We start from the raw sequence: 72,089 nt of genomic DNA, 5'->3' as shown, positions 1-72,089 counted from the left end.
AGTAGTTTATGTGAGGGTTTTTTGGCATTGCAGGGGAGATGCTCCCATGGATGGCGGCTCTTGTTCTTTGAGTTGGTCTCCTGAGTTTTGATCCTCCTTGAGTTCGTTCGTCTGGATGGAGTTAGCAGAGTTTCGTCGTAGATTCAATGGTTAAACGGAGGCGACTGCAACTTCAAAGTGTTGATCCTTAGGGCATGTGCACGAAGACTTCATAGCTACCATCGAAAAGGTTAAACCGGTTTTTGTAGGAGAGAGCCACATCGGTGCGTCAATCGCTCGTTTTGGCGATGGTAGTGGCCGGTTGGTGGTCCATAGAGCTCGATTTAATTTTTTACTATGTTTGCAGATTTTTATTTCTGGTGAAATTTTATAATAAGATATCTAGATCTTTTTGGGAGAAAAAACTCCTATCATAAGGAGGCCATGACAGCGATATATATCCTCTATTTCTTGGACATACGGGATTATGTGGTTTCGTACGTAAAGCCAACCACATATAAGTTCGTAAAAGAACCTTGCACAGTTGCACGACACTGACACCGGTACCGTATTGTTATCCTGATCGTGGGAGATCGGTACTTCTCTCTGCTGTTGTGCGCCAGGCAGTATATTAGTTTGATTTTTGTTGTGGAGTACAATAAGGCTCTTGGATTAGGAGCTTTGGAATGGTGGATGTGCATGGATGTGCACCCGTTTCTGATGGATCGTCCTGATCAAACTCAAGCTGACCTCGACCTCCTGGTCCAGTGTGGTTCCTGCTATCTTAAGGACTACTTTCTGTTTCGGCGCGTGGTACATAATCAAGATCACTTCATGGCTAAACTACTTCTATATCTGCTGCTATGCATCCGCGAGAGAAATAAGTAGCCCGCACTCGTAAGCCACATGAGGAGGAATAGCACAGCAATAGATAAATTTAAAGTTCAGAATTACTTGTAACACCCACAATGCGGCTATATCTCTCATGTGTCGGGGCACGACTTAAAAGCATAGCTGCATGGTAGGTTTGACGCAAGAGGGGTAATCTTCACACATTCCATATACTGAATAAAAAAGGGATAAAGAGTTGGATTACCATCGCCACTTCACACAAATAACAAGTTAGACATACATCATCCAAAGTACAATTAAGGTCCGACTACGGAACCAAAATAAAGGAAGACAACCCCAAATGCTACATCCGCGATCGTTCCAACTGAGCTCCACTACTGATCAACCGGAAAAGACGCAAAACAATGACCAAGATTTTCATCAAGCTCCCACTTGAGCTCAGTTACGTCACCCGCACTGGTATCATCGGCGCCTGCAACTGTTTGGAAATAACCGCGAGTCACGAGGACTCAGCAATCTCACACCCTCTCACACCCGCGAGATCAAGACTATTTAAGCTTAAGGGTTGGATAGGGTAGTGAGGTGGAGCTGCAGCAAGCACTAAGCATATAAGATGGCTAACATACGCAAATAAGAGCGAGAAGAGAAGCAACGCACGGTCGTGAAGCTAGAAATGATCAAGAAGTGATCCTGAAACTATTTACATTCAAGCATAATACAAGAACCGTGTTCACTTCCCGGACTCCGCCGAGAAGAGGCCGTCACGGCTACACACGCAGTTGATTTATTTTAATTAAATTAAGCGTCAAGTTCTCTACAACTGGATATTAACAAATTTCCATCTGCCACATAACCGCGGGCACGGCTTTCGAAAGTTCAAAACTCTATAGGGGTGTCCCAACTTAGCCCATCACAAGCTCTCATGGTCAACGAAGGATATTCCTTCTACCGAGAAGACCCGATCAGTCTCGGAATCCCGGTTACAAGACATTTCGACAATGGTAAAACAAGACCAACAGAGCCGCCCGAATGTGCCGAAAAATCCCGATAGGAGCGGCACATATCTCGTTCTCAGGGCACACCGGATGGGCAAGACGTCGGGTTGGCATAGACCCTGGTTGCTCAGGGGGCGCCGGACATCGCCCAGTTCGGACCAATACTTAGTGAAGCAATGGCGGGGGGGGGGGGGGGGGGGGGGTTAAAATAAAGATGACCCACGGGAGCGCGACTCGCAAGAGAAAAGTAGGTGGTGGTGAGGCAAATGTAAAACTAAGGTTGGACCTTGCTGGAGGAGTTTTATTCAAAGCGAACTGTCAAGGGGTTCCCATAACACCCAACCGCATAAGGAACGCAAAATCAAGGAACATAACACCGGTATGACGAAAACTAGGGCGGCAAGAGTGGAAAAAAACACCAGGCATAAGGTCGAGCCTTCCATCCTTTACCAAGTATATAAATGCATTAATTAAAAAAATATTATGATATCCCAACATATCCATGTTCCAACATGGAACAAACTTCATCTTCACCTGCAACTAGCAACACTATAAGAGGGGCTGAGCAAAAGCGGTATCATAGCCAAACAACGGTTTGCTAGGAAAGATGGGTTAGAGGCTTGACATGGCAATATGTGAGACATGATAAAGCAAGTGGTAGATAGCGCAGCATATCAATAGAGCGAGAAACTAGCAAGCAAAGATAGATGTGATTTCGAAGGTATGGTCATCTTGCCTGAGATCCCGCAAGGAAGAAGAACGAGTCCATGAAAAAGACAAACAGACGTAGTCGAACAGATCCTCACAACTCCGAAACCGAATCTAACGAGAGAAACAACCCAGAAAGAAGAAAACAACATAGTAAACAACCATCACATAAACATGACATGATGCACAACCAAGATGATGCATGTCCGGTTAATGAGGCATGGCATGGCAAAGTGCACAAACAACACTACAAGTTAAGTGGAGGTCAATATGCATCGGGATGCATATTGATAAAACTCCACATTCCATTATTTAGTTCACTCCCGATTAGGTACTCAACAAAATTAAATGTTGGTTAACATGAAAAGAGGTGAAACATGAGTAAAATACACAGCTAGGCATTTTAAATGAGGCCGGAAACATCAAAAACAATTCCGGTAAATCCTCATGTGCATTAGCAATTTAATGCAACAACAATTTGAACATTTTAAAAGTTGTTATCATGATGCGGATGACATGGACAAGTTTTATGCAAGTTTTATGAAAATGTTGACAAGCATATTATGAAGCATTTTGTCACCATGGCGGAAAGAAAAGGCGCCACGGCGACGATAACGAAAACGGTGCCACGGCAACGTTCCAGTTCTGGTAACTCGATTGAGATGCCGATGAAAAAGATAGGGTGTGAGCGAGTTGAGCAAGATGGTGGGGTGCTCCCGACTACCGGGTTCCCATGGGTTAGTGGCATGGAAACGAGTCACAATTCGGACATGGTGCAAACATAGGATGCATCTCATACAACACATGCATACGGTCCACGGGCGGTCGTCTCGGTGGTTATACCTTCGAAGAATGCAAACGAGACTATTCTCGTCCGGTGAAAAGTAGAGGAAGTAGACGTTCTCGCCACGTTCGTAGTGGAGGTAGTTGTTCATGTCCGGGAAGCGGTAGAGGTACGGGTCTTCGACAACGGTCGTCGTTCACGCTCCGAGGTCATCGGTAGAGGTTCTCGCAATCTCGGCGACGGTAGTGGAACACATTTTCATAGGTGTTCGAGTCATCGGTAGCGGTACTTGATGCCCGAAACGGTTTTAGGCGTCTTCGTGCGTAGGGGTACTTGGCGTTTCCGTGCCGTCGGTCTTGCCAGTCCCGGTCTCGGCAACGTAGTTGTACAAGAGCGGCATCGGACTTGTCGAATCCGAAGTCTTCGAGGGTCGTCGTGTTACTTGGCGCTTGCGGTCTTGATAGCTCAAAGGGGTGCTTGGCGTTCTCGGTCTTGCGGGTCGTGGTACTTGCGTGGAGGTAAACCTCAGGCTGCCATTCATTGGAAACGAGCTGCACCAGGGAAGTTTAAGGCAGCGGCGGTAGCAACCGGGTTGACCAAAGGGGACGGCTCAGACAAGAGCTTCTCTGCCCGGTGAGGAGGCACAAGCGATGCAGAGCTGCAAGAGGAGCTTCGCCATGAGCAGAGGCAGACGGTCTTGGCGTGGAGATGGAACCGGGGTAGGGGTCCGACGAGGTAGGTGTGCGGAGGTGGACGCGGCAGCGTTGCAGCACAAGGACAGCAGCGAGCTTGCCGGTGTCAGGGACGAGGGCGGCTCCTCGGGGATTCCTGTTACAGAGACGAGAGAGGGAGCGATTTGAGTCGGGAGAGAGAGAGTGAAAGAGAAAGGGAACCAGGGGAAGAAAGGAGAGGTGCAAGAGGGGCGTCCTGGTCCGCTGAGCTGCTCCGACGAGGTGGAACTCCGGTGCAGCACCCGGAGGCGATGGTGGTTGAGGAAAACAAAGGCGGGGACGGAGCCCTGCTGGCGGGATCCGGCCGGGAAAGGGCAAGGGCTGCGGAGGCCGGCCGGATCGGGTGGTGGAGACGAGGAACTCCGGCAGGGGCGGCGTTGGGGAATCGGGCAGGAGGCGCTGCTGCACTCTCTCTCTCTCTCTCTGGCGGTGCTACGGGAGGCAGAGGGAGACGAGTGAGGAAGAGATGGTATCGAAGAGGACGGAGGCAGTATTGAGGGAGCAAAGAGGACAGGGTGTTGCTGTGGCATGCATGCATCTTTTTTTCGGGACTGAACATGCATGCACATGCAAGTGGAATCAATTAGTCCTCTGGTTCTCAACGGGGAAGAATGCACAAAGTGAAAATGAATTAAGGAGTACCAATTTCATGTCACATGACAGTAAATTGTTGAATTAATTATTGATAAACAAATGTACTGAAAAAACTATCAAGATGCACAAGGAACGGTGTACGTGCAAAAGTGTATATCGAAGCTATATAAGAATCTTGACCGGCTAGATATCTGGAGGGAGAAGCCACATGGGAGGTTCAGCGCCATACACGTAGTACCCTTCCGATGTGATGCCCTTGAGATTGTTGCCCATGGTTTCGTCTTCTTTGTAATACACATGGCCACCTGAGTTCGTGGGTAACACTTTGGCACTAAGGTTGATGACACCTAGATGGCTTAGGCCGCTGTGGTGAGAGTAGTAGATATGGTTTTTCCTCACACCTCGCACTGCCTTGGAACACGTCCGCCCCAAAAACAAGGCATGGTCATCTAAGCTGGTGGCCTCCACCCACTTGTACGTTGACCTTTGCATCCCTCTGTCATCTTCAACTAGTTCAAGGACCGTGAAGAAGGGGGTTTGTTGGTACTCCACGACCCCCACCTACGGTTCCTGGTCACCATGATCAACTTGCCAGGTAGCCCAACGATGTACCTGCCGTACTCATCGAAACGTCTCTCTGGATACTGGTTTGGCATGGTCGTCAAGAGAATAGTCGTGATCACTGGCACGTCGTGTTTCTTTACGTTGATCTTGATTTTGATGAGCCTCCCGGTGTGTCTCGTGAGGCCATAGAGCTCACCGTTGTAGAAGGCGATGTCGCTGAGCTTCTCTTCATGATTCAATTCTTGTGTCGTCCAGCCTGCTTCCGGGCGGCCAAGCCTATAGACGGCAACGTCATCCGAGTAGGTGATTGCGGCAAGGATACAACCGCTCGAAGTGGGCGGCTCCGAGAAGATGATCTTCCTCCCGCCAGTGCTGATACGTTGACCTGAACGGACCATCTTCCTTTGCTTCTCTGAGGGTGCCACCTCACCGGAGAAGAGGTTCACAATCCTGAGCGAAGATGCCTCGTACGAGACGACCCAGCCACCGTTGTGGCATCCGACGAAGCGCCTCCGAGTGTCCTTGATCGGGAACGGGACGTGCGGCAGGACGGTGCCGTCTTGAGGGCAGTAGCAGCGCACGTGATTCGTGTCGCCGAGGCCGCTTGGGTCGAGGATGAGCCATGGAAGGTGAGTCGAGGCGAAGGCACGCCATAACAGGCACGTGGCGGCGAAGCGGATCCGGTCGAGCGGGGCGTCAAGCCTGGCGTAGACCTCGCTGAGGAGATCTTTGGGGAGGTTCGGCCACAGCGCTGCCGCGGCGGAGCTCCTGTGCAGCCACATGTTTCTGCTTTGTTTTTTTCTGAAAGTCATGTTTCTGCTTCGTGCTAATATTACTTTCCCTCTATATACTTATATAGAAGATGATCAGCAGCGTGCCCGGCTTAGACTCGTAGCGACAACCGCCTATAACGCTTTATGGCTTGCTACGGCTGCTTTATACTCTCTCTGTTTCTTCTTAGTCCGCCTATAATGTTTGGTCAAAATCAAACTTTGTAAAGTTTGACTAACTTTATATTAAAAAGGGAATGACTAATTCACATCTAGATGTAAACTAAGGATGTCACATCTAAGTGTTTCCACCGTACGATCTGTTGATGCTTTATTATTCGCGTGCGAGGTGATGCGCTCGCATCGTCGCGTTGTCTTGTTTTGTCGGGCTGAGTGGGATACAGCGGAGCGGGCCTCCGATTTTTTGTTTGGGCCGGCTTTCAATTTTGTTTGTTTGTTGGCCGTCCCCAGTCGTCACTCTCCTCGCCTCTGTTTCCCCTCCTCATCCCTTGTTCCGCCCCACTATATTCCTTTTTGACTCGAATCCAAGGGAGAGACGACCTGATCTGGTGGGCTTGTGGCGACAGAGATGGCAGGAGAAGTCAGCGGAGTGAGTATGTTCGTCCCCTCTTTCTTTTCCTCGCATTTTTTTCCTGTTTTCCCATGGCATCTAGGGATGTTTTGTTTGTTTTTAGGGATGAACATCAAGAACCTGGAAGAACCTGGGGGTGGGGTGGGGGTGTTTATATGAGTGGCATACACGCCTATAATATGCAGCTGATGAATAGTAACTAGCAAGACAACCCGGTCATGTTCATGCCCATGGCTGTAAATTTTGTTTATTGTGTGTGAATCTGATTGTAGCAGCGAGCACTCCCAGTTTTTCTAACTTGAGTCTGTACATATATGGTTTTTCCAGTTTTTTTTTTGTGTGTGCGTGAATCTGAATGTAGCAGCTAGCACCCCATTTTCATAATCTCGAGTCTGTACATCTAGGGATTTTCTAGTTTGTAGCACATACTACATATAGATAGCAGACAGAGTTGCCAACCATTTTTTGTCTGAAATTTAATAGCATAATGCGAGAGAATAAACTTTTTCAGTGGCATACATTGCAATCCTTTCTTTTTTCAGACAGGAATGTCTGAATTTTTGTGTGTGTCTGTTTGTAGGGAGCATGTATAGTCTTTTTCTGAATTCTTCAAACTTCTCAGACTAAGCGAGGTATTTTTGATTTCTTAAAAGTTGTGGCATATGGTACAACTCCAGAAATTGAAAGTATAATAGTAGCAGGTCTGAATGCATAGCTTTCGTTTTTTAGATTTTTACAGATTTTCTGTTAAAATGTTTTTTTGTTTGAAGATATGTGATTTCAAAATCTAACCAGAGTATTTTTCTGATTTATGAGAACTAGAGAAAATTTTATGTGATGTGGTAAGTGAAACAAATGGTAACTAGGTGGATAAACTCACTGGTCCTGAACCTTTTTTGAAATGAACTCTGTTTTAATTATTTCATAGCAACCTGAACACACCTCCTAGTTTTAGTTGTTGTTTTAGTTGTCTATTAGATTCGTCTTTGAATGTGAGATGCACACATTTTTTCTAGAGAATGAAACGAAATGTTTTGATTGTGGAATGTCTGAACACACGCTCGTATACGGAGCTGCTGAATAGCAACTAGGTACAGATGCTCCCCTGTTATGTTCATGCACATGCCCATAGTTGTGCATCTATATATAGCTGATGAATAGTAACAAGTTATAGATCCTCCCTTGTTATGGTGAATAGTATCTATATGTTCATCTTTTTGATCCCTGTTTGTGGAACTGTATGTAGCAGATAGCACCCAGTTTGCAATCTAGTCTGTTTTTTGTGTGTGTAAATCTGAATGTAGCAGCTAGCACTCAGTTTTGTAATTTAGAGTCTGTACATACATGTACTTCTAGCTCATATTTCCATATAGACAGGAGATAAAGATGCCTTCCATTTTTTACCTCTGAAATTTAAGAAGGCATAATGCGAGTGGATCAATATTTTTCAGTGGCATACATTTGCCATGCTTCTTTTTTCATACATAGGTGTCCGAATTTTTTGTGTCTGTTTGTAGGGGCATGTGTAGTTCTTTTTAAGGGAATAGGGGTTTTTTTCCGGTAGTGAGGAGACGCTGATAGTGTTTTCACATGTTTTTATTTATTTTATTTTATTTTTTGTTTGAAAACCTTTTTTTGCTAGGTGGGAATGTCTGCAAATTTTTTTTGTTCGATGAGGAGCCACATTTTTCTTTTTCTTTTTTGTTTTACGAGATACCTAGTGAATGAATACTTCAAACTTTTCACACTAAGCTAGGTTTTTCATTTCTTGAAGTTGTGGCATATGGTACAACTCCGGAAATTTATAGATAGATGTGCATTTTTACAGATACATGTCTGAATTTTACAGATTTTTCTTTGTTTTGAGTATACATGGTTGAAAATCTGACAGAATATTCTGTTTTTTGATATATAAATACTAGAGAGAATTTAATACGATGTGGCAAGTGAAAATGGTATTGAGTTTGTTCAGTTAGTACTGGTAGGTAAACTCACTGGTGCTGAACTTTTTTCTTTGAAGTGAGCTCTGTTTCAGTTACGTTATCCCAACTTCAACCTTCTTTTTTTAAAATATAGTCTGTTTTCAGTATACTAAACTCACTTGTTTTTTCTCATGAAAAATTCTTTGTATGTATAAGTGCAGATAGCATGTGAAATGATAGAGCTTTTGCATTTTTGTTTGACTAAAATAATCAGCAGTTAACTGTTGTTTTTTCTTTTTTCTTCTCATCATCTTGTGAGCTTTGTGGGAACTTTTGCGATGACGGTGCTGACAACAACTTCAAGATTGACATTAGGGATGAGTTCCTGTCTAAAGCGGTAATCCGGCCGAAGTTTTCTTACATGTGCATTTTTTTTCTTTTTTTTTGTTTGATGTGTGCTTTTGTTTAATAAATTATGTCATTTTTTCATGAAATTGATCCGGTTTAAAATAAAAATCTTTTTTATATGTCTTTTTATCCTGATTGTTCAAGTCACGGTCAAAATGCGCGTGGATTTTGCATTTTGGATGGTCGGGCTCTTGTACTCAGACATGTCTTCTTTATCATATGTCCATTTTTCCTAATTATTTTTTCTTTCCTTTTTTTACATTTATAGACTGCCCCATGCAATGCAAGAGTCTACGTCAATGGCGTTACCGGTTACTACATGCGGTTTCAAGCCCATGGACGCAAGTACTCTGTTGACATTGTGAAGGGGGCACACGGGACCAGGATCAAGGGGAGTGGCTGGAAGAAATTCACTTCTGACTTTTCACTTCGGAAGGGTGCTGTCGTCATTTTTGACTTGGACATGCGTCCGCGCCAGGCATATGTTGTTGTTCAGCCAGTTGAAGGAAGCATTTCAGACGTGGATGGTGATGTAGAGATGATAGATGGAGACAACTCAGATGTGGATGAAGACGGTGGCAGCATACAGATCGAGTATACAAGGGGCATAACTCTGAATGATGCACAACAGGACATTCTCAATGCATTGGTGCTCAGCTTCAAGACCGAGTTTTTAGGAGTATCTTTTGTACATTGTCTTACTACAACCGACACTCAAGCTGGACAAATGGTATGTTTTGTTTATTTCTTTTTCATTTTTTAAGTTTGCTTTTTTGTGTTTAGTTTATTTGTTTATATGCATCATTTTTTTCTTAAATGCATGCAGTTTTTCTTGCTTTGCTTCAAGCTTTTTTATTTTTCATGTTTTTTGTTTTTCTGTTCTTTGTTGTGGATACAGAAAGTGCCAGAGAGGGTTGCTTCAAGCTTGAACATCCCTAAAGAAGGGTTGGCTGGGGTTCGTCTAAGCAGTGGGGAGGCAAAGACTCGTGTTGAATACAGCACGTCTACTGATGGTCGTATAGCTTTCAACAAAAAGCAATGGAGGCGTTTCCTCTCAAAGACTACCCGGGAGATCAATGACTACATCTTCATGTTCTTCAAGGCTAGCAGCAAGTCTTACATGAATGTTACCGTCGTCGTTAGCAAGCTTTAAGTTTCACTTTCTTTTCGAGAAGCTATGTTCCCAGTTACGTAGTATGCTGATGCAAAACATCGCTGCCATCTTTTGTTTATGCGCTTGACAATAACCAAGTAACCCCCCCTCGTATTGCGATGTTTCTTATCTATGTGTGCTTAAGAACTATGTGGAATATGCGTTTCTCGTAATGATAAGTGTTGTTATATTTTTCATCAATATCTTTTTTAGGAGTAAATGTCTTTTTACGTTCTTTTGTGATGTTTTTTTGTTATGTTTTGTAATGATAAACACCATTACCCATCTGCACTATACACACAATTTGTTTGCTCAGTTCCTTTTTAGTAACAAAAATATAGTGTTTTTCATAAACGCCTTATTTTTTGTGTGTTTTGTATGAGATTGTTCTTGAAGCTTGTTCTTGAACATCCCGAGTTTGCAACTCAGCCATCAAGTAGTGGAGTGCGTGTTTTGTTGAAGGTCCCCTGTTGTATGCTGTTAAAAGAAAAGTGAATCCTCTCTCTCTTTCATTAGATGATTGTAAGCATTTATACAAGGAGAAGGGATGCGATGAAGAGGCATCCATTCGGGAGAGATGGCAGTTACGAGGGGAGATTTACCCCATAATTAACATACATTAATTAAACTCTAACACTTCCCCTAATCTACACTTGTTCATCCAGAATCATCATCTTGATTAGAGGCTCCTCCAAAAACCCTGTGGGAAAAATATGAGGAGTATAGTGTTTGATATGTTGTCAAAACTTCTTCAAACCCAATGGGAAAAATAAGGAGAAAATGATACAACATATAATGGTTATTGTCTCTTTTAACTCAATACGAGAAAACCCATAGAGTTCAGAGGACAATAAATATGTCGTATATACTTTCCTAAAAAAACCCGGTGGGGAAAACAGAAAGTATGACATATGATCTCATGTTGATATTACCTCATTAAAAACCTTTATGAGAACCTGTAAAGTAAACTTATGAAGGGAAAAAGAGTATAATATGATGCATTGAACAGGAACAATTCAGGAAGATACTCCCCCTGATTCTTGCAAAAATTCGAAGTCGTCACATACCAAAACATAAAAATTGGTAGAGACTCGCTGAACAAATCAGTCGTATGATTTGATTTGCAAGATATGCAATATAGTGGTATTGCTTATTATGTAACCTGTTTGCATCTGGGCAATACAAGAAACATTATCGTTGAGATAATGGTTGGTGAATGTAGCCATGAGGTCTGATTTGAAGACTCTTTATGAGAAGGCTACCACACCTAGTAGGAATACTAAATTTGTCTATGATCTGATAGTGGGGATCTAATCCATGTAACCAATGATATTGGTGTTCAGATTTCTCCGAAACTGAAAAACCAGGACAAGATGTTTCATACCTTGGAGATATCGAAAGATATTCTTGAGTACCAACCAATTTGTGTTTGGTGGATCCAATGGCATTATGGAACGTTGAGTCCCAATATCCCATTTCCATCATCTCTTGGTCTAATAGATCTTTCTCTACGTCTAGAGAATGAACTACCATGAGAGTTGTGGATAGATAAGATTTGTCCACAATGAATTTCTCCAATATATTTTGGATATAGACAACATAGTATACCATAATGCATGAATGAAGGTGCTCAAGTTATAGTAACGAGCAGTATTTTGGTTTACCCAAATCCTTCATTTTAAAGTCCGTCACTTAGATGATTACATGCGTCGTCATTGCAGACACACAACACATGAATAATCATCATTGTATGAGTAATCCTTGTGTATAAGGATCTCACTACGTCGGTTGTACCATATGTACCGACAACAATAAGTCGTATGGTGGCTTACCGATTTTACACAATGTATGTTAGATTTTGTATTTCGATTCAGAATTGAGATTCCATCGGAAATCAATCATATATGTCTGAATCTAGTGATCCATATGGATATGTGATCACTACATCTATCAACTGCAGAGATAGATGATTTTGAACTGCCAATGATATAAGTTATCGGAATGAGATTCCACCTCTGGAGAATAGTTGGGTATCTGCGTGAACCCTTGTGCTACAATACTTGCTCTTTGTTTCACCACCTCGTTGTTCTCAATTCTGTTTCCAGAAGAAAACTGATGTAGGTATTGCTTATGAATACCTTCCCATTATTGAGCAAGATCATTTCTACCTAGATTATACCCTTTGCTTGAGTTCAGTCCGAGTGTTGTTCACACTTTGCCATGGCCATGGTCTTTGGATCTGAATCATTTGAAAGGTTTTTGCAATCTAGTTTAGAAATGCATGTCGACAATTGTAGACTTCCGGTTATATGGTTCTCCAGAATCTATATAACAATATATAGTTGATGGAAATATCGTTACCCATGGTGACTGCTCGTGATTTCCCAATGCAATTGAGTCGGGTATTCCGATGTCCCGGTCATTGTGTGCACTATGATCTGGGTTGGTGGAGGTTTCCCGTCCATTGGGTGTATACTACCCATTAGGTGTCTGCCAACGTGAAGTTGACTTGCATTTACTGATTCACAGGCCTTGATATCCTTACTTGCGAGAAACTGAATCCTAATATACTTCTGCCATACATCTCCCCCTGTTGCTTTGAACGGGGAGTGGAGTGGATTTTGTTGATACCTCCACTCTTTCAGGCATACTTTGCAGGATTATAGGATTGTGTGACACCTTTATAGTCAGTAAATGAATCTGGCAGGTTATTTGCAATATGTTGCAAATCTTCTAAACACATGGTTCAGCTCTTTGATTACGTGGATATGAGGCAGAAATGTGTTGAACATTCCACTAATTTCCTGGCATTCTTTATGGTACTTGAATTCTCCCCCTAATGCCTGGAAATATTCCTCATTGAATCAACATACTGACCTTGAATAACTCCCCATGTGAGGGGCTTGAGGTATTGACGGTAATACAGTTATTCCTCACATAGATCCCAACTATATGTTGAGGGGCCAATGATGTATGTTGGGGTGATGATATCGGTGTGTAACCGAATTACCGCAGATAGGAAATACTTGGTAGATTTCCACGTATCAAAAATAGAGGGGAATAAAATTATGCAGTTTGTTCATAAGCGTGTAAAACTCCATGACTCCAACGTAAAGTTGGTAAGTTGCAATTTCAAAGTAAAGATCATGCAATGAGCTCAATTCTTTGGATGGGATTATACTAAACCATTTTGAGTCTAGACATTAGGAAAAATTGCTAAACTTCAATCCGAGGGCCATAGAAAAAGGCACTCAAGGAGAATTCTGCAAATGCTATCCATTCGATTTGCTTGAAATCTATGTCAAGATAATGAGTCAATGGTTTCGTGTGAATAAAGCACACTTGAGACCATCATGTAGATGTGTCTTTGGAAAAAACATGGATACCTAAATAGTCTAGTCAATGGTTGGGAAAAACCACTTATCTTGACTTGATGCATTCAAGGAATCTGAGTGGTTCAGCGTAAACTTTAAGGCGCGCAATCCTTAAAATTAGCCTCCCTGTGTCATATGTAGTGCACACAAAATCCAAATATTGTTAGAATTTAGCATCATAATAATCATAAACCAATGGAATTGCTGATAGTTTCGGTTTCAACCCAATGTCTCGATGACCAAGGCGAGTATGCCAAGTTTTTCATGTACAAGACACTCTGGAAAACTATCTCGTACGCAACCTGTGCTACGGGTTGAGTTGTATGTGTAGTACAATCCAGATGATACATAGAAAATGTGCTTGCCATATTCGTTGCATATGGTAGAGAGAATGTATTTCTCTTTCTTGTCAGCATAAGTTTCGCTATGGAAACCATGTTGACGAATATCTCTATAGCTTAGTAGGGTACGAGTTAAACTTGGGAAGCAATGAAGCATCTTGACGTTACTCGAGTACCCACAGGGATAGTAAATATGACTCGAGTTGAGCCAACAAATACCTCATCGCATCTAGCGATTTTAAAATATCTCCTTTCTCTCAATGAAAGTGGAAACATTGGACTTCCCCGAGTATAGAGTTTGTGGTGCATATGCCCACAAGGCACATATCATTTTTCATTGAATTGACTCCCGTAGAAATCTATATATAGACATGAAGATTCTCAAAAAAATCACTGTCGGATATATATATAGAATACATACAAATGAATCTGTATCAAAGTGATGATACAATATATTGTGGTATACAATATATGATGACAACAATACTTATGTTGTTGTTACAACATCATAAATAGACATTAATTATATTGACCACTCAGGAGATTGGAAGACTATTCATAATCTCTAAACATGTCGGTTGAAGCATATTCAACCATCACATTCTCCATGCCTATAGGGCCCCGTCATAGCTAGTGATGTCGGATTGAAGATTGAAGTAAAATTCAAACCTTTGCTCTTGAGGTTCATTGTATCCCAGGAATTGCTGATACAGAATAACCAGATGCTGTGATCTGGTCTAATGCCTTATGATTATAAGACACCATTTTTCTATTAGCGGTGTCATCCTGACCAGAGGTGAATCCAGGATTGCACATATTATCCCACGAGACACAAGAGCGGTCATGATGTCCATGGCCCATATAGGGCAGTGGTGGCCATTGAGGGCGAATGCCTCAAACTCTATAGCAATATGTTACCTCTATGGGTAAACCAGAGATAATTAATTTACAACCAGTAAATTAAAGACCATCATGGCTGATGTTGTAATGAACTTAGCAAAATCAATGGGTATTTCAAGAAGTTATCTTGAAACCATTAGTGTGAATCTCAAATAGCTAAATATGACATTTTGAAGATAATCTCAAAAATGGAGTAGATCTCACAACACTAGAGAGTATAATCTGATGGAATCAGTAGATACGCGCTCGTAAATGCCTTATGCCATGACTTAGTAAAATGTGTATGAGAGCACTTTGTAAAGCAATTATAATGTCAAAATGACAAAATATAGGCTTTAACAGTAGTCATTGACAATATGCGAAGGTAGTAGATCTAAATGACTACCTTGTGATCCCAATACATCAGTTTGAAGAAATTACTTTGAATTTTGCATTCTTATTTGCAAGAAATTAAAAATCTCAATTGCAAATAGACGTATTGATCTCAACATGTAGCGAATATGGAGATACATACATTCCGGAATACATCATACTCAACAGAAATACACCACTATTATAATGGATAGTAATGATGTTGCAAACTTGATGTTCAAGTGAAAAACTTGAATTGTACAGATCTCAAATTAAATGAGATGATCCTGTATCAAGTTGCATGATAATTCAGCTGGGTGAATTAATATTTTGCGAGAGAAAATTAATCTCAATCGCTATGAGATTGTTTTGCGAGAAAAATTATATTTCTCAATTGCAAATCAATATTGTTGTGCGAGAAAATTTAATCTCAATCGCGAAAAACATGTTCTAGAGAATGTGGTAAACACATTGAACATGTCAAATATAAATATACACATATTTCTGGAATTGTAAAACTCAACAGAAAATGGGTTGAAATGCATATCTATACATACATGGTCTAATAAAGATGACAAGTGCTAATGAATAGCACGAGTAGTTGAACCATGTTGAGTTATCCTGAGACATACAGGAATTACTCCAAGATTTATACACGCAAGCCTATTATGAAAATAGGTAAAGCCACATGGGCTAAAGTGTATAATCGCGAAGGGATAAGGCTCCATGGCCGCTCTTCCAATTTCCATGTGCGGTTACGAATCGAAGGATTCGTCTTGGCTCACGCCGCCGTGCTACGCACCACCGTTCGCTGCCGATGAGAGGGCACTGCCGCACGTATTCGTGCTGCCGTAGCGCTAGAAGATGCTGGTGCGCCGCGGGCGGCGGACGGGCACGCGGTGCGGCATGGCACACGGCCAGGCGGAGGCCGTGGCCTGGGGCGCTGCACGGCGCGGAGGCCGGGCACAGGGCGCTGGTCAGGCGGCACGGAGGCTGTGGCCTGGGGCGCGGCGCGGCGCGGAGGTCCAGTGGACGGGCGCGCGGCCAGGGGCAGTCCCGACCCGGGTGGGCGCGGCCAGGGGCGGCCGGCGCAGAGGCCGGGTGGACGGGCGCGCGACCAAGGGCAGCCCCGACCCAGGCGGCGGCCGGGTGGATGGGCCCCAGGCGCGACGCAGCGCCCGGCCAGGCGCGGCGGATGGGCGCCGGGCGGGCAAGGGCGAAGCCTCGGCGTAGGCGACGCGTGGCCATAGCCTGGCGCGGGGTGTGGCGCAGTGTGTGAGGGCGAGGCCTCGACGCGGGCGGGCGTAGCCTGGCTATTCCGGGCGCGAGCGCCGTGCGGGGAAAGGTGACCCACAACGACGGTCGGAGGGAGGCGACGCCGGCCGGTGGCCGCTATCATGACCTCTGCAGGAGAGGCCATGGCCGGGGAGCGGTCGCGCCGTCCCTTTTTCTCTCGACCAAATCGCTCTCGGGATCGTGCTGATAACGTGTTAAAAGAAAAGTGAATCCTCTCTCTCTTTCATTAGATGATTGTAAGCATTTATACAAGGAGAAGGGATGCGATGAAGAGGCATCCATTCGGGAGAGATGGCAGTTACAAAGGGAGATTTACCTCATAATTAACATACATTAATTAAACTCTAACATATGCAACCCATCAACTCACAACAAGGAGGGACTAGCGGAGTGTGTGTGTTTGTTGACAACTGAGGTGCAACTAGGGTGTGTGTGGGTGTGTGTGTGTGTGTGTGTTTGTTGCTCTTCCCAGTTGCATGTCGACCATCGACTCGCAACTAGGGAAGTGTGTGTGTTTGTTGAGGACCCCTAGTTGCAAGTTGACCATCGACTCGCAACCAGGGGGTGTGTGTATGTGTGTGTGTGTATGTGGTTTGTCGAGGGTCCCTAGTTGCAAGCCCACCATCGACTCGCAACTAGGGGGGAGTGTGTGTGTCTATTGAGGGGTCTCCATTTTTGCTTTGTCGATAACCAGGATGCAACTAGGATGTGTGTGTGTGTGTGTGTTGAGGGCCCCCAATTGCATGTCGATAACCGACTTGCCAACAGAGGTGTGTGTGTGTGTGTGTGTGTGTGTGTGTGTGTGTGTATGAACGGGTCCCAATTGCATGTCAAGCATCGACTCGCAACTAGGGTGCATGTGTGTTTTGTTGAGGACCCCTAGTTGCAAGTTGACCCTAGTTGCAACCCGCTCATCGACTCGCAACTAAGGATGTGTGTGTGTCTATTCGTGCCCCCAGTTGCAAGTTGACCATCAACTCGCAACTAGGGAATGTGTGCGCCTATGTGGGGGGGTCCCCAATTGCATGTTGATAACCGACTTGCAAGTAGGGTTGTGTGTGTCTTTTTTGTCAAGGGGTCCCCAGTTGAATGTCAAGCATCGACTTGCAACTAGGGGGTGTGTGTTTGTTGACGAGCCCAGTTGCAAGTTGCCCATCGACTCGCAACTAGGGGTGATGTGTGTGTGTGTGTGTGTGTTTATTCGTGGCTCCCAGTTGCAAGTTGACCATCAACTCGCAACTAGGGGATGTGTGTGCATGTGTCGAGGGTCCCCAATTGCATGTCGATAACCGACTTGCAAGTAGGGTGTGTGTGTGTGTCCTTTTGTCAAGGGGTCCCCAGTTGAATGTCAAGCATCGACTTGCAACTAGGGTGTGTGTGTGTGTGTTTGTTGACGAGCCCCAGTTGCAAGTTGCCCATCGACCCGCAACTAGGGAGATGTGTGTGTGTGTTTATTCGTGGCTCCCAGTTGCAAGTTGACCATCAACTGCAACTAGGGGATGTGTGTGCCTGTGTCGAGGGTCCCCAATTGCATGTTTGATAACCGACTTGCAAGTAGGGTGGGTGGGTGTGCCCTTTTGTCAAGGGGTCCCCAGTTGAATGTCAAGCATCGACTTGCAACTAGGGTGTGTGTGTGTGTGTTTGCTGACAAGCCCCAGTTGCAAATTGCCCATCGACCCGCAACTAGGGTGTGTGTGTGTTTGTTGACGAGCCCAGTTGCAAGTTGACCATCAACTCGTAACTAGGGGGTGTGTGTGGGTGTGGGTGTCAAGGGTCCCCAATTGCATGTCGATAATCGACTTGCAACTAGAGATAGTGTGTGTGTGCGTGTGCGTGCGTGTGTGTTTTATTTGTAGCCCCCTGTTTTGCCAGATGACCACCAACTCGCAACTAGGGGCGTGTGGGTGTGTGTACCAAGGGTCCCAATTCCATGTCGATAAATGACTTGTAACTAGGGTGTGTGTGTGTGTGTGTTTTGTCAAGGGGTCCCTAGTTGAATGTCAAGGAACGCTTACAACTAGGGGGTGTGTGTTTGTTAACGAGCCCCAGTTGCAAGTTACCCATCGACTCGCAACTAGGGGGGTGTGTTTATTCATGGCCGCAGTTGCAAGTTGACCATCAACTCGCAACTAGGGAATGTGTGTGCCTATGTCGGGGGTCCCCAATTGCATGTTGATAACCGACTTGCAAGTAGGGTTGTGTGTGTCTTTTTGTCAAGGGGTCCCCAGTTGAATGTCAAGCATCGACTTGCAACTAGGTGGTGTGTGTTTGTTGACGAGCCCCAGTTGCAAGTTGCCCATCGACTCGCAACTAGGGGTGATGTGTGTGTGTGTGTGTGTGTGTGTTTATTCGTGGCTCCCAGTTGCAAATTGACCATCAACTCGCAACTAGGGGATGTGTGTGCATGTGTCGAGGGTCCCCAATTGCATGTTGATAACCGACTTGCAAGTAGGGTGTGTGTGTGTGTCCTTTTGTCAATGGGTCCCCAGTTGAATGTCAAGCATCGACTTGCAACTAGGGTGTGTGTGTGTGTGTGTGTGTGTGTGTGTGTTGACGAGCCCAAGTTGCAAGTTGCCCATCGACCCGCAACTAGGGAGATGTGTGTGTGTGTTTATTCGTGGCTCCCAGTTGCAAGTTGACCATCAAGTCGCAAATAGGGGATGTGTGTGCCTGTGTCGAGGGTCCCCAATTGCATGTTTGATAACCGACTTGCAAGTAGGGTGTGTGTGTGTGCCCTTTTGTCAAGGGGTCCCCAGTTTAATGTCAAGCATCGACTTGCAACTAGGGTGTGTGTGTGTGTGTTTGTTGACGAGCCCCAGTTGCAAGTTGCCCATCGACCCGCAACTAGGGAGATGTGTGTGTGTGTTTATTCGTGGCTCCCAGTTGCAAGTTGACCATCAACTGCAACTAGGGGATGTGTGTGCCTGTGTCGAGGGTCCCCAATTGCATGTTTGATAACCGACTTGCAAGTAGGGTGTGTGTGTGTGCCCTTTTGTCAAGGGGTCCCCAGTTGAATGTCAAGCATCGACTTGCAACTAGGGTGTGTGTGTGTGTGTTTGCTGACAAGCCCCAGTTGCAAATTGCCCATCGACCCGCAACTAGGGTGTGTGTGTGTTTGTTGACGAGCCCAGTTGCAAGTTGACCATCAACTCGTAACTAGGGGGTGTGTGTGGGTGTGGGTGTCAAGGGTCCCCAATTGCATGTCGATAATCGACTTGCAACTAGAGATAGTGTGTGTGTGCGTGTGCGTGCGTGTGTGTTTTATTTGTAGCCCCCTGTTTTGCCAGATGACCACCAACTCGCAACTAGGGGCGTGTGGGTGTGTGTACCAAGGGTCCCAATTCCATGTCGATAAATGACTTGTAACTAGGGTGTGTGTGTGTGTGTGTTTTGTCAAGGGGTCCCTAGTTGAATGTCAAGGAACGCTTACAACTAGGGGGTGTGTGTTTGTTAACGAGCCCCAGTTGCAAGTTACCCATCGACTCGCAACTAGGGGGGTGTGTTTATTCATGGCCGCAGTTGCAAGTTGACCATCAACTCGCAACTAGGGAATGTGTGTGCCTATGTCGGGGGTCCCCAATTGCATGTTGATAACCGACTTGCAAGTAGGGTTGTGTGTGTCTTTTTGTCAAGGGGTCCCCAGTTGAATGTCAAGCATCGACTTGCAACTAGGTGGTGTGTGTTTGTTGACGAGCCCCAGTTGCAAGTTGCCCATCGACTCGCAACTAGGGGTGATGTGTGTGTGTGTGTGTGTGTGTGTGTGTGTTTATTCGTGGCTCCCAGTTGCAAATTGACCATCAACTCGCAACTAGGGGATGTGTGTGCATGTGTCGAGGGTCCCCAATTGCATGTTGATAACCGACTTGCAAGTAGGGTGTGTGTGTGTGTCCTTTTGTCAATGGGTCCCCAGTTGAATGTCAAGCATCGACTTGCAACTAGGGTGTGTGTGTGTGTGTGTGTGTGTGTTGACGAGCCCAAGTTGCAAGTTGCCCATCGACCCGCAACTAGGGAGATGTGTGTGTGTGTGTTTATTCGTGGCTCCCAGTTGCAAGTTGACCATCAAGTCGCAAATAGGGGATGTGTGTGCCTGTGTCGAGGGTCCCCAATTGCATGTTTGATAACCGACTTGCAAGTAGGGTGTGTGTGTGTGCCCTTTTGTCAAGGGGTCCCCAGTTTAATGTCAAGCATCGACTTGCAACTAGGGGGTGTGTGTGTGTATGTGTGTTTGCTGACGAGCCCTAGTTGCAAGTTTCCCATCGACCCGCAACTAGGGTGTATGTGTGTGTTTGTTGACGAGCCCCAGTTGCAAGTTGACCATCAACTCGCAACTAGGGGGTATGTGTGGGTGTGTGTGTCAAGGGTCCTCAATTGCATGTCGATAATTGACTTGCAACTAGAGATAGTGTGCGTGTGCGTGTGCGTGTGTGTGTGTGTGTGTGTTTTATTTGTAGCCCCCTGTTTTGCCAGATGACCACCAACTCGCAACTAGGGGGGTGTGGGTGTTTGTATCGAGGGTCCCAATTCCATGTCGATAAACGACTTGTAACTAGGGTGTGTGTGTGTGTGTGTGTGTGTGTTTGTTGACGAGCCTAAGTTGCAAGTTACCCATCGACCCACAACTAGGGAGATGTGTGTGTGTGTGTGTGTGTGTGTGTGTGTGTGTGTGTTTATTCGTGGCTCCTAATTGCAAGTTGACCATCAACTCGCAACTAGGGGATGTGTGTGCCTGTGTTGAGGGTCCCCAGTTGCATGTCAAGCATCGACTCGCAACTAGGGGGGTGTGTTTTGTTGATGAGCCCCAGTTGCAAGTTTCCCATCGACTCGCAACTAGAGGGGTATGTGTGTGTGTGTGTGTTTATTCGTGGCTCCCAATTGCAAGTTGACCATCAACTCGCAACTAGGGGATGTGTGTGCCTGTGTCGAGGGTCCCCAATTGCATGCTGATAACCGACTTGCAAGTAGGGTGTGTGTGTGTGTGTGTGCCCTTTTGTCAAGGGGTCCCCAATTGAATGTCAACCATCGACTTGCAACTAGGGTGTGTGTGTGTGTGTGTTTGTTGACGAGCCCCAGTTGCAAGTTGCCCATCGGCCCGCTACTAGGGTGTGTGTGTTTGTTGACGAGCCCCAGTTGCAAGTTGACCATCAACTCGCAACTAGGGGGTGTGCGTGGGTGTGTGTGTCAAGGGTCCCCAATTGCATGTTGATAATTGACTTGCAACTAGAGATAGTGTGTGTGTGTGTGTGTTTTATTTGTAGCCCCCTGTTTTGCCAGTTGACCACCAACTCGCAACTAGGGGGGTGTGGGTGTGTGTATCGAGGGTCCCAATTCCATGTCGATAAACGACTTGTAACTAGGGTGTGTGTGTGTGTGTGTGTCTTTTTTTGTCAAGGGGTCACTAGTTGAATGTCAAGCATCGACTTATAACTAGGGGGTGTGTGTTTGTTAACGAGCCCCAGTTGCAAGTTGCCCATCGACTCGCAACTAGGGGTGTGTGCGTGTTTATTCATGGCCGCAGTTGCAAGTTGACCATCAACTCGCAAATAGGGAATGTGTGTGCCTATGTCGGGGGGGTCCCCAATTGCATGTTGATAACCGACTTGCAAGTAGGGTTGTGTGTGTGTCTTTTTATCAAGGGATACCCAGTTGAATGTCAAGCATCGACTTGCAACTAGGGGGTGTGTGTTTGTCGACGAGCCCCAGTTGCAAGTTTGCCATCGACTCGCAACTAAGGGTGTGTGTGTTCATTCGTGCCCCCAGTTGCAAGTTGACCATCAACTCGCAACTAGGGGGTGTGCGTGGGTGTGTGTGTCAAGGGTCCCCAATTGCATGTTGATAATTGACTTGCAACTAGAGATAGTGTGTGTGTGTGTGTGTTTTATTTGTAGCCCCCTGTTTTGCCAGTTGACCACCAACTCGCAACTAGGGGGGTGTGGGTGTGTGTATCGAGGGTCCCAATTCCATGTTGATCAACGACTTGTAACTAGGGTGTGTGTGTGTGTGTGTCTTTTTTGTCAAGGGGTCACTAGTTGAATGTCAAGCATCGACTTACAACTAGGGGGGTGTGTTTGTTAACGAGCCCCAGTTGCAAGTTGCCCATCGACTCGCAACTAGGGGTGTGTGCGTGTTTATTCATGGCCGCAGTTGCAAGTTGACCATCAACTCGCAAATAGGGAATGTGTGTGCCTATGTCGGGGGGGGGGGTCCCCAATTGCATGTTGATAACCGACTTGCAAGTAGGGTTGTGTGTGTCTTTTTATCAAGGGATACCCAGTTGAATGTCAAGCATCGACTTGCAACTAGGGGGTGTGTGTTTGTCGACGAGCCCCAGTTGCAAGTTTGCCATCGACTCGCAACTAGGGGTGTGTGTGTTCATTCGTGCCCCCAGTTGCAAGTTGACCATCAACTCGCAACTAGGGGATGTGTGTGCTTGTGTCGAGGGTTCCCAATTGCATGTTTATAACCGAGTTGCAAGTAGGGTGTGTGTGTGTGTGTGTGTCTTTTTGTAAAACGGGTCCCCAGTTGAATGTCAAGCATCGACTTGCAACTAGGACGGTGTGTGTTTGTTGACGAGCCCCAGTTGCAAGTTGACCATCGACTCGCAACTAGGGAGATGTGTGTGTGTGTCTATTCGTGGCCCAAGTTGCAAGTTGACCATCAACTCGCAACTAGGGGTGTGTGCATGTGTGTGTCAAGTGTCCCCAATTGCATGTCGATAATCGACTTTTGCAACTAGAGATAGTAGTGTGTATGTGTGTGTGTTTTATTCGTAGCCCCCTGTTGCAAGTTGACTACCAACTCGCAAATAGGTGTGTGTGTGTGTGTGTGTGTGTCAAGGGTCCCAATTCCATGTCGATAAACGACTTGTAATTAGGGGGGTGTGTCTTTTTGTCAGAGGGGTCCCCAGTTGAATGCCAAGCATCGACTCACAACTAGGGGGGTGTGTGTTTTGTTGATGAGCCCCAGTTGCAAGTTTCTCATCGACTCGCAACTAGAAGGGTATGTGTGTGTGTGTGTGTGTGTTTATTCGTGGCTCCCAATTGCAAGTTGACCATCAGCTCGCAACTAGGGGATGTGTGTGCCTGTGTCGAGGGTCCCCAATTGCATGCTGATAACCGACTTGCAAGTAGGGTGTGTGTGTGTGTGTGTGTGTCTTTTTGTCAAGGGGTCCCCAGTTGAATATGAAGCATCGACTTTTGCAACTAGGGTGTGTGTGTTCGTTGACGAGCCGCAGTTGCAAGTTGCCCATCGACCCGCAACTAGGGTGTGTGTGTTTGTTGACTAGCCCCAGTTGCAAGTTGACCATCAACTCACAATTAGGGGGTGTGTGGGTGTGTGTGTCAAGGGTCCCCAATTGCATGTCGATAATCGACTTGCAACTAGAGATAGTGTGTGTGCGTGTGCGTGTGTTTTATTTGTAGTCCCCTGTTTTTTGCCAGTTGACCACCAACTCGCAACTAGGAGTGTGTGTGTGTATCGAAGGCCCTAATTCCATGTCGATAAACGACTTGTAACTAGGGGGGGGGTGGCTTTTTTCAAGGGGTCCCTAGTTCAATATCAAGCATCGACTTACAACTAGGATGTGTGTGTTTGTTGACGAGCCCCAGTTGCAAGTTGCCCATCGACTCGCAACTAGGTGTGTGCGTGTGTGTGTGTGTATTTGTTTGTTTGTCGTGCCCCTCTTGTTTTTGCAAGTCTACCATCGAGCCCTAACCGAGGAGGAGAGGGAGGAGTTTGTGTTTTTTGTACAAGCCCAAGTTGTTAGCCGGGCATCGACTTGCAGCTTGGTTGCAGGGGGAGGGGAAAATTTGTTTATGTAAGAACCCTTTTTTTGAAGTCAACCATTGAATCCACGATTGAGAGGTGTCGATGTCTGTGTGTGTTTGTTGAGGACCAATTCAACCAGTTGCAATTCGATGCTCAGCTCGCATTTTCTTTGCAACTATTCCATTTTTTGAAAGATTTTTTCCCTTTTTGATGTAATGAATTTTTACAAGGTACTTTTTCATGAAATCTGTAACAAAAAAAGGATTTCTACTTTTGTTTTTTATATAATTGCATTTTTATATAAAAGAATTCTAACCCCTAGATTTTCTTGTGATCAATATTGTATAATAATTTTTTTATTAAAATCATTATTATACAATATTATGCGTGAACGGGACGTGCGATTAATATTGTATAATAATTATTTTTTATTAAAATAATAACAATTTTTTTACATGGTACGATCTCGTGTATGTTTTTACACAAAGAACCTTTTTGTAGGAGCATAATTGCATTTTTACACACAGAACTCAACTGTACTTTTTCAGAGGGTTTTCCTGCAAGATGTCCAAAGCTTGCAACGGATAACACCAACTTGTGCGGTTGTGCTTGTGTCTCTTTTGGCTGGCACTGTTTGAATCGGTGGAAGAGAGTTGGGCAGCGACGGGGACGACTACATCGAAGACAATGGCCTGCGATGTCGTACAAGGCCTACAAACAAACAACTAAGCCCACAAACAAACAAACAACCAGGCCCAGGAAAGCGGAGGGGGGTGGGGGAGGGGCTGCGGGAGGGTCACGGGTGCGGCCCAGCCTTTGGAAGCGAGAAACAAGATAACCAGGCCCAAAGCGGGGGAAGCGCGCGGGACAAACAATTGTCGAGAGACAAACTGATCGATCAGGAGGGATACAAACAGGCTGACATCATCTTAGATGTGACATAATTATGTCACATCTAGATGCGTCCTAAACAGACCCTATTAGCAAATATAAACATTTTTTTGAACACAAAAAATATAAACATTAACAATATTGAAATCAATATTACCAATGCCGCATTGAATGTATTTTCATACTATATAGTTTTAGTATTGTAGATGTTTATATTTTTTATATAAATTTGGCCAAACTTTGTGTAGTTTGATTTCGATCATATCTTATATACGGAGTAAAAAGAAACGGAGGGAATAATTTACAAGTACCCCCTTGTATACCAGATCAGAAAGAAAGGACAGAAACAACAGGACACACACGGGCTAATCTGGTAATTGAATTAAAATTTTGAAACTAAAAACAAATCAAAGACACGACTCAAGCACGTGTGCATATGTAGGCAATTTCCTGCAGTTACGGGTCATTAGAGCAACTCTAGCAGACCCCGCATCCGGCGCAAACCCGCATAATTCCGGTGATTATACGGGCTCGGCGCATTTTTCTGGCCAGACCAGAGCCCGCATCAGTGTCCGCCCCGTAAATATTTTTGCAGCAACCCGCAAACGCAACCCCTGAGCCACTATAACTGCGGTTTTGCGTGCCAGATGCGGGTCGAAACCCTATCCCCGCAGTCGCGTTTCCCTCCAATTCCTCACCGTGCCGCTCGACTTGTCGCCGCCGGCGAGCCTTGAACTGCCAGGGGATGAGGCAGAGTGCCGCCACCACGCCAGATCTGACGTCGCGCAGAAGGGAGGAGGGGGGGGGGGCGTCGGTGGCTCAACCACGGTGCCCGGCCGCCGCCGACATTCAACCGGCGCGAGCTCGAGGAGTTCGAACTCGAGCACGCCCGTCGCCGCCGCGCCTCCTCCGGCAACTGGTCCGCGAGGATCCTGTGTGGCCACATGTTTCAGCTTCGTGCTAATAATTTTATGTGCCCTAACTTATCTCTCTGAATAAGTATACTTTCTAGTAGAATGTCTGTGCGTTGCAACGGGCTTTTTAAATTTTATGGTGGAAATGCAGTAATTTTAAAGAACTATATTGGTATCCATAGAGCTAGAAAAAATAAATGCAAATAATTATAGGCCTGGAGATCTACATAAGATAGCCCCGTGTAAATCTTTCCCTAATAATAAAGCACAATTGACTATGTGGGTTCACTGTCACAATATGCTTTTTTCTCATGTCATAATACGCTTTTACGATTTATAGAGACAAAATTGCAATATAAACGAGGTGGTATTATTAGGAAAAGATAGAACCCGCAGTCCCAGCCCAACCCTTGCTTTTTTTAGGGGTAAAAACCTTGAAAAATGACAACGGAGGCCGAGCTCCAGTGAGCTCGTTTTCAATTTTTATTTTCTTGGAGCGCAAAAATTCCAAATTTATTTTTTGAACACACATGCACATGTATACTATGTATATGCAAAATTTAACAGTATTATACGTTTACATGTGGCGTACAGGAAAAAGACAAATGCACATTCTTTAATGGGCCTTTTATTTTTGTTATTGGGCCAGAAATTTGTTATTTTTGTACAGCCTACGAATCACAACATTTTTCGACGAAATTTAACACATTCTTGCGGAATACATATAGGTTTTCACGGTATTTTTTCAGATTTTTTTGGAACTTTTAAATACGCTTTTTGATTTTTTTTAAATACCGAGCTCACTGGAGCTCGGCCTCCAAAAATCCGCACTCTAAAAACCTGCTCTATTCATCAAACTCCACATGAAATGGGATACACACTTGGTCATGGGGAACACCATACCAGACATGGCGACCCGGGCCTCTAGAGAGTGCAAATTTTGCTAAGCGATGTGCTTCATAATTAACAGCACGGCTGTCAAAAGAAAAGATACACGAAAAAGTAAAAGCTTGGGTGTTGATCTCGTTGATGACGGCGCCATAAGCCCCGCGTGCCCTTCTGTTGATGTCTAGCACGACCTGTCGACAGTCCGATGCCACGATGAAGTGATGAATGCCCAGATCATCTGCCAGGGCCAAAGCTTCCCGACATGCTATTGCCTCCAACGTTGGGGGATCATAAGCTCCCTCGACTACAATGGCCAAGCTTCCAATGTAATTGCGCCCTTCATCTCTACATATATCCACCGCTGAACCACCTCTCCTTACGCGGACACCTGCATCAACGTGGATTTTGTGATGTCCAGGAGGTGGTTTTCTTGGTTTTGCATGAACTGGCCGTGGAACCGCGCCAATCATGTTTTGGTTCTGAGTTGTATTTTGTATGATCGCCAGATCTTGCAAGTACCTTTCGATGAAGCCATGGCTTGCTTGAGGGCTCTGGAATATTGCTTCATGGATAGCTTTCCGCAGTCTCGGCCCAACCCATGTTGAACCGTCGGGCATCTTCCTGTGCGGTTTGGCCTGGGTCGGCGCGCTTCCCTGGGCGCGCTCGTGTGGGATTCGAACGCTGGACCATCCCACTCAAATATAAGGGCGCAACCAGCTAGGGAAGCACACACTTTTGGTTCATAACATGGTTTGCTTTCCAATAGTCCCACCTCTATTATTTTTACCAAATTCTACTAATTTATATATCTTCACAAGTTGCCTATCAACAAGCCTCGAGAAGCAAGAAATAAGGGATCAAATAAATCAACTCCAGAAATTGAGTGGTCAATGCACGACTGCTGATTGGCTGGCTAATTATTGTAAATGGTATCTTAAGGAATTAAGTCAGCGTTGCATGCAGGATCAGCGGGAATGAAGGACAAATGGAGGATCAGCGGGAATGAAGGACAAATGGAACCCCGGCCGTGCATGCATGCGAGCTCCGGTGAGAGATCAATTCCGCCCATTAAATTATGTTGCTCCCTTGAGATTTTTTCTTCTAAAATCCCGAACGTATTTTCTAAATTTTACGTGAATGAACCCCAGACGGATTTGTGGGCGATATGTTTGAATCTCCAAGAAGCTTCAACGAGGGGCGCACGTGCATGCGTTCGGGTTGTTGCTGCAAGCGAGTTCATCCATTTTTTTAACACAACTAAAATATTTTTTAAGAGAAAAAGCAAGTGTGTTAATTGGACAGTGGGCTGGTTCGTTGTTGTTGCAAGCGAGTTCATCAGTTTTTTTAACACAACTAAACTATTTTTAAGAGAAATAGCAAGTATGTTAATTGGACAGTAGGCTGGTTCAAATTCTTGAGATAGCCCCAAGAAACTTAAAGGGGTGGATGAAGTAGATTTAAATCTAATGGTTTTGTTCAACTTTGATTTATTCATGGATGGTCTCAATAGATTGTGATACAAAAATCATAACAAAAATATTGCATTTCTAATAGACCTCAGCATGCGCCTCCCCGTTGCTACCAGGTTGCACCGTTTGGATGTTTTATTAATGTCGCGTTGATGAGCATTTTGGTAACATCCAATTGTCTTTCCCATTGCAACGCACGGGCATATGTGCTAGTCTCTCCCTAATCTTTCCCTAATAATAAAGCACGGATTGACTCCGTGGATTCACCGTCACAATGCGCTTTCTTCTCATGTCATAATACGCTTTTACGATTTTTATATAGATAAAATCATAATATAAACGAGGTGGTACTAATTTGAGGTCATAAAAAATAGCCGGCGGCCTGCACGCTCCAGTGGGCCGATCTAGGCCTGCTACACAACCGACTAGCAAAAACTCCAGTGGGCCGATCTGGGCCTGCTACACAACCGACTAGCAAAAAGTAAAAATAAAGTTCAGGAGTGGTGTTCGAACCCATGCCGTCCCGTTAGATACTGAAGACAACGACCAACTGAGATACAATTTATTCATGCCAAGTAATGGGTTGGTTGCCTAATAGTCCCACCTCGGTTCTTTACATGAAATTCTACTGATTTATATACGTTTACAGAGTTTCCTATAGCAAGCCTCGAGAACCAAGAACCAAAGGAAAAATCGATAATAACTCGATAAAGGAGGAGGGAGATGCCGGTGCTTTAAATGAATTTGTGGGCTGACGGAGGAAAGAACATCCCTGATGGATGGGGAAGGAAGGAGCGATACGACGACACTGCTGGACATGCAACGCTGCTTTCAAAGAGAGATTTGTGGGCTTGCTTGCGTGGGGAATAAATAAGTACAAGATTTCATATTAACTTACTTAGAGGAGGGAGGGACGAGATGCCCGCGCCGTGAATTTGAGCTACTTTGTGTTTTCGACCACATGTCATTATGTGCATGATCATTTTATTTTCAATATGTACACAGAATAATTACTCACACAGCTAATCATGATTGTAAAACTTGAGGCCTATCAGGAGTAAATATATCTATGACTGCATTACTTGGAGCTAATATATACGACAGAAACTATCAAATTTATTTATACCGTTGCAATGCATAGGCAGAAAGATTAGGATATCTATATGACTTAGATAGGATGGAGAAGGCATAGGAAATCATCCATGAAAATTAAGTGACTTCCCAGCCGTTGTCATTGAGCTTCATCGCGTGGGACCTTTGTTATTTGATACAAATTTATCCAACAATAATTTTTTGTATCATATATTGCATGTCATGAGAAGAGAGCAATTATATACAATGCAAGATGGCGCAGGCATCAAGTGAAGATGAGATAAGAATGGCGTTCACCATTATTAAAAAACCATAGAATTACAATTCGGAGAAAGGACGAGCTCATGAAAGCAGAGTTATAAATATGATGACCAAAGTCATTGCCTTAGGATTGACCATGTTTATCATGAATAAATGGACAATGTAGCTATCATCAGCGACAATGGCGAGGATGAGAGGCGGTAATATGGATGGGTTGCCGTTAGGGACGTGCAAGGATTTTTTTTTCCTGTTGCAACGGACGGGCACATTTCCTAGAACACAAAGAGTACTAGAGCAGGGGTAGGAAGATGAGTTCGTGGGTCCATCTGTGTATGTTAACTATTTTGTTTGGTCGAATAGTTAAAAAAAACTCTTCCCAATCAAACAACCAACTATGTGTAAAAATTACCAAACAAAAATATGTTAAAAAATGTTAATTTACAAAGAAAATTTCCAATTTTCATGAAAATGTTAACTATTCTTTAAATGGTGTTACATTTTTAATGAATACATTAAATTTTATTAAAAATAAGGAAATTTCCATGTTAGACATTATTACCAATGTTTATTAAAATTGGATATGAAAATGGTTTAAAATGACACATGAAGCAGGTTGTACCCCTTTTATCGCCAGGTGCAACGCGCGGGCATTTGTACTAGTCTATCCCTAATAATAATAAAGTACGGATTGACTCCGCGGGTTCACCGTCACAATACGCTTTCCCCAGTCATAATACATTTTTACGATTCGTATAGACAAAATCGTAATATAAACGAGGTGGTACAATTAGCTCTAGCTAGATTGGTTGGTTGATTCGTGTCAACAGGCGCTCTCTTCCGAAAGTCCACCGATTACGTGGCCTCGACCTCGTTGCTATCAGCAGCGGCAGCAAGCATGCAGCGGCAAGGGGAGTCCAGCAAGGACATCGTGATCGTGGGAGCCGGGCTCACCGGGCTCGCCGCCGCGCTCGGGCTGCATGGGAAAGGGGTGAGGAGCGTGGTGCTGGAGTCGTCCCCGGCGCTCCGGGCCTCGGGGTTCGCCTTCGCCACCTGGCCCAACGCCTTCCGCGTGCTCGACGCCCTCGGCGTCGGCGACCAGATCAGGAAGCTCCACCTGCACATCCAAGGGCTGCACGTCATGTCAGCGTCCACGGGTGAGATAGCGAAGGAAGTGGACTTCAGGGACGAGTTCCGCTGCGTCAGGCGGGACATGCTGCTGTAGGTCCTGGCGGCGGAGTTGCCGACGGGCACCATCCGCTACTCCTCCAGGATCGTGTCCATCGACGACGGCGACAGCGGCAGCGCCAAGATCCTCCACCTCGCTGACGGCTCGACTCTCCGGGCAAAGGTGCTGGTCGGCTGCGACGGGATCAACTCCGTGGTGGCAAGATGGCTGGGGCTCACCAAGCCGTCGGGCGCTCGGCCACGCCGGCCCTCGCGCGTTACCCCCGACGGCCATGGTTTCCCGCCCAAGTTCTTGCTGGCCGGCGTGGCCTGGGCACTTGGGCGGCAAAACGGCTCGTGGTGGCACGGCGGCACGATGGTGCGTGCGACGCGGCCTTGGCCCATCGCAGTGGTGCCAAGAACGCGATGCTCGCGGCCAGGTAGGCCAAGGCGCGTGGGCTGTTCGGGAACGCGGTTGCCGTTGATGCATGGTGGTGACGGCCAGGAGCGGTGCAGCGACTCCTGCAGGCAGACGTGTGATGCTCGCGACAGCGCACGGGAGGCGGAGGCATGCGTGTGAGAGCCGGCGACGCGCATCAGATGGCAATGGCATTGAGGCTCGGCACCGGCACACCAGCGGCAGCCAGCAACGCAGCGAGCGGCTGCATCGAGCCGTGATGCGAAAACCAGCATTCCAGCAGTTGCCTAACAGCCCGAGCATGCACTGTTGCGGAGCCAAAGCACGGCGGCGAGTGCAACCTGTTCGGGAACGGCTACACGCTGGCTAACACTCGAGGCAGCTCCCAAACAGTAATATTTCTACATATATTACACACGTATTCTATTTATTTCTCTTCACAATTTTTTAATTTCATCGTACATATAGCAATGTATGGATATGCACAGTGCCAATGCATCTGATAACAACGCAAGTCCCTCCCATTGCATGTTGTATTTTTTATATGGATTACATAGTTCTGCAAGTGCACATATATATGCCAACAAAGCTAGCTTATACTGGATTTTATTACTATTGTGCTCAAGCTATAGTATGAAGCTTTAATTAGCACTTAATTACTCTTCTTGCTATGCTTGCAAAGGTAGAGGGATCATGCCTCATATGCAGAGTTACGCCACATATGCAGAGTTACGTATACTTAAGAATCAGGTGCAATTTCATCGTATTTTTATTTACTTTCTACGGCTTCTTCTCCGAGTGCATATTTAGTGTATATATGTAGAACAATGACATCTATGCTGATATGTGTATGCAACTCTCCTTATTTTGTTAGTTTCTACAAGGGTCTATCACAATTTTGTTTTATTTGTCTGGGGTGATTTATTTCCCACTGCTTGTAATTTGTGGTAGAGAAATTGAGAGGGAGGCCCCACTGTGAGAGTTTGCAGTTTGTGTGTTGATGTTGCTTGCGGTGGTGAATGGAAAGCCGGCCGTGTAGCCGTCTGTTGCGTAGTTATGTGCCTATGTTGCTCGCAGTGGTGAATCGGAAGGTCGGCCGTGTAGCCGCCTGTTGCGTACCATGGTGGCAGTGGTCAGCCTTGTGAGGAGGAAAGAGAAGATTGTCATGTAGATCAGTGGGTAGCAAGAGTTTCGCTCTGATCATGTGCCCCTCAAGCACAGGCACGCGAAGATGGACGACAATAAGATTGACCATACGGTTACGGCTAAAAGTGTAAGTGGTCAGGGGGGAGGGGGGATTGAGGAGAGATGGCATGGAACTGACCAAAGTAAATGGGAGGGAACCGATGAGTGGGGGAGGGATGCATCGGTGATGGAAGATATGACTGGTTGCTGAATTGCTAGCTAGGAGAGCAAATCGGCCGGTTGTGGTTCATGAAATTTGTGTTCGCTCCGTAGAAAAGCACGTGCATAGAATATGTATACCCGTTGCAACGCACGGGCTCTTTCCTTAATCTATCCCTAATAATAAAGCACGGATTGACTCCGTGGGTTCACCGTCACAATGCGCTTCTTCCCGTAAGTTTATGCTTTCACTTTGAATTTAAAACATATACGCGAGGTGGTACTATTTCAGGAAACCACATCGTGTGCATTATAAATAAGAAAAACAGAAAGGAAAGACTCCTCTCCTTGATTACAATCGAGTTAATTACAGGACAATCATGTGCAGGTCTCTTTTTGATCGCTCGATTCGATGGGATTCTAAACTACAGTTTTGCTAGAACACATCTAGATGTGCAATAAGTATTGCACATCTAAGTCATATGTCATTGATCTTATGTTAAGATTCGTGTGGATATTTTCTTTTCTTTTTTCTTTTCCTCTTTATACTTGATTCACTCACTTAGATGTGCAATAACTAGAGCACATCTAGATGTACCCTAGACACATCCTTCTAACTACTATGTTTCGGCCAGCTGTACCAGGTTGGCTTCTTCTCCAAGCGGTGAATAGGTGGACGGGGATGCGAGCTGAGCCGTGGAACTCGACCATGGGCAGTCCCCGACAGCATCGTCCTCACAAAGCGGACTGCAGCAACCCGCCGCAGGGTCGAGGGAGCCAAGCCAAGCCTTGGAAGTTGGAACACGACAATGGACATGCCTGGACAGCGTTGTCCTCTCCTCACCGCGTGCGACCACTAGACGGTCTCCAGCAGCCCGCCGCGGGTCGATTTCCCATCGCTCCAACCCTCTTGGCATGGTCACCCCGCTTGCCGTTGCCGGCACCTCCACAGCTCCACTACGTCGCGTCGTCGGGCTCCACTGCTCGGCGCCCTCCAATGGATAGCAATAGCATTGCTCCCGCTCCACCTCCAGCTCTTCTCCTCTTTTCCTCTGTCCTGCCAGTTCCATCCACACAACACTAGGGGACGTGAGATCCCAGTGTGAGTATTGATTGCTTTATTCTTTGTGTGTAAACTTTCAAGCAAGCATCTCCCAATCCCCGTCTAATATTCTAAACTTGAGCAGATTTGGACAGACGATCTTGACATTGGGTAACAGCAACCTGGACGGAGCTCTATCCTCTATCGAGGTAAAACCGGAAGATTATTTTTGTGAATTTTCTTTCCTGCATATGCATGCATATACTGTTTATGTGCTTATTATTGACTGATGTGTGTTCATCCCTTGCTAGGTAAAGTTTGGCACCAGACGCTAATCATTGTGGCTCTCATAATGATGCGGCACCCCAAGTTGACGGTGCTCTCTGCCTTGCTGTTGCGCTTGTTTTCTGGACGGTAGTTGAAGCTACAGCTTTTGCAGCACCCGAGTGTTTGGCAAAATTTGGATTACTTAATTACCTGTTGTGTTCTATGCTGGTTAAGGCTTGGCAGGATTGTTCCGAATTTGATATCGAGGAAGCACACTAGCAACGCAACAACTGGTATGACTGATATAATTGTTTGCTTGTTGTCCATTGATTGCTCAGGCTGGTATGAGGTTATAAGTGTATGAGATTCAGATTGTTTATACGTGGACATCCTAGACATTGGAGTATCACAGTATGACCATAACAGTTCAAAAGGCACTGACAAACGTTTTGGCATCAAATTACTGAATTTTTATTGCTGCAAGTACCTGAAATATGCATTAGTTGGCCAACATTATCCAAAAATCAAATGGTTCAATATGGCCTATTATGCAGATAGAATTTCAGAGGTTTGATACTTGCATGTGAATTGGCTAGAAACTTTCAGAATTAGTGCCTCTGTACAAATACAAGTTGTGCAAATTCCTGTAATATTGTTTTGCAGGTAAAAAAAACTAATTTCTGTAATGTTGTAATTGTAGATAAATGCCTTTCCTCAGTCCATGTTTTGAGTTATTTCTCCTTGAAATCAAGAAAGCCTCTAAATTAGAATAGAAATGTTGCATAAGCAACAAACTTCTAGATACGTCACACCCTTCAAGTAACCAATCTGCACGTTTAATTTTTCTATGCTTTTCTTCTGCTTCTCATTTTCTTACTGTCTCAAATTTTAAGTAGTGATTGAGTAGAAGCAGCTTTACTAGAATTATTTATGAATTATATATATGCGGAACATCTTGCTAATACTGCTTGGCTTGCTAAAATAAACAAATGCAATATTGTTGTTCTCATGGAACAGGCAAAGAGCTCTGTTGGCATTTATATTTTTTATCTATTCGTATTATTTTTTCTGGAACTTATCATGTCTGCGGTGACCTATTTAATATAGATTACGATGTAACTCTCTTTTCTTTGTGGGTAAGATTACGATGTAACTCGTCATAAACTATCGAGGCACGTGGCCACGGCCATGGACTTTGCGGCCGGCCTGCTTATCCTTGCCAAGGCAAAAATGCATGACCCAATGTCCAACTTTGAACGCTGACATGGACGACGGCCTCAAGTGCTCAAGCATCTTCTTGGTAGGTAGACCGGCACCGCTAAGGGCTTAGCAAAACTACTTTTTTACCTATATTAACAACCAGTCGCTACATATTGTCATCGGATAAATTTGGACGGATAGGATTTTACTAAAGTTTATTAATGATGCTTTGTTTCAGGATATGTGGAGAGGCAGTTTGCACCATAGTTCAAGTCAGACTCTAGATTACATGGCTAAGGAGCTCACTTATATTGCCAATTGTTTACTGTCTTTATTTAAATTAAAATGGTTTATGTACTCTGTCGGGGCAGTCATATGCCATATTAATTTCAGATGAACAATTTCTAATTTAATGTTGTGCTTGTATGGCCACCATCAATATATTTGTTCTTTTATGGGCAAAAGAGTCTGCACGTGCATTATCACTTTTTATTTGTTGAAAACTTTCTTACCTTTGTGTTGGTCAATTATTTTTATGTATATTTTAATAATATATTTTTAAGCTAAGATGCATTAGATCATTGTAGTATAGTTGAAGGGGATGGTCTAGATGAACATTTGTGTACTATTTGTAGCGAACATGTCTCCAATTGTATTATTGTAAATTAAGGAAAGTTTTGGCGTTTGCTACATAGCGAAACACTAAAGAGGCATGTGGGGGCGACCCTCATATCCAGCTTGACGTGATTATTACTTTAAGTTATAAACATTCCCTTGAGTTTTTTAATGAAAAGTGTGTCATGTGGTGGTTGACTTCATCACTTGGAATTGATCGCATTCCAACATGCTTTGATGAGGTAAACAGCACAATTATTGTTGTCAAGAGCTTAATGAAGGATAAGTAGCAACACAGACGGGATATCATGTTGACATAGATGTCATATTAAAAATACAAGACATGGATGAAAGGAGCCTCATTGGGCTAGAGAGAGTTTTTTTTCTTTCGTTGCAACGCACGGGCATTTTTGCTAGTCTCCCTTCTCCCTTATATATAATAATATAATATATAATAATAATAATAGTAGTAGTAATAATAATAGTAATAATAATATAATATTAATATTATATTATATATATTTATATATATTATATATATATTTATATATTATAATAAAGCATGGAAATTGATTCCATGGGTTCACCGTCACAATACGCCTTTTTTCATGTCATAATACGCTTTTATAATTTGTATGAACAAAATCGTAATATAAACGAGGTGGTACTAATTTGGGAACGCCAGAACTCCGTTTTGGGTATTCAAATGCGCAGTCCTCACAATTAACATGAACTGGTACGGCTGACGGAAAAGGAAAGAAAATCAGCGCCCCCCGTCCCCCCAAACAGCACGAGTCGCACGACCACCAAGCGCCGCCTCCGCCGCCCATCGCATCGTCCCCCTCACCGCCGGCGGCCTATGCCCCTCCCCTTCGCTTCTCTCCCACAACAAGTGGACCCCCCACCCATCCACCTCTCTCTCCCTGGACACATCTCCGCCGCCATAGATGCCGGCCGATTCCGGCGTTCTCCCGCGACTTCCTCCACCGCGCAGCACCGGTCCGAGCTCGCCTCGCTCCGCTGGGTCTTTTCCCCCAGCGGTATTCGCCGCTATCGGCCACCAGCGATGACCTTAAGCCCTCACCGTGGCTAGGGTTTCGGGCGCCTCCACACTGGCGTGGCTCCCACGCCTCCAGCGACTCCTCTCCGACGCCCACCGCGCCCTCACACGCAGCTCCATCTCTAGGATGCTGCTCCTCCGCCTGGTGGCCATGGGGTGAGTTCATCCCCTCCCATATCTCTCCCCCTTTCTCTCTCTAATATCTGGTTGATCCTCCATGGTACATGTATCTGGTTTGATCCTCCATGGTAGATGTGCAGGGCAAGGATTGGATGCTTGAGGTAGGAGGGGTCGACCTTGCCTTGCTGCAGCTCGGGGCGACCACCCATGGAGCTTCCTCCTTTCTATCTTCAGGTGAGTTCACCTCCTCCTCTCTCTGCTCTTGTACGTGGCCATTGAGGCATTGCTCTTGGTTAGGATTTACCACTGTTTGGGCTCAATTGTCTACTGTTTGAGATCAATTTTGTTGATACTGTTAAGTGTGGATTGTTCCTTGAATTGAACAGCAAGGTTAACCATGAATTTGTTAGTTGAATTGATGCCTGACTGAACTGCAGTTGTTAGTTGAATTGTTCAATCTTCAATTTAGGGAGCTGCTACTGAAAGATGAAAAAAAAATGGTACTTCTTTGAGGTCCCTGTGCCTCCCGTGCTCATGAACTTGCTACTGTTTGTGCCCAATTTTTTGGTACGGTTTATGTGTTAATTGATTCATGCTATGTTGCATCCCACCCTCCCCTTCGGTGAAGGCAGCCAACGCTTGCATTGGAGGAGCTGCTGCTGCACTTCCTTCTCTGATTTTTCTGCTACATGTTGCAGGTGTTTGAGGCATCGACAAGCAACAACAGGGTTCGACATCGGTTGAGCTAGCTGCTGGGGACGCCTCTCTCTCAATTATCTCTATCTCCGTCTCTGACATGATATTTAGAAGCCATCTATTAATCCCGTCGATGCCTAATTCCAAAATCTCATTTCGCTTGCTCTCAATACCCCGTCCCTCTCTACAGTTACGGGATGCGCCGCCGCCGCCAGCACGGTCCCAACGGCCGCCATGAGTCTCCCCGGTCGACGTCGCCGTCCGTCTGTGCTCCAAGCTCGACGGTTCCAGTAAGAGAATAGACAATGCTGACAGTTAGGTGATATTTTGTAGCACTGTTAATGTCAGGTATGTCGAAAATTGCTCTCTTTTTATTTATCATTTACTTAGCCAACTTATTTTACTACCGGGGGTGTTCTGGAGTTCTGTTTGTAAAACAGATTGTGTTTTCGTTTGTTCTGGAGTGTTGGTACTGATGCATAAAACTTCTGCATCCAAAATGGCATGGTATTAGTATTTTTATTTTTAAAAGAATGCCACTTGCCTTAAGCTCTCATTAAATCAAAATATGTACTGATGTTATCGACACTTGAATATTAGTATTTTATCGACACTTGAATATGCATTATGATTTAGTGCACGTTCAACAAATGGTCAATGGATCAGTATTTTCTGGAAACTTTCTGTTCCATATGAAGTTTTGATTTCAGCTTGATATATTAATAATATTATTACCATGTTTCTTGTAAATATCTATTTGAGAACTTTGCAACTAAATTGGTGCATGTATATTATAGAAGTAAAACACTTGAAAATAGATTCAGCATGGTTCCTGCACTCCCAACTTTTCATTGTTGACTGCTCGTCAAAAAACAATTATTCATCAGGGGCAGCCATGGTTGTTCGCGACTCCGCAAGAAGATGATCAAGGGTCGGCGGCGCAGCTGCTTCGTCGTCATCTTAGACGAGCACCGTCCAACACGATTTTCCGCTGCCGTGTTTCATGGAATGTCACTGCTTTTATCATGGCATCCAACACTTGCAGATGTGACTCAAAAGGGGGTTCTGAAGTTGATGAACTTGGATGTCCTAACAGTCTACCATACCAACAACCGTCTCCAAGTACACGAACTTGAAGAATTTCTTAGATTCAGACACACCTTCAGTTATAGATACTTGCTTTGTTCTCTAGAATTCCTATACATTTTAAGCGGATGAGCTGCCCATATATCCATTAGGAAATGATGGAGATGACCCTTTTTAAAATGATGTTTCAGGAAAAAAAATCCAATAAAGATCAGGGTGCCAGCAACGTTTCTATTATGTTTCAGGAGAAATTTGGATTTTTTGGACAGTTATTGCAGCCATCTTTATGAATGAGTATAAAAACAACACTATGAGGTAATGCAAGGATGAGGGTGCCTCTTTTTTCATAATATTCGAACATATGGGCTACTCAAGGCTTTATGTTGTTTTTCAATCTAAGGCACGTGAAACTTTACTGTCATTATTTTACATACCAATATCATTGCTTCCTCCAATTTCAATTGATTTTGATTTCTTGATTCATGTGTGTATAGGACAAAGAGGAGATAAAGGAGTATTGGAAATCTTAAAACCAGCCCCCCCCCCCCCCCCCCAAACAAAAAAACCCTCTCTGGCTCGAGAAAGAAGGAAAAAATTGGCATGATCTGTTCGATCTACTACAGGTAATTTCGTCTTCTATTGTGCACACACTATATCTTCATATAAAAATAATCTAGAGGCTTGTTCTCGAAAGAAGCAATTCTTCTCTTCAATTCAAACAGTTGCAAGCAAGATTCTGAAATAACTGTGCAGTCTTCCTTTCTTTCTTTCTCATGTCTATACCTACTATTAAAGAGAATAACACTTCTTCCTCCTGATTTTTTGTACATTTGTCTTCCTTTCTTTCGTATGTCAAAAGTGCCTTCGTCCGTCAGGTGTGGGACAAGGGGATCGAACTCCTAACCTGGGCTCTGTTACGAGCAACAACTACCACCGAGCTAGCATCAGGTTGTGTTCCTAAAGAATTTCTTAGATTCATACACACCTTCAGTTATAGATACTTGCTTTGTTCTCTAGAATTCCTATACATTTTAAGCGGATGAGCTGCCCATATATCCATTAGGAAATGATGGAGGTGACCCTTTTTAAAATGATGTTTCAGGAAAAAAAATCCAATAAAGATCAGGGTGCCAGCAACGTTTCTATTATGTTTCAGGAGAAATTTGGATTTTTTGGACAGTTATTGCAGCCATCTTTATGAATGAGTATAAAAACAACACTATGAGGTAATGCAAGGATGAGGGTGCCTCTTTTTTCATAATATTCGAACATATGGGCTACTCAAGGCTTTATGTTGTTTTTCAATCTAAGGCACGTGAAACTTTACTGTCATTATTTTACATACCAATATCATTGCTTCCTCCAATTTCAATTGATTTTGATTTCTTGATTCATGTGTGTATAGGACAAAGAGGAGATAAAAGGAGTATTGGAAATCTTAAAACCAGCCCCCCCCCCCCCCCAAAAAAAACCCTCTCTGGCTCGAGAAAGAAGGAAAAAATTGGCATGATCTGTTCGATCTACTACATGTAATTTCGTCTTCTATTGTGCACACACTATATCTTCATATAAAAATAATCTAGAGGCTTGTTCTCGAAAGAAGCAATTCTTCTCTTCAATTCAAACAGTTGCAAGCAAGATTCTGAAATAACTGTGCAGTCTTCCTTTCTTTCTTTCTCATGTCTATACCTACTATTAAAGAGAATAACACTTCTTCCTCCTGATTTTTTGTACATTTGTCTTCCTTTCTTTCGTATGTCAAAAGTGCCTTCGTCCGTCAGGTGTGGGACAAGGGGATCGAACTCCTAACCTGGGCTCTGTTACGAGCAACAACTACCACCGAGCTAGCATCAGGTTGTGTTCCTAAAGAATTTCTTAGATTCATACACACCTTCAGTTATAGATACTTGCTTTGTTCTCTAGAATTCCTATACATTTTAAGCGGATGAGCTGCCCATATATCCATTAGGAAATGATGGAGGTGACCCTTTTTAAAATGATGTTTCAGGAAAAAAAATCCAATAAAGATCAGGGTGCCAGCAACGTTTCTATTATGTTTCAGGAGAAATTTGGATTTTTTGGACAGTTATTGCAGCCATCTTTATGAATGAGTATAAAAACAACACTATGAGGTAATGCAAGGATGAGGGTGCCTCTTTTTTCATAATATTCGAACATATGGGCTACTCAAGGCTTTATGTTGTTTTTCAATCTAAGGCACGTGAAACTTTACTGTCATTATTTTACATACCAATATCATTGCTTCCTCCAATTTCAATTGATTTTGATTTCTTGATTCATGTGTGTATAGGACAAAGAGGAGATAAAAGGAGTATTGGAAATCTTAAAACCAGCCCCCCCCCCCCCAAAAAAAACCCTCTCTGGCTCGAGAAAGAAGGAAAAAATTGGCATGATCTGTTCGATCTACTACATGTAATTTCGTCTTCTATTGTGCACACACTATATCTTCATATAAAAATAATCTAGAGGCTTGTTCTCGAAAGAAGCAATTCTTCTCTTCAATTCAAACAGTTGCAAGCAAGATTCTGAAATAACTGTGCAGTCTTCCTTTCTTTCTTTCTCATGTCTATACCTACTATTAAAGAGAATAACACTTCTTCCTCCTGATTTTTTGTACATTTGTCTTCCTTTCTTTCGTATGTCAAAAGTGCCTTCGTCCGTCAGGTGTGGGACAAGGGGATCGAACTCCTAACCTGGGCTCTGTTACGAGCAACAACTACCACCGAGCTAGCATCAGGTTGTGTTCCTAAAGAATTTCTTAGATTCATACACACCTTCAGTTATAGATACTTGCTTTGTTCTCTAGAATTCCTATACATTTTAAGCGGATGAGCTGCCCATATATCCATTAGGAAATGATGGAGGTGACCCTTTTTAAAATGATGTTTCAGGAAAAAAAATCCAATAAAGATCAGGGTGCCAGCAACGTTTCTATTATGTTTCAGGAGAAATTTGGATTTTTTGGACAGTTATTGCAGCCATCTTTATGAATGAGTATAAAAACAACACTATGAGGTAATGCAAGGATGAGGGTGCCTCTTTTTTCATAATATTCAAACATATGGGCTACTCAAGGCTTTATGTTGTTTTTCAATCTAAGGCACGTGAAACTTTACTGTCATTATTTTACATACCAATATCATTGCTTCCTCCAATTTCAATTGATTTTGATTTCTTGATTCATGTGTGTATAGGACAAAGAGGAGATAAAAGGAGTATTGGAAATCTTAAAACCAGCCCCCCCCCCCCCAAAAAAAACCCTCTCTGGCTCGAGAAAGAAGGAAAAAATTGGCATGATCTGTTCGATCTACTACAGGTAATTTCGTCTTCTATTGTGCACACACTATATCTTCATATAAAAATAATCTAGAGGCTTGTTCTCGAAAGAAGCAATTCTTCTCTTCAATTCAAACAGTTGCAAGCAAGATTCTGAAATAACTGTGCAGTCTTCCTTTCTTTCTTTCTCATGTCTATACCTACTATTAAAGAGAATAACACTTCTTCCTCCTGATTTTTTGTACATTTGTCTTCCTTTCTTTCGTATGTCAAAAGTGCCTTCGTCCGTCAGGTGTGGGACAAGGGGATCGAACTCCTAACCTGGGCTCTGTTACGAGCAACAACTACCACCGAGCTAGCATCAGGTTGTGTTCCTAAAGAATTTCTTAGATTCATACACACCTTCAGTTATAGATACTTGCTTTGTTCTCTAGAATTCCTATACATTTTAAGCGGATGAGCTGCCCATATATCCATTAGGAAATGATGGAGGTGACCCTTTTTAAAATGATGTTTCAGGAAAAAAATCCAATAAAGATCAGGGTGCCAGCAACGTTTCTATTATGTTTCAGGAGAAATTTGGATTTTTTGGACAGTTATTGCAGCCATCTTTATGAATGAGTATAAAAACAACACTATGAGGTAATGCAAGGATGAGGGTGCCTCTTTTTTCATAATATTCGAACATATGGGCTACTCAAGGCTTTATGTTGTTTTTCAATCTAAGGCACGTGAAACTTTACTGTCATTATTTTACATACCAATATCATTGCTTCCTCCAATTTCAATTGATTTTGATTTCTTGATTCATGTGTGTATAGGACAAAGAGGAGATAAAAGGAGTATTGGAAATCTTAAAACCAGCCCCCCCCCCCCCCCCCCCCCCCCCCAAAAAAAACCCTCTCTGGCTCGAGAAAGAAGGAAAAAATTGGCATGATCTGTTCGATCTACTACAGGTAATTTCGTCTTCTATTGTGCACACACTATATCTTCATATAAAAATAATCTAGAGGCTTGTTCTCGAAAGAAGCAATTCTTCTCTTCAATTCAAACAGTTGCAAGCAAGATTCTGAAATAACTGTGCAGTCTTCCTTTCTTTCTTTCTCATGTCTATACCTACTATTAAAGAGAATAACACTTCTTCCTCCTGATTTTTTGTACATTTGTCTTCCTTTCTTTCGTATGTCAAAAGTGCCTTCGTCCGTCAGGTGTGGGACAAGGGGATCGAACTCCTAACCTGGGCTCTGTTACGAGCAACAACTACCACCGAGCTAGCATCAGGTTGTGTTCCTAAGTTCTGATTCGTCTGTCTATTAAATAGTCCCCTCTGCTTTCTAAAACCCTAACTGATCAATTTATATACTCCCTCCGTCCGGAAATCTTGTTGGAGAAATGGATATATCTAGACATACTTTAGTTCTAGATACATTCATTTGCCAGAGGGAGTATGTCTTTGACTTGAAATCAGTAAACCACCTTGAGGTTCAATAAACAGAGTGTAGTGGGTCCTGTTTAATTACAAATATCATCAGGAATGAATTACCTCCATTGAGGGCATGTATATGAACGAGGGACAAGGCAAATGGACGCCGGAACCGCATATACATATGAACAAGGCGGGATTCAGGAAGGAAAAGAGAGGAAGCAAGGCGGGATTGAGTTCTCTCGCACCATGCGACGGAGGCAGGGGTCTGATGGATGAGCGGTGGTGCCGAGAGGGAGAGAGACTGCCAGGAGGAGAGTTTGGAGAGCCGCACCGTTGTGGGCAATACACTTTCTTCTCATAACATAATACGCTTTTACGACTTGTATAGACAAAATCGTAATATAAACGAGGTGGTACTAATTTGAGCCCCCACTTTGTTTTACCAAAAAAAAAACCTCTATTAAACCAAAACTACCAAACGAATCCTCCGCCTCCTCGTCTGCTCTCGCCATCGCCCGCAGAGCTCCACCCAATCCCTCGCTCGCTCGGTGAGATCCAAGGCGGCCGCGTCGGCTGGGAGCGGACCCACGCGGGAGGAGGAGTTCGGCGAGCATGAGCTGGAGGTGGCAGCCATTCTCGCGGACCTGTCGTCCATCGTGCGGGCCAGCAGCAGGAGCAGGCGCGGCCGGAGATCCCCTCGTGGAGCCGGCGCCGGCCGAGGAAGGCCCTAGCGGCTCCGCCGGCCAAGAAGCCCGCGGCCGATAGCCCGGACACCCCGCTCGCCTTCCTTGACGACGACGAGGCGGCGGCAGCGCAGGACAAGGTGAGCCGCCGGGCGCGAGATCTGCACCCGCCCGCCTCCCTCCGCCAATTCGGCCTGCTTCTATTACAATTTCTTGCTGCTCGTTGACGTGTTCCTCCTCTCCCTCTGCCTCCGCTCAGTCGGCGCAGGAGCAGCGCGGCGATTTTGACGAGTAGGAGATGGAGCGCGTCACAAGCACCTTGGCTGCACCCTGAGGTTATCCATCAGGCAAACTGTCATCGCACTGTCGTTCACGATGCTGCTCCCAAGCCTCCCGACGAGATTGTGCGAGTTGCAACTTACATGACGCAGATTCTTTTGCTATACTTCGGAAGCCGGCAATAGCAGCGGCAACGTCGACGCAGCCACGGGCTGGACAAAACTTGATTAGCTTATTACTACATCAATAATTTGTGCCTGTAGGACTCTTTCACAAATCATGTCAACGAGACTAGCAATTTGAAGAGGCTGCTGCACATGATATGAAGATATTGGCATATACAGTCCCAAACATAAGTTTCAAAATAGCAGGTCCGTTGTAGCAGTGAATTTTTCTAATGTACTGTAACCTCATTTGCATCTACCTAACCTTTCATCTTCAATTTTTGTATGCATCTGGGCCCAAGTAGTTAAATAGTACATTAGTGTAGACAAAGAAGAGTTGAGCTTCCAGTACGCCATTATAACCACCATTCCTAACTAGCTCTCTCTGGTTGGTTGAAGGTGTGGAGTTTAGCCCTGTTCCGCTGTATGGAAAGCCATGACCTCCACACAGATGATGCAAGAGGAAACAAGCTAGACTCACAACTTTAGTTTTCAGGCATCTTCACCAACAAATATTACCCTGGCACTGACAGGTTGTTAGTATTATATAAGTATACTTGTTCAGCCTGTGCTGGTCTGAATATCTAAACAAGGAAGCAGGCTCAGTTGCTCACCAACCTACTATTGCTGCCAACAAGTAGCCAGAAGCCCATAGAAGACATTTGCATTGATCACAGAAAAATGAAGTATTGAATTTGTAGGACATTGTCATCCTAATCTGGTTCCCACATATTCAAGATGTGGAGATTAGATCTTTGCTCCAACAAAGCCATGACCTTCAATTTTGTTGTTAATTTAACAGCTGTTTTGATTGTGCCGATCGATCGGCTTATAAGAGCCAATTTGGTTTCTTGTGAACTAGAGCATCCTATTTTTCATGATTATATTAAGAGCTTCCTATTTTTCATGATTATATTAAGAACTCACAGATCTCCTTCACAGCCACACCTAACCTGCACATCATCTAGATTCAAGAGAGCCCTACTACTGCATCCACCCTAAAACCAATGTAAAAACAAGGGAAGTTCTAACCCGATATCTCCGTCTCCTGTGAACAAATTTTAAGCTCGATTGATGGCAAGTGCATTGCATGTGTAAGTAATCTGGGTTGAACGTACTTGAGGTCTTCCATCACTTTTATTACTTGAATAGAAATTGTGCACATTGCACGAACTACCCATTAATGGGCAGCTGATATATATGATGCTTGGTTCATAATAGCTACTTGAGGTTATCCCTTCAGCTATATTTTTCGTACTCCCTACTTTTGTGAGATCTGAACTGGTAGAGAAAACAGACCGGGATATTCGGTTCCTACCTAGAGATGCAGTGAGGACTTACTGTATTGATTAGTCATTTGAAGAGTTAACTAGAAAGCATTTAGTATGTCTTCAGTTATGTTGTCGTGGGGCTGTGCACACGATTGACAGACAAAAAAACAGCACCGTGCATTGTTTTTTTACATGCATGCAGCATGTGCAACAAATTTGCTACTATGGACTAAAAACAATCACCAACTAGCTGAATCAACGGACACTCTATGGGAAGGAGAACAAGCATACTAAATAACGCGAAGCAGAGTAATTCCAAGATATTTTGAGAATTCATTGCAGTGGACTGTGTTGTGATTCGATTTTTCTTAACCTTGATAATATTGTCTTGGATTTGAAATGATGGTATACATTTATTCTTCTTCTTTTGTATAGTTGTGAAGACCAAACTTAAAAAGTTGTACCGGTTGTGATTTCAATCGAGTTTGAGGCTTCTGTCAAATATAATTACGTTCCCTGCTGATTATAATTTTGTTCACGTAGATGCATGAAGTTTCTTGTTCGTTTTATTTGGAAATAATCTCGATTTATTCTACCATCTTGATCGTAAAGCGACATTTTTCTCCTGACACTGTTCGCTGGTCACTGTGGTGAACCGAACAGCAAATCAAGGACGAAAGGAGCCTCATTGGGCTAGAGAGAGTTTTCTTTCTCCCGTTGCAACGCACGGGCATTTTTTGCTTGTAATAATAAAGCACAGATTGACTTTGTCGGGTTCACCGTCACAATACGCTTCTTTCCATGAATTTACGCTTTTAGTTTAAATTTAAAACGTATACACGAGGTGGTACTAATAAAATTTGATGCGCCGCACGCTAGCCTCGCTAAAAAACCTATCACGAAACCTGGGCCCGCCCAGCAAGGATACGATCGGCCAGCTAAAAAAGGAATAAAGCCAACGATCGAAGCGGGGATCGAACACAAGACTTCACGCAAGAAACCACCCTGAAAGGACGAACTGAGCTAGCGCCGGTTATCTTGAACAATCAGCCAAAATTTCTTATGTTAATCGACTTCGCGCGTCTAGCATAATTTCTAGGTTGATCTTTCTTGGGCCTCAGTCCATCCATCCATCCTTTGCGACGAGGCCCAAGAATACGGTAAAAATAATTACTCAATCGAACTCCTAATTCTAACCTCACAAACTGTTCACAAGATAATCCCATATCGTTTTTCTTTATAAAATCCCACCAGTTTAAATATGTTAGTGAGCTCAAAACAATAAGCAGCCTCGAATCAAGGAGTCTTTTAAAGAAGGAATTAATGGGAGAAAGACCCAACATATATTGACCTAAATAGGTGTTTACAAAGAGAGAAGTCGGAAGGGAAAGGAAGGAGGGAGGGCAAAGAAAAGGGAGAAGCACACAAGGAGATCGAGACCACGAGGTGCATGGTATAATAATAGAAGGACGGATTGCGGAATTGTTTAAGAAGGAATCAACGTTAAACGTAATTAAAGGGTGGGGATCAATATACTTGAATGGGCTGGTTAGTTTCTCGGCCAACAATTATGTGTAGTGTTACTCGGTGGGATGTGCTCTGGCAAAAAGAAACTGCGACCATTTTTTTATCAAGCATTCTGACTTGAGAAGAAATACAAAAATATGACAACTTATTTCATGGAGGAGCCGATGGCTTCATGACATCAGAAATTATCACCATCCTAAATGGTACGTGTAGGGTGTAGCTCACGGAGAGTGTACCTGATGACCAGGTCGACGGGATTAGTTTTCAAAGTATAAACACTCCCTTGCGCTGGCGTGTCTCAATTGCAGGTGTGTCATGTAGAGGCAGAGATCACCGTGGTCGGATTGGTCACGTTCGAACACATTGCCTTCAGGTGGACACTGTGGCCACTATTGATGATGATGGGAAGGAGTATAATTTCAAATAGAGGGCATAGACCTTCGTACGTGCTCATATGTCCTGGGCCAAATTGGACATCTACCATGTTTGTCCATGGCCCAACAATTCTGGCCCACGTATCAAAAAAAATATTTGCTGGTGAAGGTATCAAACTCACAACCTCCAGGTTAGTAAACAATATTGTGGCCACTGAACTAGCCCCTGTTCTGTGTAGGAATCAAAGTTGATTGCGTTGTTAAATTATCCCACGCTCCCTTACATACAATATACCCAACTTATATACGTCTCTCAGTTCCCTCAGTATCAGGAAGAGGTCTCGAGGATTATGACAGAGAAGAGCTCGTGGAAGGAAGAGAGGCTAACGAAGGAAATATATATATATATATATATATATATATATATATATGTAGAGGCTCAGAAAGGAAAGACGTGGCTAAGCTAAGGAAGGAAATAGACGGTAAATATGGGCTGCTGGAAAGAGAGGGTAACATGGGCTGCTATTATGTGGGCTATTAAACGATTTATGAGGACGTGAATAATTTAAGGACGGCGGATATGCATGTTGATTGATTCACGTTGCCTGTGATGCCCTGATCAATGGATGAAAAATAGCTGGAGGGACTAAGAGAAGAGGATGTGAATAATTCAAACTCGCTCAATGGATGAAAAATAGCTGGAGGGACTAAGAGAAAAGAGGATGTAAATACTTCAAACTCGCCATGCACATGCCAGGTTGAAAGGCTAAGGATAAAATGTTGCCACACACCAGTATCGGACATAAACGTGAAGAGGATGAAAAATGGCTTTATGTCTGTGCCAGTTTGAAAATAACTAAACGTGAAGAGGTTTTGACGCTGATCTTTGTTAACTGAAGTTGGATTTGGTGTTTGTTTGTGTCCTTCAGAGACTGGTAGAGTGGTACTAACTACTATCCGACATAAAAGCCGGAAAGGAAATGAACACCATCCATAGTCCAAATTGGATACGACATTTTTGGACTAACATATTTACACATGTTAGCACACTCGCGGGAAGCATGGTAATAACTACTACAACATAAAGCTAGAAAAGAAATGAACACCATCCATAGTCCAAATAGGATTGCACATTGCTAGACTAACATTATGTACATAGGTTAGCACACACGCGGGAAGCATATACGATTGACAGCCAGATGGGTCTTTGCTACTGTATAATGGGCCCGAATCTATTATTGCAAAAAAAAGTTAATGCTGCCAGCCTGGGCGATCGAACCCAGGACCATCATTCCTTTGCAAAGGCTGCATCCAACTGCTCTACTCTACAACTGTTTGAAAATTAAGGGTTGGCTACGTACTGAAATATTCCAACATTGTTTGTCCCCGGCTGGGTCTGTCTGGCGCGCATGCAAAATCAGCCCAACAGTCCATTAATTTACGTATTATAAATAGCCCCACCTTGCTATCTTACATTAAATTCTTCTAATTTATATATCTTCTAGGTTCCTGGGTCTCAAGGAGTGACTCGGGAATCAAAAGTATTTCAAATGATCTAACGGATTAGATCTCAGAGAGGGAAAAGGATGAAGCAGAGGAAGAGACACATATAATAGCGACTAATTAGTAAGGAGAAAGGAAGGTTGTCTTGAAAGAGGGATAACGTCGCTGTGATGGAAAACATGCACATGTTGCATTAATCATGGTCGGACTCGACGACTCAAGGGCACAGGCACCCGCGAACCAAGGACTTCGTTAATTTCAAGATGATATGCCAGCTCAGTCTTTCCGAGGTGCTCATAGGGGTAGGGTGTGCGTGTATGCGTTCATAGAGGTGAGTGTATGCGTGTGCATATGAGCGTTTGCGTCTGTACGCACCCAGCAGCCACCTACTGACACGTTTGGGGGTATGGAGACATGATTCAAGGTATGTTTTTTTACTTCTCATATAAAGTCACTTGATAATAGGTAAACAGAACTCCCTCCGTAAACTAATATAAAGCGTTTAGATCAAACTTGCATGCAGAAGCTTTTTTAGAATAAAAGGAAAGCTACAAAGTAATTTACCCTATTTAAATAAATAGTGGTGTAAGTAAAAACTTATTTGTATTATTAGCGATGGTGTTGGGGATATTACTACTGGACGTAAACCGGCCAGGAGTAGCCGGATTAACTTTATGAAGATTAGAAGCCCATGAAGACGTAAGAATGATGGCGCTTTGTGAAGGCTCAAGGCCCAAAGGGAGTTAAGGCCTGTAGATGTAAACCGACCTTATATGTAACTTGCATTGTAAGATTGGAAGGATAGAGACCGAGCCGGACACGTTTATGATCCGGCCTCGGGACTCTGTAAACCGGCGGGCGTCAACCTATGTATATAAAGGGATGACCCGGCAGCGGTTTAGGGACAATACAACACACAACAACTCGAGAGCCAGGTAAAGCGGATTCGCTCCCTGGTCATCGAATTCTCAGCAATACCAGACACAACTAGACGTAGGCTTTTACCTTCATCGAAGGGGCCGAACTAGTATAAAAACCCTCGTGTCCCTTGTCTGGTTTAACCCCTTTAAGCTAACCCGTAGCGATGGCTCCACGACTAAGTCCTTTCACGAGGACATCTGCCGTGACAAACCCACGACAATTGGCGCCCACCGTGGGGCTATCGCACGATGGTTTTGAGTTCGTGAATAGCAGCTTCGAAGGACTCAAGGGATACGCTGTGGGCCGGATGACGAAGAGTCATCGCGGTAAGCTCTACATCGACGACGCAGGATGGGGTCCCAAGGCCGGTTCAATCGAATACGGGTACCTGGTCCTCTTTGGTGGGATTCACGTATTCATCTGCAAGATCGGCGAACCGGGCCCTGAGCCAGACACCTGCACCGACATCATTGAGACGGCTCAACGTGCAAGCCCTGCCCCGGTTCAGCCATGGAGCGGAATATGAGGATGGACTGGCATCTGATGGGGAAACTGTTGTCTGTTCTGATGACGAGTCTTCAACCGGAGAGACCGAGTCACTGTATCAGCTGCAGGACGACCGGATTAGTGGAGGTTCCGATGGCAACAGTATTTCGGACCCCCTTGATTTGCCAAACTGGTTCGCTATCTTCATGGCCGGTACACAACCAGTGCAACACTCTTCTACTGCCGCCGCAATGCTCTCCGGTTCAGCAATAGCGACACCAGCGGGAGTGGACGCCAGCGGGAGTGGGCTCTGCACCACCTCCGGCTCAGGTTTTGTCTGATTTGTTCGACGCTTTGGCAACATTGATGGCAGCAGAAGTGGACGCCGCAGCCCGAGATCAGCACAATGCGGAGATTGCGAAGGTGAAGGATCAGATAACTCAGGCTAAAGCGGACCTGGCAGCAGAGAACGCCAGGATGGCTACAAAACAGGCCGATTTGGAAGCTCAGGCCTACTGGCTTAGGCTGGATCAGAGTGCCTCAGATGATGTCATGAGAAGAAGATACCAGTCGCACCTCCCGCCGGGTTATGAGCCAAGAAATCTCTTCAACACGCCAGGAGAAGGAACCAGTAACCAGCCGGTCGGAAACCTGACTGAGGCACCGGGAACAGGAGCGCCGGTTCAGCCGCGCACGATGGACCCCCTCGTCAGAACAACATTGTGCCATAGTATGTTCCGATGCCTCCGGGGCATTACTCCAACCCGTTGGATAACATTGTGGCCGCCGCTTCACGATTGGCAGCCCTCCCGATGGACGGCAAATCACCAGTGGCGATTGAGACACGACGAGCCAGAGAGCTCCTCCAGATAGCTTTAAACCAGCAGCAAGCTTATTCGCATAGTCGTGAGAGGATTCACTCCACCCCCTGCCCAAGTCGGAGCTATAGCAGGCACGTTGAGGACGAACCGGCCATGTTGAGCAGTGCACGTCACCGTAACTCACCGCGAGGGCATAACCCGGCTGTGGTGGTGCTAATGCGCAGGATGTGGTGGATCATGGTCGTGCACGCCGAGAAGCCGAGTTAGCAGCTCTGCATGCAGCTCGTCAACCTACTCCGGTTCGCCCTACCGCTTCAGTGGAGCCAGGCATGGTCTTCAGTTCTTTAGGGGTGCCGTGTCTTACCCCCGCTTTGCGTAATGTACGACTACTGATATCTACTAGACAACCTTCTTCTTGTAGACGTTGTTGGGCCTCCAAGTGCAGAGGTTTGTAGGACAGTAGAAAATTTCCCGCAAGTGGATGACCTAAGGTTTATCAATCCGTAGGAGGCGTAGGATGAAGATGGTCTCTCTCAAGCAACCCTGCAACCAAATAACAAAGAGTCTCTTATTTCCCCAATACACCCAATGCAATGGTAAGTTGTATAGGTGCACTAGTTCAGCGAAGAGATGGTGATACAAATGGTATATGGATAGTAGATAATAGTTTTTGTAATCTGAAAATATAAAAACAGCAAGGTAACTAATGATAAAAGTGAGCGTAAACTGTATTGCAATGGTAGGAAACAAGGCCTAGGGTTCATACTTTCGCTAGTGCAAGTTCCCTCAACAATAATAACATAATTGGATCACATAACTATGCCTCAACATGCAACAAAGAGTCACTCCAAAGTCACTAATAGCGGAGAACAAATGAAGAGATCATGGTAGGGTACGAAACCACCTCAAAGTTATTCTTTCCAATCAATCCATTGGACTATTCCTATAAGTGTCACAAACAGCCCTAGAATTCGTACTAGAATAACACGTTAAGACACAAATCAAACAAAACCCTAATGTCACCTAGATACTCCAATGTCACCTCAAGTATCCGTGGGTATGATTATACGATATGCAACACACAATCTCAGATTCATCTATTCAACAAAAACATAGAACCTCAATGAGTGCCCCAAAGTTTCTACCGGAGAATCACGACGAAAACGTGTGCCAACGCTTATGCATAGGTTCATGGGCGGAACCCGCAAGTTGATCACCAAAACATACATCAAGTGAATCACGTGATATCCCATTGTCACCACAGATACGCACGGCAAGACATACATCAAGTGTTCTCAAATCTTTAAAGACTCAATCCGATAAGATAACTTCAAAGGGGAAACTCAATCCATTACAAGAGAGTAGAGAGGGAGAAAACATCATAAGATCCAACTATAATAGCAAAGCTCGCGATACATCAAGATTGTACCACCTCAAGAACACGAGAGAGAGAGAGAGAGAGAGAGAGATCAAACACATAGCTACTGGTACATACCCTCAGCCCCGAGGGAGAACTACTCCCTCCTCGTCATGGAGAGCACTGGGATGATGAAGATGGCCATCGGAGATGGATTCCCCCCTCCGGCAGGGTGCCGGAACGGGTCTAGATTGGTTTTCGATGGCTACATAGGCTTATGGCGGCGGAACTCCCGATCTATTGTGCTCTCGGATGTTTTTAGGGTATATCGAGATATATAGGCGGAAGAAGTACGTCAGGGGGGCACGAGGGGCCCACGAGGGTGGAGGGCGCGCCCAAGGAGGGTGGGCACACCCCCTGCCTCGTGGCTTCCTTGTTGCTTCCCTTAAGTGGACTCCAAGTTTCCCGGGTTGCTTTCCTTCCAAAAATAAGTTCCGTAAAGTTTCAGGTCAATTGGACTCTGTTTGATTTCCCTTTTCTGCAAAACACTGAAACAAGGGAAAAACAGAAACTCGCATTGGGCTCTAGGTTTATAGGTTAGTCCCAAAAATCATATAAAATAGCATATAAATGCATATAAAACATCCAAGGTTGATAATATAATAGCATGGAACAATCAAAAATTATAGATACGTTGGAGACGTATCAACTGCCCAAGGATTTTAAAGGCCCTCGTAAGGTGCCCAATTACACCGCCAATTTGCAACTAGAGTCATGGGTTGAAAGTTATGAGATGGCAATGGAGATGCTGGATGTGGATGAAGCCGTGTGTGCTAAATACTTCACCATGATGTTGGAGGGGACAACTCGTACTTGGTTAAAGAGCTTACCGGCTAACTCTGTCGGTTCATGGGCCGAGTTAAAACACCGGTTTATCCAGAATTTTAAAGATACTTGTAAGCAGCCTATGTCAATTGTGGACCTGGCCGCTTGTGTTCAAGAGGATGGGGAATCTACAACCCATTGGGTGAAACGAGTTTCAGCTATCCTGCATTCGTCGGACCGCATCAACACGGACACAACAGTTTTGACGTTGGAGGGCAATTGCCGGTTTCTACCGTTAAAACTAAAGTTAGGAGGGCTCAAACGTCACTGCAACGACATGTCAACGCTCATGGCCGCTTTGGTGAAATATGCTGATTCAGATAGTACCAAAGACCCTGAGTCTGAGGACGACAAATCGGGGAAGGGGAAAAAGAACGACAATACCAAAGGGCAGCAGCACAATCCGGCAGGTCATGGGAATAATGGTAAGCGCAAGGCAGACAACAGTTTGGATTTTGTGGCCAACACCAATGCTCAGGACAACGGTCAACGTCGTAAGGGTAAACAACCCCAGAGGGGCGGAGTGTCAGGTCCCAATCTGGAGCGCCTGTTAAACCAACCTTGTCCAAAGCATGGATCGAAGGAGAGGCCAGCTTCACATCTTTGGAAGGATTGTTACATCATGCGAGAGTTCAAGAACTCCAATATGTTTCAATACGACAATGGCCCGCCCGGCGGTTCAGGAGGTGGTTTTCATGGACCGGGTTATGGAGGCAGCAACTCCGGTTCAGGATTTCAAGGCAATCAAACCGGACATAGCAATCAAGGGAACCAGGGCAATCAGGGTGGTTATAACCATCAGGAGAATCAGCAGCAGAAGCAGTCAGGTTATCAGAGCAATCCGAAGCAGTTGAATAGTGGGCAGTATCATGTCTTCACCACTAGCTTGTGCAAGCGTGATCAGAAGCTTCACAAGTGTCACAGCCCTAGAATTTGTTTGTAATTAGTTGCATCAGCACCCATGCATCATGTCTAAAATTTATTTGAAAGTTGAAATGGGGACTGGTAAACCCTAGCAGCAAATGGAATTCAAATAGGTTCAACCAAAATATTTTCAATGACCTCAAAATATCCTTTTAAAATGTTCATGATTTATAGGAAAAGGTGAAAGCCTCTACCAGAGATGATGCATATTTTTCCAGAACATTTTGGTCATTGAATTAAATCATTATGATACTTGAGTTGGAGTTACCATTAAATATTGGTTGCTCCAAATATTCTGAAATTTGTTGTGTGGTTTGAAAATAATTCAAATATTCCTCACAAAAATTTACAGAATTAACCAAAGTGTTTTGGTTAGTATTTTATTTGCAAAACAGTAGCAGAAATTAGAAAAACTGAAACAAATAATAAAAGAGAGGGAGAGAAGGCCACTAGGCCACCTACCTGGCATAGACTACCTGGCCCAGCCGAACCGGCCCAGCCCACCAGGGGTTGGACCATCTTCTACCTCTCGCTAGTAGGACGAGAGGCGTGTGCCCGCGGCACGCATGCACGCGCTCGGCCACCTCCTCTGTGCCTGCTTGCCCTGGCTCTCCCTGGACGTCGCCATGCACCCCCGGGCCCTCTCACTCTCTCCCGTGCTCTTCCCCTCCTCTGCTCTCTTCCCCGAGCGGAGCTCACCGTCGCCGCTCGTCACCACCGCGGCCACCGTGCCCCCGCCGACTCACTAGCATGCCCATCAGCTCCGCCTCATCACCACATGTCGACAAGCCAACGGCCACGACCTCGGGAGACCCTCATCGCCGGCATCTTCGTCGTCGTCAAGCTTCGGCACCGACGACCGCCGCCGTCGACTCACTTGCTCCAGCCCCTCCCCGAGCTCGCCGTTCGCCTCGTCGCAACCGCAGTGAGCTCCTGCCCCTGCTCCCCTTCTCCGCTCCCTCTCTCGCACGCCATAGCTGCTGCACCGCGTTCACCCGGGCGTGCGCTCGTCACCGGTAATGCTCCGGTGACCATTTGGTCCCGGGCGTGCGCCCAACATGCCCACCGCCACGCGTAGAGACCCCCTAGCACCTCGCTGCGTTCATTTGCGCACCGCAGCACCAATCCCACGCTCACCCGAACGCCGGCGCCGCCCCGAGCTCGTTTCCAGCGAGCTCCGACCGCCCCGTGGCCACCCACCTGCTCCTCTGGATGCGGGAGAGCAAGGGCTAGCGCCCGGTGCCCTCGGCACGTCCAACCGACGCCCACAGCGCGATTCCGGTGATCCACCGCCGCACTGTGAGGTCGTCGGAGTCCAACACCGGTGGCTGGTGACGTGGCACGTCATTAGCCGCTGATGACCCCGTTAATTAACCCCCTCACTCACTGACATGTGGGCCCCGGCCTGCTAACTAACCTCGCATAGCACTTAAACTAACCAGAATTAGATAATTAACTAACTGTGTGACTGACCAATGGGCCCCACACGTCAGGTTTGACCTGGCCCGAGCCATTGACCTGCTGCCGTCACTGTGAGGCCTTGCTGACGCAATATTTCCTTTCTGGAATTAAAATAAATTAGAAATGATTTATAAATTTCAAAAAATACCCCTAAACTTCTTAAAATCATAGAAATTCAACCGTAACTCCAAATGAAAAGATTTATATATGAAAAATGATCAGAAAAATCCAATCTATCCATATGTACCTTTTTCATGCATGTTAGAACAACTTAAGGCCACTGTTTAGGACAAATCAAATGAATGGTATTTAAATAACCACATGTGGAGTTTGAATTTTAACTTTGGGTTCAAACCAACTTCATTTAATTGTGTTGCTAGTTGCATTAGCTCAATCAACAACATATTGCCATGTCATTGTCATGCATCATGTTGTGCATTGCATTGATTGTGTTCCTTCTCTGTTGCCGGCGGTTGTCCCCTCTTGATATACGTTGTACCGACGCTGTGATCGTTGACACTGATGAAGACCCAATGATATCTTCAGAAGTGTCAGGCAAGCAAAACCCCCTTGTTCATTCTGATATAATCTCACTCTCTCGCTCCTGCTCTTTTTTTACTGCATTAGGACAACAACGATTCAACTGTTACATGCTGCGGTAGTTGAACCCCTTTCCTCTGCATGACCTATCATTGCCACAATAAAAAGATGAAACCCACTAGCATGAGTAGGAGTTGTTTGAGCCCCGATGTGCCTACTCATTCATGCTTGTTTGTCATGCCTGCTATTGCTTAGAGTTGTGTCATGTCTGATTCATCGGGGATGAGTTGGAAAGTTGTGAACATGTCCTACTATTGAGAGCTAAGTATGTGAACACGATTTGGTAAAGGTGGCGGTGAGAGGCCATGTAGGAGTACATGGTGGGTTGTCTCATTCCAGCCGTTCTCATGAACCGAGTTCTGTGCTTGTGATCCATGAACTGTTACTACCACACATTGGGTTCCGGTAACTCGGCCCCTCTCGGCTTATTAATCAACTCGATCTCTGTCCAGGAGTTGCAACTAGTTTCTGGTGTTTGTAGGTAGTGTTAGTAGTCTACCAAGTGGCACCCGGTACAGGTGCGCTTGGGACAGACTAGGCACAGTGGCACGGTGTACCAAGTGGCACCCGGATGGTGGGCTTGGGAACCCTGCACACATCGTTTGGGGCCGTGAGCGACACCCCGGCCGGATCTCCTTGCGGATGGAACCCGAATAGGCGATAAACTTGGACGAGAGACTTGTGTGGTTAGTCAGGTCGTGGCCGACACCCTCGCCCGGCTTCTGCTTGAAGGTTGCCGAGGTACATGACGTGTACAGGGCGATAAGTGGCGAGAGCATGTGTGAGGAAGTACACCCCTGCAGGGTTATCATTATCTATTCGAATAGCCGGATTCCTCGGATATGGAAACTTGGACCCCTTGCATAGTTCATAGACAAGTGAAAGTGGATACTCTAAAATGCACAAGATAAGCGTGAGTGCTATGGATGGCGTTCTCGTAGGGAGACGGGAGCGGATCCATAGTGGTGTATTGGTATGGTGAATATGTGGACTCGTGTGCGCCACCTCAAAGGAGTTACTTGCAGTCGTAGTTCAGGATAGCCACCGAGTCAAAGCTGGCTTGCTGCAGTTAAACTCCACCACCCCTTTGTTGATACCGATGCATATGTAGATAGTTCTGATGTAAGTCTTGCTGAGTACATTTGTACTCACGTTTGCTTAATTTAGGTTTTGCAGAGAGACTTCAGTCTCGCTAGTAGTTCCACGTGGACTTCGAAGTTTAGCTTGTTACCTCAGCTACGATCTTTTATCCCTTGGGAGGGTCTTGTAGATAGTCAGGCTTCTGAGCCTTCTTCATTTGTAGTTTTCTGCACTCATACAAGTTAAGCTTCCGCATGCGCTTGTTGCTTGTATGCTCTGTATGTTGGGTCATGAGACCCATGCTTGTAATATCTCGCTCCTCAGAGCCTAATGAATAAATACTCTGAGTCGTAGAGTCTTGTTGTGATACCATGTTGTATTGCACATATTGAGCATATTGTGTGTATGATTGAAATGCTTGGTATGTGTGGGATCCGACAACCTAGTTGTTTATCCTTGGTAGCCTCTCTTATGGGGAAATGTAGTCTTGTGCTTCCATGAGCCATAGGAGTCCGCTACAACCCAGTTCATCGGAGTCCTGCTAGCCCAGCACTACTGCTCCGGAACACTTAGACTGGCCGGCATGTGATTCACTTTGTTCCTGTGTTTGTCCCTTCAGGGAAAAGTCACACGGTGACATCCAGAGTCCTGCCTAGCCTGCTACAGCCCGGGTTCCCGGAGTCCTGTTAGCCTAGTGCTACAGCCCAGATTCGCACGCTGCTGACCGACATGCTCGATGTTGATTCATGTATGCCTGTCCCCGTAAGTTAGTGCCACTTTGGGTTCACGACTAGTCACATCGGCCCGAGTTCTCTGTCATATGGATGCTAGCGACACTATCATATACGTGAGCCAAAAGACGCAAACGGTCCCGGGCCATGGTAAGGCGACACCCGTGGGAATACCGTGCGTGAGGATGCAAAGTGATATGAGGTGTTACAGGATAGATCGGTGTGACTTAGAATCGGGGTCCTGACAGCTTTGGTATCAGAGCCTGATTGCCTGTAGGATTACCAAGCCAAGCTAGTCGAAGTCGTGTCTAGAAATGCTTTAGTTATATAAGGGAATTGATTGTGGATGGGAACGTAAGGCTCTTTTTACTCCTTATCCTCATGACCTTCTAATCTGAGTCATATTATCTTTTCTACGGGGTTAAGAACTAGGCTTCTCTTCTATCTCTCAGGATGACATGTTACTAAATCGTAGTTTCCTAGGATTGTTGAGTTCAAGCCTCAGTTTAGTTCCTACTACTTCCATATGTTCATAACTGGCCTCAGAACCTTGATATTGTGATGTTGAGTGGTTATGCCACCATTTTTGTAGAATGTCTCAAATCTTTTTGAGTAATTACAGCCGTTATGCTGTCCGAGTCATCCCAGGTTTCTAAATAGTCCGATGCATTTGCAACTCCCTTCTTTCTGTTCCCGATGTTCCTTTGGGCCAGATTAACCACACTAATTGCTGAGTTGAGGTACTCCATTGCCTCAACATATATGTTGAAGCCATTATTATGACCCTAGGCGTCTTAGGGAACCACCCAGTAATTTTGCAATGCTTTATATTCCTAGTGTGATGATAATGGCCATCATTCTCGAAAGCATCCCGTGATGTTATTAGTTAGTAGTTATTCTATTCCTGGGTTTTGAACCCGAGATTCACTCCACTCACTTCCCGTCGTTAGTGTTTGATCGTTCCTTTAGGTTATTAGTAACCTTGCGATAGTCCTCGAGGTCCGTGGTATTTCCTTCTTCCAAATACCATGAACCATTATGGCAGAAGTTCTTTGAACCAAAAGATCACCATTAGGGTACTCCTGAGGAGTTCTCCATTCATAATTGTGATTCCGCTAGTTCTACCTTTCTGCATGGGTTATCCGGAAGAAATATGTTGAACTCGTTCAACATACTAATCTATGAATCCACAACTCAGAAAGTTATATGTTCCTTTGAGTTGTCCTCCTTCAGTTATATTCCGACCTTCATCTATCAATTGATAGTCAAGAGTATGTGAGCATTCGTTCATCGGTGCCTATCATTCTTGTGGTCCATCAAACCATTCTATTCCAGAATGACTAGGAGAAACAAACTCCAGTACCTCATCCATATCGAGGATTGGGTCGAAGTAGTTGTATTCCGCAGATCAAATGCCAATCCAGCTTTTGTTCTGTTCTACCTTGGAGTATTACCCTATTCATGTCAAGAATATCATAGGAATTGCACCATCTCTTATGAATTTTTGACGGAGTGATACTTCTCACCATCATTATTCATTCCTCAGTCCCGTGTTGTTGTAACCGGAATGCCGACAAGTGAACTGTGATGTGTGAAATCAACAATCCTAGCAATTGTGTTGCTTGGTAGTTATGGACATTATTATAATTCTTAGCGTGTTGGTTATTGAACTACCATTCTAAGATTGATCTTGCTACCTAGTCCATATTTCCTGGTGTACTCTTGGACTTCATCAACGATTGGACAGAGTTGCAGGCACCAGAGGAAAAATCAGACAATACTTATTGGACTATTCACTTTGATGGGTCCAAGCAATTGGAGGGCTCGGGGACTAGAAGATCTATCATCAGCCCGGATTGGATCTTCCGGTTCATCATCAGGCACAGCAGTGTCTACTTCTGGTTGTTTATCAGTATTGTGATCTTGAGGGGGCGGTTCATCAAAGGAAGTTTCAGGATATGGACCTTTCGGTTCAACCGTTTGCTCCGGTTCAATGACCACCTGGTCTTCGGGCGGATTGTTCACCCGAGCCTTTTTGCTGGGTCTGGCTTTGGCTCTAAAACAGAATAAGATGTGAAAGTTAAGCATAGCATATAAAGTATGAAAACATCAAAAGAAGGGGCTGAAGTACTTACCCAGCTATAGTTTTGAGAGGAGGGAGTTGGGTCGCTGTTGACTCGCTAGAGGATGAAGGAGGTGTCACCTGATAATTTGAATTGGATGGATTAAGAGGTTGTCGGAAATAGTCTGCCTTGGGATAAGAAGTGTCAGAACTGGGTGAGACCTCAGATCGGCGCTTTCGAACCGGGGTGTCTGGTAAACCGGTCAAAGTAACCTTTTGGCCGCTGTGCCGGGTTGTGCGGCGAGCCTCGTGCTGCTTCTTCTTCAAAATAAATTTTGGATCCAAGTGAGCAAGAGGATGTGAAAAGCTTACTTTCCGGACCGCTTGACGGATTTTTTGTGTTGGCAGGGAGTCTGAACCGGAGGAAAGGATAATTATCTCTTCATCATCGGCTTGGCTGCCTTCAACGTCCTCCTGATAAGTATCATTGTCAATGAGATGCATGAAAAGTGAACCAAGTGAATCAAGTTCTACCTCAACTTCTGGTTCATCTGGGTCGTCATCCAGTTCCATACTGATGCGTTCAGGTGCCTTCCGCTTTGTGGTTTTCTTGACGACTTTGGTTTTAGGGCGGGAAGGTTTTCCCGCTTTCTCTTGAGGTTTCTTCTTCCAAAACGGATCATCACCCTGTTTAAAAGTATAAAGAAGGGTATTCAAGGATTGTACAGTCTAAAGATATCAAGTGTAAAGCGGAAGAACAATACTCACAGCAGGCGGTTTGTTTTTTTGTGTAAAAAGGGTCTAAACTGGTTTTGCGACAAACAGCCCCCGATTCGTTCAATATCTTCTTGACGGCCTCAGTGACCTCTTCATCTGTTAGCTGGATATTGATATGACGTTGGGAGTCTTCTACTTCACCAGTATACTCGCACATTAAGCCGAAGCGGCGACTTAACGGCAAGATGCTCCATGATATCCAACAACGAACAAAGTCTACGCCTGTTAAACCGTTGGCCAAGAAGGCTCGGAGCTTGGCGAGTTGAGGGGCATATGAGGCCCGTTGCTGGGCACTGAGACGTTGCGGCAATGGATGAGTATTGGCGAGCTGGTGAGCACGGTAACCCGGCAGAGGGTTCTTATCTTCAGGGGAGGTGTCTTTACAATAGAACCAAGTTTGGTTCCATTCTTTGGGGTGACTGTGTAGCTTAGCATGAGGAAATTCATCTTCTTTCCTTTTCTGAATGGAGACGCCGCCAAGTTCAGTATTGGGACCGTCTACAAATTCAGTGCGCCGGTTCAGATGGAAGAAGTCTCGGAACAACCCAACAGTTGGTTCTTCTTGTAGGTACACTTCACAGAAGACTTGGAAGTTGCATATATTGGATACCGAGTTGGGTCCAATATCTTGAGGGTGGAGCTGAAAACTGGCAAGCACATCCCAAAAAAACATCGACCCGGGCAGTTTGACACCACGGCCAATGTGATCAACAAATACGACTACCTCACCCTGCTTAGGGGTGGGAGGATTTTCCGGTCCGGGAACTCGCCACCGGATCTCATTCTTCTTTGGTAAGGTGCCGATCGTGACCATTCCGTTCAGTTGCTCCTCTGTAACCCGGGAAGGAGCCTAGTTGCAGGAATCAAACTGCTTGGCCATTGCAAGTGAAAAGATGGAAAGAAATGCCGGTTTACAATTTATTCATGGTAATGCATAAGGTGCAACAGGACGAAGGAATCCAAGTGTGTAAATTTCGTAAACCAGAGGCTGATACAATTATGAATGACAAAGCGGTAAATGGAAATAGAGGTATACACATGTTGTTAAACCGGAGTATAAAAACGGAGATAGAGGGATTGCCGGTTTACAAGGGGACTAATGGTATGTGATAGCTTGCTTTCTACAAAGGTAAATCGTGTATGTGATAAAGAAGGTATAGATCTAAGGCAAGAATGACTAAATAAGGTAAAACAGGTTTCACAAGATGGCATGGAAATTTTGGATCTACCATAAGACAGGAAAAGCAAAAATATTTAGACCTAAAAAGGTTGGTCCCGAAGTGACTCACAAAGGTCCAGATCAGTTTTTATGCGTATAAGAGTTATTATGATAGCAGAGGATAAGGAATGCTATAGCTACTACACGGAATACATCAAGCTTGAGGCTTTTATCCATGGACTAAGGAAGAACAGGGAGGAACAGTTGCCGGAGCTTTAATGAACTTCGATGAACAGTGAAACCCTAGGTAGATCTATAGAGGAGGAAAGGGAAGGTCTTACAGCGGCTGTTGAAACAAGCGGAGATATGCCGCGGTTCTCTGGTGCAACCAGGTCGATGCAGCAGCCAAACGGAGATGCAGAGGCGGGGCTTGGCGACGGCGGCGGCACTCGGGTACAGGGGCGTCGTGAGGAGGAAGAAGAAGCGAAGAGAACGGAGGGGAAAAAGGAAATGACCCTTGGCCCTATTTATAAGGTAAGGGGAGGGGGGAGGAGATAGGCGCGAGAATCAAGGAGCCGGAATATTGATGCCTAACAGGAGCAGTCGCCTCGATTGTTGGAGGCTCATTAACTAAGGTGAGATGTATCATTTTTAATAACAAGATGACGTCATGGTGATTTAACATGATCCTTGAGTATGATGTCACGGCAGTTTACAAGAGCAAGGTGAAGATGCAAGAGAAGAATTTTTCTAAGTGTTGAAGATTGACATGAACAAGTTCAAACCAATCTGGGGCCTAATGTTGGGGATATTACTACTAGACGTAAACCGGCCAGGAGTAGCCGTAACTTTATGAAGATTAGAAGCCCATGAAGACATAAGAATGATGGCGCTTTGTGAAGGCCGAAGGCCCAAAGGGAGTTAAGGCCTTTGATGTAAACCGACCTTATATGTAACTTGCATTGTAAGATAGGAAGGATAGAGACCGAGCCAGACACATTTAAGATCCGGCCTCGGGACTCTGTAAACCAGCGGGCGTCAACCTATGTATATAAAGGGACGACCCAGTAGCGGTTTAGGGATAATACAACACACAATAACTCGAGAGCCAGGCAAAGAGGATTCGCCCCCTGGTCATTGAATCCTCAGCAATACCAAATACAACTAGACGTAGGCTTTTACCTTCATCGAAGGGGACGAACTAGTATAAAAACCCTCGTGTCCCTTGTCCGGTTTAACCCCTTTAAGCTAACCCGTAGCGATGGCTCCACGACTAAGTCCTTTCACGAGGACATCTGCCGTGACAAACCCACGGCAGTTGGATTCCACTAATATGCATAATCAATCACTATATGATTAGATTTAAATAATATGCCATTTTATTTTGTGGGAGTTGTACAGTTGCAATTTAAATCGAAATAATTGAAATATATAATAAAAAATATCAAAATTGCAAATGGAATAGTTCATTAAAGAGAATGTACCACAACCAATCATAAAAGAAAATTAGATGAATCTTTCACATAATCAAACATGTATTATATTGTATTGTTTAATAGTTTAAGAACCAAAATACACCCATATGAGAAAGTTTTGCTAACATTTAGGATGTTAGAGGTTTGCACCAAGTTTCCCAATTATGAGCAATGACGAGTTGTTTCTAGTCGATATCTTGATGTTGGGAGAGAGAGTTGGACCCGTTGCAACGCACGGGCCTTTTTCCTAGTAATGTCTAAATATGCAATCCTAGACTACATAGCAACAAGGAAGAGTGTTAAATTAATGTTCTATTGATGTCTAGATATACGTAGAAGAGCAGCAACGGCAACAAGAACAACACAACCTTGTTTGGATACTCAACTTAGCTAGAGGTTAGAGTTAGTTTCTAGCTTATTACTAACCTTGAACTAACTCCATCCAAAGATTTGTTTGGATGGCAGGGTTAGATTGACAATAAATGCACTAGGAGAACTAGCTCCAATTAGCACCTCTTGGGTTGGATAGTTTTTTTGGTGGGTTATAGATTCAACTAGCTAAAACTAGCATTGGTTCCTATGTAATTCTTGAACATATGTACTCATGAATCGAATAATGCATTGGTTGTTTGAACCTGATGGACATCAATAAAGCTGTAGCATACATTCAAATTCAAATTCAAATACAGTACAATTTGAAATAGCAGCTATTAAATTTAGGTGAAATTACGCTCTCCAGGTTGTTACGGCACACACGGTTGGTAAAACACTAACGTTTGCGATATACACCATAGTCCGAGACGGTTCACAGAGATGAAACGTGTACAAGCATGCACACAGTTGCCATTTACAAAGAGTGTGCGATGCCAGGCAATAACACAAATAGTGTGGGCAAACTAAACGTTTGTGTTAGTTGCCTTATTGTACACGATTTGCAACCATGAACTATTTCTGATGAAGTATGCATCATAAACGTTGCACCATAGGTTAGTGTGTGTGATAGTTGTCGTGTACGTCGGTCTGACGTTTGGTAATCCTATCTGACACTCGTATGACGATTAGTTAATCTTCTTAACAGTGAACCGTTTGTGATGGGCCGCGCATCATACACGTTCTATAATAGTGAACTGTTTGTGATGGACCGCGCAACGTAAACGTAGCACCACCGAATACCGACTGTGATGGCAATGCGAGCAGAAACGAGTAGGAGTACTATAGGGGCACTATCCCTGATGGTTTCTGGGTCGTGTGGGAAGGACCCTCCTATTACCCACACTCACTTGGCGACGGTTCCAAATGCCGTCGCGGAAAGGGTTAAAAACTGATTGTTTAGGACCGACGTGCACTAGTGGAGGCAGGCAGTGGTGGCGAGGGATGCAGGGGCTCTCCGGTGACGGCGAGGGAGGCAGTTGTGGCGAGGGAGGCTAGGGCGTCGAGGGTGGCTCCGGTGGCATTGATGCGGCCGCGCGGCTCTGGTGGCGTCGACGGCGCACGACTCTGGTGGCTCCGGGGGTGTCGACGTCGGCAGGAGACGACGACCAAGTGGGGCGAGGGATTTGGTGGAGAAGTGGTGGCCTAGGGGGGGGATCGCGCGGGGGTTAATTCAAGCGTAGAGGTAGTGCTGGAATTAAAAATGCGCCATTATTAAGTAAGCTATAACGCTTTTTACAAAATGCGCTACTGCTATAGCTATTTATTTTCCTTTTATGTTCTTATTTCCTTCCCCCTTTCTATATCGGTGGTCTAAAAAACGCGTTGTTGTTCTATTATCTATAGCGACTGTCATGAACATACGCTACTACTATGCCTTTCTCCTTTTTTGCTTTTTTTCTTAATATTTTATTTTTTTCCTTTCTCCTTTTCCATTTCTTTCATTTTCATTTCCTTTTCTACTTGTTTTTCTATTTATTTTATTTTCGTTAGCAGTAGCCTTTTTCGCGGTAAACGCGCTGCTACAATAATCTTAGCGGTAGCGCGGTTTTTCTAAGATCGCTACTACTATTTGTAGCCTATCGGCTTAGTAGTGGGAATTTTAGTAGTAGCGCTTTTCCCTGAAGAAGTGCTACTGCTACATCCGTATCTGTAGCATGGTTCACGTGCACGCGCTACTTCTATGAGGCACTAGCGCCCTTTTTTAACTAGCGCTACTGCTAAAGTTCTTGTGTATAAAGTTTTCCCTAGTACTGATAAGTGGGTTGTTCAAGTAAGAGCAACACACTACCACCAGTCTACCCACATAATAACTTATCAAAACAGTGAACACGAGTCTGAATCTTGATGAACTTGACTAGACAACATTCACATGTGTCCTCTAGAACGCTTTGCTCATTATAAGAAACAGTTCCGGCTTGTACTTTGCTATAAACAGGATTATGCCACCTTGTTGCACCATGTTACTATCGTTACTTGTTAGGTGCTACAAATTATCTTGCTATCAAACTATCTGTCACCACTATTTTATATCACGTGCAGAGACTACCTTGCTAAAAACCACTTATTGATTCCTTTTGCTCGTTGTTCAGTTCGACACTCTTAGTTATCGAAAGGACTACGATTGATCCCCTATACTTGTGGGTCTTCAACAGCCCATGCTACTGACATGTGTTGGGGGCATGGTGGGGAGCACTTAGTAGTAGCGTCGTTTGTCTGTGCCCGCGCTGCTACTATTCTCTACCGATAGCGCGTTGTTTTTATCCGCACTACTACAAAGTAGTAGTAGCGCTGCCTTACTAACCCGCAACACTATTAAGTGGTTGCCTGTAGGGTTTTACTAGCAGTGCTACCTCCGCCACTGCCTCCTACATGCCACAACGCAAAGGAGCTGTGGATATCGCACACACTTCGTTAGGTTCAGGAGATATTCAAGTCGTTTCCTCCCAACGAGATGCTATAGGAGCTGAGCCAGCCAACTCCTGCTCCGACTGCTCCTCCATCCAATGTGGTGCACTTAAGCTCCATCTATGACCATTAGGCCGTTGTCGCCATCTCGGATGACGATGTGCAGGCGAGGAATCGGGCGCACCTTTTAGTTTTAGTTAGATTTAATTTTGTGATTTCAATACTGATGTTCAAATCTGTGTAAATTGTGGATGCTAGCTAGTTTAATATTAATGTTTGACTAAGGTTTAGTTTAATTAATGTTTTAACTAGATTAGTGTAGTAGAGCAGAGGACTGAAAATCCTCGTGTCACCAGTTCAAATCTGGTTCCTGGCAGAGAAAAAAAAAGATCCACCAAATAAGCGATATTCTCAAAAGATTCGGTCATGCCAGAAACCTCAGTGTAATTTCTAACAAAGTTTTTCTCTTGTTGATTCCTATTTCTAGGTGTAGTGCTTTTCTCAAAAAGCTAGAGTTGATGGTTTCGGGAAAGCTAAGCTAAAGCAAGCAGTAAACTAGTGGGTGCAAGCACGTTAATGAAAAAAAACGTGATAGGTTATCTGACAGTAGGTGCTTACTGACATTGGGACCCACAGGACAAAGCGAGCATCAGCCACATGGCACATGACTTCTATTACTGGCATCGACTGTCCATGGTGCAATAATTATAATTTGTGAGTTAGTGGCGTTGCATGCCAAACGCCACAGATGAGAGATATGCAACTGACGTTGGGTGTGGATGTTAGTCCAGCGGCAACGGCATCTACTGCCACTAAATACATTTTTTGAACGCCGCTAGTAGGCATTTATGCACTTGTATCTTACTAGTTTGCCTCGCATGCTACTAAGTTGTATAGTTTCTTGTTGAGTTATTCTTCCATTCGCCAATATCCTTTTGATTTTAACAATCTATTTCTTTGGTCTTCTATCTGTTTTGTAGAAATTGCTAAAATTATTCAATTCACCTTCACCACCTCTGGTCGATATCTTTTTTTAGGACATTGCTCTGGTCGATATCTGATCCTACAAGTTTCTACCACTAAACATACTCACCGACTAGAGAAACATATAATACTTCCTTGTGTTCTGGGCCCATCAGAAACGGGACGGCCGGTATAGTTAGGTCGATTCATTCATGTCGTATAAGGTTGTTTTTTTAACTTATATATCAGGAGGCCATGCAAACCTAAAATTACGAGATCAATATCGCACAGGACAAAATTGAATAGAACACCTAAATTTGGCAATCGTTATGTATTCTTAGATGCATGTCACTGGAATATTTTATTATTGGATCACATCATTTGTCCATTTTTCGACATGATTGTTCAGTGCAACTCTACAAACAGATACGGCACCTACAATGCCAATAGTATGGGACGGGGTTGATACACCATGAGGCCGTGAGTTCCGCTCCAATCAAATCTTTGCAGGTCCCCTCGCATTTTGACAGATTGCACTCACGGCCGATAGAAGCAGTTACATCCTTGCATGTTGTTCTTTGCGGGTGAACTAGATACTTGCATTTATCTGTAAAGAAAAAGACACACCATAAAAAGAAGTCCAAATTGGAAAAAATATGAAAATATTCATGATGTTTAAGTGACAATATTATCCTACTTTGGTTGATAGGAGAACGGAAACATTTATAGGGATGGGGAGATCGATTTCTTACCAATATGAATGGAATTTCCTATGTACACAAGCACCATAAGGCAAAGAAGAATAGCTTTCCCTTCCATAAGAGAAGACACAAACTTCTTACTCCTGACTCGGTTTGGGCGTCTAGAAGCATTGTATCTTTATGTATAGACTAGCACATATGCCCGTGCGTTGCAACAGAGAAAATTGATATTTTGCACAAGCATAATGTCCAACAACATCGGATTCATTATGAAGAATATGTTGCAACGCAACATCGCCGTTCTACAAAATGAACTTAAAAGAATACGTTGCAATTTAGTCGTGTTCATATTTTCTTTGCGGGGCATAATCTCCCACTGATTCAGTTTAAGTACAATCATTTTTAATGGCATTTAAGCATAACCCTTTCATTAATTACCATGAAGTCCTCACCCGCTTTAGTCCTCTCCCTAAACATGAGTCTTGGACCTCACCCTTCCCCATCTACATGAACGAAGGGCGATTTGTGCGAACCCCAGGCTCTCCACCTCGCCGTTGCCGAATCGGCGGCTCCGTCGCCCTCCGCCAGCCGCTCCGGCGGCGAGAGGACGGGGGAGGCCCTATTTGCAACGTGTACATAGTGTAGGTGTGCCTAGGGAGCCAGCCAGTGGCGTCGTGGAGGCGGCGGCATGACTGGATCGGCTTTTTGCAGGTGTTGGTCTCCCCTTCGACGGCGAAGTTCCGGGGAGCTCCGCCGTGGACCAGCTCCTTTCTTTGTGCTTGCTGCTCGGTGAAGCGGCCGTGCACGGTTCCCCCGTGCTAGAGATCGAGGGATGGCAATTCCGATGGTTGAAGATCTGGAGAAGGAAGGCGATGTTGAGCGGTGCGACGACGACGACAGCCATGGGTGTAGGTCCTCAGGGACCGTTGATCGGAGACTTCCCATTTTGCCTGGGGCTGCTTTGATCCAAGGCGTCAGCGAGCAGCCGCAAACGACGCGTCATCGGCTCGTCCACGGTGCCGGCGTAGTCGGGTTGTAGAGGGGCTTGGCTGTAATTTCCTTTTTTGTGTGGACCTTTCTGTAATTTGGCTGTTTTAATATCAACTCCTTTTCTCGCAAAAAAAGAGTTAAACATGATGACTGCCGCTCGTATATTTAGAGTGAGTTGGGATTAGTTACATCTAAGAGATAGACAAGAGGCCTTGTGTTCAATTCCCACAATGTTGATTTATTTTGACCCAATTATTTTTCGCGGTCTCTCTGTGAAAGCCCATAAAAGGCCCATCAACATACAAGTACCTGGCCCAGATCGTTTAACGTGTGTAAACCAAACGAAAAGGACTAAACCAAACCAAGAATACCTATTCCCTTTAATAGTAGGTATAGATATAGATAGATATAGACTAATGGCTGGAGAATATTTACTCCATCTTACTCAAAATGAGATCACAAAGATTTGGCCGTCTCACTATACTTAATTAGTAAAATATGGTTTATCTATAAGAAGGTATCCATTTCATGGATGTTATCTTTCCATCCATGCAAATATAAATTTAGAATATTTGATCCCAGTTTTTGGATTGTAGTTTTGTAGACTTGCAGTCATGCAGTTAACATTGCAATTATGCACCGAAAGAAAAAAAATCAAAGACCCTCTAGAGGAATTGGTCCAACTCAAGCGGTAGTCTATCTGAATTCTTAAAGGATGGTTGGATATTCTGCCGAAATATGGCAAAAGTAATATAGAACGAAATTGACGCATGGTAGGCAGGTCATTCATTGATCCGTCTGTTGCCGTTGATTCCCACCCCTTGTGTCAAATAGACTATGACCAGGCACCGACACTGAGGTTGTTTGGATGTCTTATTATTGTGTAGAACAGAGAAGAGCTCCTGAGCTTGGTTGGATGTGGCACTCTTGGGCTTGGGCACGGTCTCATTGTCCCCTCCGACAAGCTCAGTGCTGCCCTCCCAGGAGCTGGAATAATGGCCTTGGTCACGAACGGCGATCCTGTAGAGGATGCCTTTGTCTGCAGGAGGCTGTCAGCAACAACCGGTGGGAGCGCCACATCAAAGCCAGCCCAGGATCCCAACCCCCGGTGATATGCTAAATCCTTTTTTTTGCTTGCATCTGTATTGTGTTTAAAAAAAATCCTGAACGGGCCGGGTGCCTGACTCTATCAGGTCAGGTGGGAAATGGATGGCAGACAGGGTGTGCATAGTACTATACTACAGGTTCTTCCTACCGGACTCAGTTCAGGGCCTATCAAGCAGATGAGGAAACAATCCATGAATGTAGAAATGTTGAGCGTGCCAACCAGAAAGCAGAGTGGACAGACAAAAACATGGTCATCTCCAATATATAATAACTAAATAACACATCTTCACTATGTTATATCTCTTAACATGCAGCCTATCCATCCCAGCGGCCCTGCCACATCATTGTTCAGTTACCAGGTTACTGGAGAGCCCGACCACAAGTTGCCACATCAACCCTAGTAGAGAAAAAATTCTTTAAAGGCACAGTTCCCGCGTACATCCTCTGTTCGCTTCCCCTTCTGCCATCCCTAACAGACGATTCACCCTAATCAAAATAGAAAGTCCACCAGCAGCCTATATCCATTAGCCTGACCCTCCTCGATCGAGAGTGATCTGGCGAGCTCAACAACGCTGCCATGCGAGACTGGTCAACCACCCATGCCGAGTGATGCACTGACCTCATCGACAGTACCCTGTGTCGCATCCGGTTCTACCCCAGGGAATCGACCGACAATCTCGGTGACACCGCCCTGACCTCATCGATAGTACCACGCGTCCCCATTGATTCCGCCACATGTGACCTTGGCGAGCCACTCCGCCGCCCACTGCATGAGATGACCTCAGGCGACCCCTAGTGCTAATTGTGCATTCGCTCTTCCGCCGACCAGTGTAGCCTTTCAGCTAAAGGCCTCTCCGTTGGCTTTCTGGCGAACAGTACAGGTCTCTCCGGACCAGATCTGCTAACAACCCAATGCGTGGAAAAGAGTATTTTCTGTTTTCAATCCTATGTATCCAACCCTTGTGGAGGAGTACCTGGGAAAGGAGGTGGAATGGAGGTTTTAAGGCTATCCAGATAGACGAGCTCGTGCTCTCGCGACTCTTCCTCCCTACGAAACCCTCGCAGCCGCCACTTCCCTAGCCCGTATCCGGCGGGATCCGGCGGCCCTCGCCAGCTTGCGGATCGAATCCGGGCCCCCCTTCCCCCGCCCTTCCTTCCCCTTCTCTCTTTCTTCCCTCGCGTTGCCTCTTCGACAGGCGGCCGGGGTGGCTCCCTCGCCTCCGCCCTCGGCCTCTCTTCCCTCCACCTCTCCCCTGCTGTCACCGGCGGCAGGATCTCCTCTTCCCGCGCGTGTCCTCCCACCTCGGGGCGGGGGGAGGTGGCGGCGTCGCTCGGCAAGGCAGCGGTCCGGTGACCCAGCGGGGTGGCCGGTGGCGTACGTGGTGGTAGTGCTACTCCTTGGTGGCAGGGCGGCGTGGTGGCGCGGGGTGGCCGGTGGCGCGTCCCGAGCTCAGATCTAGGTCCTGCGGGCCCTATCTGGGTCTTAGTAGGTCAGTTCCCAGTGTGGCTTCGTTGTCTTCTGCGTGGTGAGGTAGAGGAGCAGCTCGGACCGGGGGCAGCGACGCCGATGGCGTGCCTTCTGCATCGCAAAAGCGGAAGCTTTACAGGCCTAGGAGGGCCCG

At 44.9% G+C, this 72,089-nt stretch overlaps 1 protein-coding gene, 1 long non-coding RNA gene and 1 pseudogene across 3 annotated transcripts; all 3 read left to right on the top strand.

The window, feature by feature from the left end:
- The first annotated feature begins 6,449 nt into the window (after nucleotides 1-6,449).
- On the top strand, nucleotides 6,450-10,219 carry LOC123059599 (uncharacterized). 2 transcript variants are annotated; one of them, XM_044482130.1, is made up of 3 exons: nucleotides 6,450-6,587; nucleotides 9,168-9,629; nucleotides 9,798-10,218. In XM_044482130.1, exons 1-3 carry the CDS (start codon nucleotides 6,567-6,569, stop codon nucleotides 10,050-10,052), a joined length of 738 nt encoding a protein of 245 aa, XP_044338065.1. In that variant the 5' UTR covers nucleotides 6,450-6,566; the 3' UTR covers nucleotides 10,053-10,218. The 2 variants fall into 2 exon arrangements, with proteins under 2 accessions (XP_044338065.1, XP_044338066.1); XM_044482131.1 differs by lacking the exon at nucleotides 6,450-6,587 and adding an exon at nucleotides 6,616-8,888 and having other exon boundaries at nucleotides 9,798-10,219.
- Nucleotides 10,220-30,488: 20,269 nt separating this feature from the next.
- LOC123057338 (monooxygenase 2-like) lies at nucleotides 30,489-31,337 on the top strand (annotated as a pseudogene).
- A 12,476-nt stretch (nucleotides 31,338-43,813) lies between these two features.
- Nucleotides 43,814-45,380, top strand: LOC123059598 (uncharacterized). Its single transcript, XR_006427492.1, has 3 exons — nucleotides 43,814-44,151; nucleotides 44,271-44,661; nucleotides 44,854-45,380. It is a non-coding gene; the product is annotated as an uncharacterized lncRNA (long non-coding RNA).
- The last annotated feature ends 26,709 nt before the right edge of the window (nucleotides 45,381-72,089 follow it).

Source organism: Triticum aestivum, chromosome 3A (assembly GCF_018294505.1).
Source record: "Triticum aestivum cultivar Chinese Spring chromosome 3A, IWGSC CS RefSeq v2.1, whole genome shotgun sequence".
Taxonomy (NCBI): Eukaryota; Viridiplantae; Streptophyta; class Magnoliopsida; order Poales; family Poaceae; genus Triticum; species Triticum aestivum.
This window is presented reverse-complemented; position numbering and strand designations above follow the sequence as displayed.

What these genes read in the sequence shown, in the direction of transcription:
- LOC123059599 (XM_044482130.1), top strand. Translation starts at nt 6,567, where the DNA reads ATGGCAGGAGAAGTCAGCGGA. An exon ending in TGGCAGGAGAAGTCAGCGGA is followed by an intron (nt 6,588 to 9,167) that starts GTGAGTATGTTC and finishes TTACATTTATAG; the next exon opens with ACTGCCCCATGCAATGCAAG. An exon ending in ACACTCAAGCTGGACAAATG is followed by an intron (nt 9,630 to 9,797) that starts GTATGTTTTGTT and finishes TTGTGGATACAG; the next exon opens with AAAGTGCCAGAGAGGGTTGC.